The sequence below is a fragment of the Nicotiana sylvestris genome, chromosome 9, assembly GCF_000393655.2.
Source record: "Nicotiana sylvestris chromosome 9, ASM39365v2, whole genome shotgun sequence".
NCBI classification, from domain to species: Eukaryota; Viridiplantae; Streptophyta; class Magnoliopsida; order Solanales; family Solanaceae; genus Nicotiana; species Nicotiana sylvestris.
In genome coordinates, this window is record NC_091065.1 from 79,497,260 (window position 1) to 79,569,348 (window position 72,089).

The following is a 72,089-nucleotide window of genomic DNA, read 5'->3' on the forward strand; positions in this document are numbered from 1 at the left end:
ACACGCCTGTGACAACTGGTATCAGAACGGAGCAGGTTCGTGACTTAGACACATCGGGTAGAGGCAGATTTTGTGGTCTTGTTTGAGAACATGGACGGTGGTAACAATGAACTGCGGGAAAGGCTAAAAAACTGGAGGCATTGGTGGGAAATGTTCTTGAAGGTGAAGAAATTGAGACTCTCGTGACAAGGCTTGCCTACCTTGAGGCAAAATTGGCAAGGCTAAGTCAAGAGAATGCAGATCTGAAAATTGAGATAGTGGTGTGCTACGTGATGTGGGCGAGGATGATCCTCAACGTGGTGGTGATCGTCTCAAGGTAAAAATTCCTGAACCTAAGGCATTTGGTGGTGCAAGGAGTGCACATGAATTAGAGAATTTTCTTTGGGATATGGAGCAGTACTTTCGTGCTATTTGTGGGCAAGATGAGAAGGAGAAAGTAACCTTGACTAGCATGTATTTGAGTGAAGATGCTAAGTTATGGTGGCGCACTCGTGTGGCTGAAGATGAAAGTCTAGGCAGACCAAAGATTGAATCGTGGGAGAGGCTTAAGAGGAATTGAAGGATTAGTTCCTTCCTAGCAATACATCTTGGATTGCTAGGGACAAACTGAAAAAGTTGAGGCAAACCGGATTAGTTAGAGCATATGTAAAAGAATTCACTTATTTGATATTGAGCATCAGCAACATGTCGGAAGAAGAAAAATTGCACAATTTCATGAGTGGGCTACAACAATGGGCACAATTGGAGTTGTGAAGGCAAAATATTCAAAACCTCACAAGTGATGTGGTTGCGGCTGATGCATTGGGCGATTTTCAATTTAGTGAAGAGACTTCTGCTTTAAAGTCTAACGACGAAAAGAAAGACAAGTCAAAGAAGTGGAAAAAATGTGAAATTAACAATGCTAATGAAGATAAGGGGAAGGGAAAGCATGAAGCTGGAACTTTAGAGAGTAAGGAGAAGGGCAGCAAATTCAGTGGATGTTTTATTTGTGATTGGGTCACATCGAGCAAGGGACTGCCCGAAGAAGGCAGTTTTAAATGCTATAACTACCGCGGAAAAGAGGGCTACATTGTAGGCAATGACCAGTGAAAACACACTGTTGGTTTCAATGCAATTGAAGCTGAAGAGAATGGAGGCCAAGGGGCGTTGCTTGTCAACCCCTTAGGACTCATAAATTGAGCTAACCTCGATGAGGACGTCGAGTTTCAAAGGGTGTGGGTGGTTTGTTAGACCTCTTCTACTTTGAGCTTGACATGACAATGAGTTCGTTGTCATGCAGCAGCAAGAGTGTTGCAAGCTAGGTGCACGAGTAGCACCAAGGAAAAAGGGAAACGGGTAAGTGATGGTTAAGGCTTTGACGGAGGCGAGGCAGCTTGGCAAGGGGTTGACAAGAGTTGTGGGCTGAGGGTGACACTTAATCATGGCAAAGTCATCAAGGCATGAGGTATTGATGCCAAGGCAAGTCAAAAACAAAGTGGCAAAGGCAGGCTAAAGTTTAACAAAAGGCAATGCGCGGGACAGACTTGCCATGGCATTGGGGCGAAGTAAAGGGCCATGTTCATGGGCAATGGCATAGGCAAAATGTGGCTACAATGATGCTGGATACAATGGAATTGACACTTGATTCAAGCCAAGGCACGAAAAGGGGCAGCAAGTTTCAGATTGACTAAGTCAAGGGCGGTTATACCACATGCTATGCACATGGGCAACAGTTGGCTTTGCTTAAAATGTTGGCAGATGGGAGTTAGAACGTTTTTGGCCATGTTTTCCATTATTTTAGCATGATCTTACATGTTACTAGTAGTTGGGAGATGTAAACTACATTAGGCTAAAATAGTGGGCTATGTGGGACAAGTGTCTAAGCCTAAGTGCGACAAGTGTAAGGGCAAAGAGGGTTGTCTCATATTGTTATAAATGGGCAGCACCCTTATGCTTTTGGAAAGAGAGAAAAATGTGCATGAGTACCATTGAGTTAGGAAAGAGTCCTAAGTCGGGTTTTCAAGAGTGAAAACACCTAAGCCTAAGAGTTGTCTTGTGAGGGTCAAGTGTGATCTTCTTTTGTACACGGTTGTACGTTGAGTTGAGTTTCTTTGTACGCTCTAGTCAAATACAAAGTTGGGAAAGAAACTTCCTGTATATTGTGCCTTGTGTTCATCTTTATTTTATGTTGCCTTTGTTATATTCTGTTGCCTAAAATCAGTCCTAAACACACTACGTTGAAAATATGCCTAAAATATTCTAAGTCCAAAGTTGCTGTAATTTTCGCTAGGTGTTAGAGTAGGCTGAAGTCAAGTGTGAGACTTGGCTGCCGCGTAGGCTATTTTTGTGTGACATAAAACACGCTTGTGACAATAGCCATCATACACCGCTAAAAAGTCGCAGGTGCATTGCATAACCCAAATGGTATCCGCGATAATGCAAAAGTACCATAGGGACAAGTGAAAGTAGTCTTTTGTTGATCCTCCGGAGCAATAAGAATTTGGTTGTCGCCGGAATACCCATTGAGGAAACAATAGAAAGCCCGACCGGCCAACCTATTAAGCATTTGATCAAGGAAGGAAAGTGGGAAATAATCTTTCCTTGTGACTTTGTTGAGCTTGCGATATTTCACACACACTCTCCATCCGGTCACCATTCTTGTAGGAATCAACTCATTGTTGTCATTGGTAACCACAGTCATGCCCACTTTCTTTGGGACACATTGCCCCGGAGAAGTCCACGAACTATCGAAAATAGGGTAAACAACCCCGGCATCCAACCACTTTATGATCTCCTTTTTTATCACCTCTTGCATTGCTTTATTTAGCCTCCTTTGATGTTTAACGGATGGTTTTGCATCCTCCCCCAAAATAATCTTGTGCATGCAAAAGGCGCAATGTCAATCCTATAGCTTTCTTCCTCCTTTGTAGCACCGCCAATATGGAGTCCACCTACACGTTAGTCAAATAAGAGGAAAGACTAATCGGTAAAGTAGAACAGGGGCCAAGGAATTCATACCTAAGATGTGGAGGCAATGGCTTTAACTTCAAAGTTTTGAGGCTCCTCGATTGAGGGCTTTGTTAGATGAGTCTTCCGGTTTTCAAGATCCAAGGATACTATGCGAGGTTCATAAGTGTACGACCCCATTCCTTGCAATGCATTCACACATTCCACATTGCCATCTTTCTCCTCATCAACGTCAATGTTGAGCAAAACAGCCTCCAAAGTATCCTTAATATTCATTGTGGCACTAGCATTATCTATAATCAGATCGGTCACCAGTCCATAAACAAACAAACTTCATTGCTATTCGGTTGCCTCATAGATTTGTTGTCACGACCCTGGTTTGCCCTCCATGAACCATCGTGACGGCACCTAGTCTCTACGACTAGGTAAGCCAAAAATGCGGAAGATAAACCAATTTGCGGAAGTAAACAATTTAAAGGAGAAATAGAGTAATAAACAGTGTTTAAAAGTGTCACTCGGCATACACAATATTAACTCTCAAAAACTAATACATCTTCCCAAAACTCGAAAACCCATGAATCACAAGCTACAAATATAATAAAAATGCTCTAACTCTGGAATGTCTACATCAACCGAACAGATAGAAGGGCTATCACTACAAGATAGAATGGAAAGGGACTCCTCGTTCTGCGGACGCGGCAGATATGCCTCGAAGTCTCTAGAGCAGTCGCCTCGTCTCAAGGGTAATAGGACTGAGTCGAAGTACCTAGATGTGACATGAAAAACATGTGCAGAAAGGGCATGAGTACACTACAACAATACTCAGTAAGTGCCAAGCCTAACCTCGGTCGGGTATTGACGAGGAAGGCCAGGGCCCTACTAAGATAAAATAAAAATATAAGGTATGACAGAATAAGATAAGTAGTACAGTTGAAAGCTAAAAATAAGAGTTTATTACATGAAAATAAGGAACTCAATAACTGAAATAAAGGCAAAAACAATCACAAAGAAATACCACTCTTCACAAGGATAATAACCGGGGATCTCTCAGTATCCCGAGGATCTCAAAGTATCCTCAATATATGTCAGGGATCTCTTGGTATCCCGAGGATCTCTCGGTATCCTCAATATATGCTAGGGATCTCTTGGTATCCCGAGGATCTTTTGGTATCCTCAATATACGTGCTAGGGATCTCTCGGTATCCCGCACCTCAGCTCAAATTATAAATACGTGCAGGGGATCTCCCAAGATGTCGTCTCGTAGTCCCAAAGTAAAACACGCAGCAACAACATAAGGAATACTCAATTAAGCTCAATTTTGTACCAAATAAACAGGTAATTCCAACCTAACATGCTTCATATAATGCAATTAAGGCAGTTTAAGCAAGCAAGCAATTAAGTCAATTAAACATGCTTTTCTTAGCTAACAACAAGCTTAAATTGCAAGTAGTATAAAACAGGAAAAAGGAACACAATTGATATTACTTAAAGAAAACCGTATTTTCAACAATTAGCTTAAGTACGCACTCGTCACCTCACATACAAGGTATTTCTTTTATCAGATATACCAAATCCTAAGAGGAAAGTCCCTCACACAAGGTTAGGCAAGCCATTTACCTCGAACCAGTTCAAATCAATCTGAAACCACGCTCTTGCCACGAGTGCTCGACTCCAAATGGCCCAAATCTATCAATTCAATTTCGTAAAGTAAATAACACTTCAAGTAACTGATTCTATAGAGATATTCTAAGCTAATATGTGAAAATAAGTAAATTGACCAAAATGCCCCTCGGGCCCACGTCTCGGAATCAGGTAAAATTTACATTTCCAGAATCCTCACACTCTCATGATTTCAGTCATACCAAAAGGGCCAATCAACCTTGGACTCAACTTCCCCTTATTCCCAAATCTCATAATGCCCTTCATAGGAGAAACCCGAAGCATAACCCGCTCTCCGACCATATAGGAAACATCACAAACCTTCTGGTCTGCGTAACTCTTCTATCTGGATTGGGCTGTACAGAGCCTATCCTGAATCACCTTAACCTTCTCCAAAGCATCCTGAATCAAGTCTGTGCCCAATAATCTAGCCTCACCCGGCTCAAACCAAGCCACCGGAGATCTATAGCGTCTACCATAGAAAGCCTCATACGATGCCATATGAATGCTGGACTAATAGCTGTTATTGTCGGCAAACTCAGCCAACGACAAGAACTAATCCCAAAACCCTCCAAACTCAATCATACACTCACGGAGCATATCCTCAAGGATTTGAATACTGCGCTCGGTCTGTCCGTCCGTCTGAGGGTGAAATGTTGTACTCAACTCCACCCGAGTACCAACTCATGTTGAACGACCCTCCAGAACCGTGATGTGAACTGAGTACCTCTATCTGAAATGATGAAAACTGGAATACCATGCAAACGAACAATCTCCCAGATATAAATCTCCGCTAGACGCTTCGAAGAATATGTAGTACACACAGGAATAAAGTGCGCGGATTTGGTCAGCTGATCCACAATCACCCAAATAGCATCGAACTTTCTCAAAGTCCGTAGGAGCCCAACTAAAAAGTCCATGGTGATCCACTTCTACTTCCACTCCGGAATCTCTATCTGCTGAAGCAACCCACCCGGTTTCTGGTGCTCATACTTCACTTGCTAACAGTTGAGGCACCGAGCTACAAATCCAACTATATCTTTCTTCATCCGCCTCCACCAATAGTGCTGTCTCAAATCCTGATACATCTTTGCGGCACTCGGATGAATGGAATAACGCAAACTATGGGCCTCCTCTTGAATCAACTTCCGAAGTCCATCGATATTGGTTACATAAATTCGACCCTGAATCCTCAATACCCCATCATCACCAATGGTCACATCTCTAGAATCACCATGCTGAAACTTGTCCTTGAGGACAAGCAAATGAGGGTCATCTTACTGACGCTCCCTAATACGATCAAATAAGGAAGACTGAGAAACCACGCAAGCTAGAACTCAATTGGGCTCCAAAAGATCCAATCTCACAAATTGGCTGGCTAAGTCCTGAACATCCATCACCATAGGCCTCTCCGATGATGGTAAATAAGCCAAACTCTCCAAACTCTCTGCCCGACAACTCAAGGAATCGACCACCACATTGGCCTTGCCCGAGTGATACAAAATAGTGATATCACAGTCCTTCAGCAACTCTAACCATCTCCTCTGGCGCAAATTTAGTTCCTTTTGCTTGAACAGGTGCTGCAAGCTCCGATGATCAGTATAAATCTCACAAGGAATGCTGTACAAATAATGACACTAGATCCTCAGGGCATGAACAATGGCAGCTAGCTCGAGATCATGAACAGGGTAGTTCTTCTCATGCACCTTCAATTGTCTGGACGCGTAGGCAATAACCCTTATGTCCTACATCAAAATAGCTCCAAGGCCAATCCTCAAGGCATCACAATAGACAGTGTAAGACCCCGAACCTGTAGGCAATATCAAAATTGGGGTTGTAGTCAAAGCTGTCTTGAGCTTCTGAAAGCTCGCATCCCACTCTTCCGTCCACTGGAACAGAGCACCCTTCTGGGTCAACCTCGTCATAGGGGCTGCAATCGATGAAAACCCCTCAACAAAACATTGGTAATAACCCGCCAAGCCAAGAAAACTGCGGATCTCTATAGCTGAGGATGGTTTGGGCCAACTCTGCACGACCTCTACTTTCTTCGGATCCACTTGAATACCCTCATTCGACACCATGTGGCCTAAGAATGCCACAGAATCTAACCAAAACTCACATTTCAAGAACTTAGCATATAACTTCTTTTCTCTCAAGGTATAAAGCACTATCCCCAGGTGATGCTCATGATCTTCCCGACTTGGAGAATACACCAGAATATCGTTACTAAAGAGAATGACGAACGAGTCAAGATACAGCCGGAACACACTGTGCATTAAATGAATAAAGGCTGATGGGGCATTGGTCAGCCCAAATGACATAACAAGGAACTTGTAATGACCATACAGAGTCCTGAAAGTAGTCTTTGGGATATCTGGCTCCTGAATCTTCAACTGATGGTAACTTGAGCGCACGTTAATCTTAGAAAACACATGTGCGCTTTGAACTGGTCAAACAGATCATCAATACGAGGCAAAGGATAACAGTTCTTCATTGTAACCTTGTTCAACTGGCAATAATCAATACACATATGCATAGAACCATCCTTTTTCTTCACAAACAAGACAGGAGAACCCCAAGGTGATACACTAGGCTAAATAAAACACTTATCAAGCAATTCCTATAATTGATCCTTCAACTCCTTCAACTCAGGACGAGCCATACGATACGGAGGAATAGAAATGGGTTGTGTGCCCGGCAACAGATCAATGCCAAAATCAATATCTCTATCACGTGGCATGCCCGGAAGATCGGCTGGAAACACATCAGGAAAATCCCATACTACTAGCACTAAATCAACTAAAGGTGTATCAATACCGACATCTCTCACATAAGCTAAATACGCGTCACACCCCTTCTCAACCATATGCTGAGCTTTAAGAAAAGAAATCACTCAACTGGGAGTGTGATCTAAAGTACCCCTCCACTCAATACGCGGTACACCTGGCATAGCCAGCGTCACGAATTTGGAGTGACAATCAAGAATAGCATAATGGGGAGACAACTAGTCCATGTCCAAGATAACATCAAAATCTACCATGATGAGAAACAATAAAGTGGCTCTGATCTCAAAACCACTAAGAGCAACCAAACACGACCGATAAATGCGGTCCACAACAAGAGAATCTCCCACAGGAGTAGAAACATAAATAGGGGAACTCAAGGAATCCCGAGGTACACCCAAATGCAGAGCAAAATAAGAAGACACATAAGAGTAAGTGGAGCTTGGATCGAATAGAACTGATGCATCTCTGTGACAAACCAGTATAATACCTGTGATGATAGAATCGGAGGCAACAGCCTTGATACGGGCAGGAAGGGCATAGTATCGGGCCTGGCCTCCCCCTCTAGGGTGACCTCTACCTCCCCGACCTCTACCTCTAGCTATCTGAGCAGGTGGGGTAGCAACTAGAGCTGTAACCATAGCCTAAGAGCTCTTCGGGGCGCGTTGTGGCTGAGAAGTCTATGGAGGCGCACTCCTCCCAAGTCTAGGGCAATTCCTCACCATATGGCATGTGTTACCACACTCAAAACAAGCTCTGGGAGGATTTGGTAGCTGTGACTAGCTTGGTCCAGGTCTGCTGGACTGACCTCTGAAAGCACCCCGCGTAGGAGGCGCGCTAGATACTAGAGGTGCATAATAAGGCTCCTGAGGTCTAGGAGGAGCTAGAATACCACTGGCTACTGGAAGAGCTGAATGAACAGGGCGACTCATATAAATCCTACCATGATGTCCTACAGCTGGGGCATGGGCACCAGAATAATGGCCCGACTCTCGAGACCTCTTGGCCTCTCTCTCCTTTCTCTCCCTAACATGCATACCCTCAATCCTCCTAGAAATGCTCACCACCTGCTGATAAGAAAAATCCATCTCCAACTCACGAGCCATGCTAGACCTGATACTGGGAATAAGGGCTTAATAAACTGGCAAACCCTCTCGCAAACAGTAGAAACCAAGGCTGGTGCATGTCTAGCCAAACTAGTGTAATGGACAGCATACTCTGAGACACTCATAGCACCTTGGCGCAAATGCTCAAACTTTGCACGCCATGCATCCCTAAGGCTCTAAGGAACATACTCTCTCACGAACAGATTTGAAAACTGAGTCCAAGTCAGTGAAGTAGCCTCATCCGGACTGTCTAACTCATAGGTGTGCCACCACTCATAGGTGGCTCCTCGAAGCTGGAAAGCAGTAAAGGAAACCCCGCTCGACCCTGATATACCCATGGTATGGAGAATGCGGTAACACTCATCTAGAAATCCTAGAGCATCATCTGATGCTAGACCTCTGAATACATGAGGCTTGTACTTTTTGAACCTCTCAAGTCTCAGCTGCTCATCCTCGAAAACCACTGCCCTGTCCTAGGGATGATCTCGGATTACAGGCTGTACAAGAATAATCTCAGAGACCTGCTCAACATGCACTCGCTGCTCAGGAGTACGGGCGGCGGGAGTCTGTGCTCCTCCCCTGACCTGAGATGTAGCTGCAGCAAGGGGAGGTAACCCTTCCTGAGCCAAAGTGGTGTACATACTCATAAATTATGCCAGAGTCTCCTAAAGTGCTGGAGTAATAGTAGCAGTAGGCATATCAGGTGTCTGGACTCCCACAGGAATTGTTGGTGGTACCTCAGTGGCAGCTCGTATAGGTGCTCTGGCTACACCACGTGCATGTCCTCGGCCTCTACCCCGGCCCGGGCATCTGACGGCTGTAGTAGGGGGCGTGGGTTCCTGATCATCTCGGGTAGAATGTGTCCTCACCATCTGTGAGAGAATAGAAGATAGATGTTAGAATTGTGACATCAAATCTGGCACGACAAGAAAATCAAATGAAGTGGTGTTTTTCTAACAGTTACATAGCCTCTCGTAGATAAGTACAGACGTCTCTATACCGATCAACGAGACTCTAATAAACCGGCTTATGATTCATGACTCCTATGAACCTAGAGCTCTTATACCAACTTTTCACGACCTCGATTCACCCTACGTGAACCATCGTGATGGCACCTAGTCTCTATGACTAGGTAAGCTAAAAATGCGGAAGATAAACCAATTTGCGAAAGTAAACAATTTTAAGCAGAAATAGAGTAATAAAACAACGTTTAAAAGTGTCGCTCAGCATACACAATATTAACTATCAAAAGCTAATACATTTTCCAAAAACCCTAAAATCCATTAATCCCAAGCTACGAATATAATAAAAATGCTCTAACTCCGGAATGTCTACATCAACAGAAAAGATAGAAGGGCTATCACTACAAGATAGAATGGAAAGGGACTCCTCGGTATGTGCATGCGGTAGATATACCTCGAAGTCTCTGGAGCAGTCGCCTCGTCTCAAGGGTGAAAGGACTGAGTCAAAGTACCTAGATCTGCACATGAAAAATATGTGCAGAAAGGGCATAAGTACACCACAACGGTACTCAGTAAGTGCCAAGCCTAACCTCGTTCGGGTAGTGACAAAGAAGGTCAGGGCCCTACTGAGATAAAATAAAAATATAAGGCATGACAGAATAAGATAAGCAGTACAATTGAAAGCTAACAATAAGAATTTAATATTGGAAAATAAGGAACTCAATAACTAAAACAGAGGCAAAACAATCACAAGGAAATACCACTATTCACAAGGATAATAACCGAGGATCTCTAAGTATACCAAGGATCCCTTAGTACCCTCAATATATGCTAGGGATCTCTTAGTATCCTGAGAATCTCTCGGTATCCTCAATATATACTAGGGATCTCTTGGTATCCTCAATATACGTGCTAAGGATATCTCGGTATCCCGAGGATCTCTTGGTATCCTCAATATACGTTCTAGGGATTCTCGGTATCCCGCACCTCAGCTCAAATCATAAATACATGCAGGGTATCTCCCGGGATGTCGTCCCGCAGTCCTAAAGTAAAACAAGCAGCAACAACACAAGGAATACTCAATTAAGCTCAATTTCGTACCAAGTAAACAGGTAATTCTAACCTAACATGCTTCACATAATGCAATTAAGGTAGTTTAAGCAAGTAAGCAATTAAGTCAATTAAACATGTTTTTCTAAGCTAACAACAGTCTTAAATTGCAAGTAGTATAAAACAGGAAAAAGGAACACAATTGAAATTACTAAAAGAAAACCGTATTTTCAATAATTAGTTGAAGTACGCACTCGTCGCCTCACGTAGAACACATTTCAATTATCAAATATACCAAATCCTAAGGGGAAGGTCCCCCACACAAGGTTAGGCAAGCCATTTACCTCGAACCAGCTCAAATCAATCTGAAACCACGCTCTTTCCACAAGTACTCGACTCCAAATGGCCCAAATCTGTTCAATTCAATTTCATAATATAAATAACACTTCAAGTAACGGATTCTACAAAGAAATTCTAAGCTAATACGCGAAATTAGGTAAAATGATCAAAATGCCCCTCGGTCCCACATCTAGGAATCAGGTAAAATTTACATTTCCAGAATCCTCACACTCTCACGAGTTCAGTCATACCAAAAGTACCAAAATCGGACCTCAAATGGTCCCTCACATCATCACTCAAATGTCTCTAATTAGTCAAGCCCTAATCCCCAAATTACCATTGATTTTCCTTAAATTTTGATGTTTATAATGATAAAAATCACCCCAATAACGAGTTTAGGGATCAAAAACCTTACCCCAATAAATTCCTCTAAAACTCTCTCTTGAAAATGCTCCCCAAGGCTTCTTCCCGTTTGAAAAGAGGTGAAAATAGCTCAAATTCGAGAAGACAAGAATTTATATGTTTCTACCCAGCTAATCCGCTTATGTGGTCATGAGACCGCACCTGCAGTCCCACTTTTGCGGAAATAACGTTGCATCTACGATAATTCACTTAAGGCATTGGGTCGCATCTGCGCTTCTTCTATCGCACCTGCGGTCTCGCAGGTGCACCCATACCATCGCACCTGCAGAAATTGGCTTCCAAGCACTTCGCCGCATCTGCGTCTTCTCAAGCGCTTCTGCGATCACGCACTTGTGGTTCCCAATCCGCAGCTGCGGTTATGACAGAAGTTCAGCAACTGAAACTGATCAAACCAACTCCCAATTCTTCTGGCAACCTTTCAAAACCATCCCGAGGCCCCCGAGACCTCAACCAAAAATATGAACAAGTCATATATCACTATCCAAACTTATACCAATCCTTAAACACCTAAAACAACACTTGAACCTCGAATTAACCATGGATTCAAGCCTAAGAACTCCAAAATTCTCAAAATACGCTTTCGATCAAAAAGTCTATCAACCCCCGTCCAAATGACCTGAAATTTTGCACACTCGTCACATTTAACACTACGGAGCTACTCCAACTTCCGAAATTCCATTCTGACCCTAAGATCAAAATCTAACTATCGAACCGGAAACTTCAAAAATTCAACTTTCGGCATTTCAAGCCTAAATTAGCTATGGACCTCCAAACCACAATCCGATCATGCCCCTAAGCCCGAAATCAGTCAACGGAGCTAACGGAACAATCGAAATTTCATTCCTTGGCCATCTTCATGTTTTCCTTTTAAGCTCTCATTAAGGGACTAAGTGTCCCAAAACTCTCTGAAACTCAAAACCGAACATTCTGGCAAATCAAAATAGTAGAAATAAACACGGTAAAAGCATTTAATAGGGGATCGGAGCATTAATTCTTAAGACGACCGTTCGGGTCGTCTCATTTCCACACATGAAAGATCACCTTTTCATCACCCCCCCCCCAGGAAGGTGAGCTCACCGGCTTCCACATCAACAAGAGTCTTCCACGTAGCAAGGAAAGATCTACCCAAGATAATAGGAACCTTATAGTCCATTTCACAGTCAAGAATCACAAAATCCACTGGGAGGATAAACTTATCAATATGAAACAACACATCATCAATAATACCCAATGGTCTCTTCATAGTACAATCCGCTATTTGTAACCTCATAGATATGGGTCTTGGTTTCCCAATTTCGAAAGTTTTGAACACCGATAGGGCCAAGTTGATACTCGCCCCAAGATCACATAAGCAAAGTATGCACTTCCAATTGTACATGAGATTGTGAAAGCGCCCGGATCTTCCAATTTACGAGCCATTGAGTGCACAATTGCACCCACTTGATGTGTCATCTTTATAGTCTCATATTTATCGACCTCTTATTTGTCACCTTGTCCTTCATGAACTTTGCATAACCTGACATTTGTTCCAAGGCCTCAACCAACGGCACACTAATAGAGAAACTCTTCATCATGTCAATAAACTTTTTGAATTGGTTCTCACCATTTTACTTGGCAAGCCTTTGAGGATATGGAGGAGGAGGCCTTGGCATTGGTGCCTTATCCTTTGGCACTACTGGTTCTAGTATGTCAATAATGTGCTCCCTAGACGGGTTCACTTCTTCTTGAGACTCCTCCACATTGTCTTCAATATCAATTCTCACCTCATCATTTGCTTGCACTCTATTGCTTGGAATCTCATCTTCTTGTACCAATTGTTCATCTTCCACAATCTTCTTTTGGCTTGAGGTGGTTGCCTCCCCTACTTTTCCACTCCTTGTAGTAACAGCCATGGCATGTACCGTGTTGTTCCCACCCTTTGGGTTTACCACCGTATCACTTGGTAGTGCTCCATTAGAACGAGTGTTCAAAGCTTGCGAGATTTGGCCCAATGGAACTTTTAAATCGCGAATTGAAGTGCTGTGAGAGGCTAGTTGAGCATCTGAGTTGGCATTATTCTCCATCATTTGTTTAAACATGTTCTCAATTTGTCCCATATCATTGTTGGAAGAGCTCAGACCTTGAAAACCTGACCTCGATTGTTGTTGTTGTTCCACCCTCCTAGGTTGTTACCTCCCCAATAGCCTTGATTATTGTCACTCAAATTGCCTTGGTTATTTTGACCATTCCAATTTCCTTGATTGATTTGATTGTTCTCATTCCCTTGGTTGTTTTGATTGTTCCAACTACCTTGATTGCTTGAATTCCAATTTCCTTGATTTCCTTGTTGTCGACATTGTTGTTGATTTGGGACTTGATTGTTGTTTCTTTGCCCTTGGAATTTGTTCACATATTGTACTTCCTCCTCTTGTTCATTGTATTGTCCATCTTGATCAAATCCACTATCATCTTGCACATATATTTCAACCCGGTTTTGCACTTGAGGACCCTTTTGCCTTCTCTTATTTACCATCATATTAACTCCCTCCATTGCATTTACTTGCTTGGGACCTTGCACTTGTTAAAGTTGAGCTTTGGCTAATTGATTCATTGTGGTGGTCAACTCAGCAATTGCTTGCCCATGATCATGTAATTCTTTATGCAAGTAAATCACATTTGGATCATCTTAAGGAACGTTTGCTCTACTTTGTCATGCCGATGAAGTATCCTCCATTTCATATAATATCTCACAAGCTTCTTCATATGGCATTGTCATGAAATTTCTACCGGCAAGTTGGTTGACCATGCATTGATTGATAGTGTTGATCCCCCTATAGAAAGTTTGTTAAATCATAGCTTCTGTCATGTCATTACTGGGGCACCCTTTGACCATTGTTCGGTATCTCTCACATATCTCATACAAAGGCTCGTTAGGTTCTTGTTCAAAAGCTAGAATATCATCCGTAAGAGTTTCCATATGAACGGGAGAAAAGAACTTGGAAATGAAGTTCTCAGCCAATTCATCCCATGTATGGATAGAATGATTTGGCAACCTCTCTAACCAATCCGAGGCCTTCCCCCGTAGAGAGAAAGGGAATAGCCTCAATCATAAAGCATCCTTGGAGTTGTTTGTCTATTTACTCTCCCAGCAAGTGTCAACAAACCCTTTCAAGTTCTTGTATGCATTTTGACTCGGAGCCCAGTTAAAGAATCCCCATTGTTCCAATAGTGTAAGCATAAAATTGTGATTTGAAAGTTTCCCGCCCTAATGTGGGGCTGGACTATGGCACTTGTGTATCCTTCATTCGGCAACACCTGGTGTGCCGCCGCTCTTGGAGGAGGTAAGGGTGGAACGGGAACATTGTCTTGAGGCGACCGACCTCGTCTATTTGTTTGAGGTTCAAGAGGAACCTCATCAACTAGGTCATCATCTCCATCATCCCCCAAAGGCATGTTTCCAAGAGGATTATTGTTGTTGAGAGCCATTGTATCACCAACAATTGTTTCATAAAAAGATTAGTAACCCGAAAGGAAAGGAATACAAATCACACAAAACCAATTCCTCAGGGAGCATAGATGGGATTAGGTAACCCGAAAGGAAAGGAATACAAATCACCAAACCTCAAATTGGGGTTGTAAAGTGGTCGATGCAATTATAATTACCCAACTAGGAGTCAGATCAATTCCTCAGGGAGCATAGATGGGATTAGGTATATACTCGGACTAAGCATATAATGTGTCCCAAATGCACTTCCACATACTTTGTTGTTTTTGTCTACTTCTAAATAAAGTTATTTCTAGAAAGTATAAAACTAGAGAATGTTATTTTTGGTATTGTTTTTCAAGTTGTAAAAGACCTAGGACTGTAATTTCCACCAAGGTGGTTGTCTAACGGGTTGTGGGCTTTAGAGCGAGTTTCATTGGTCGGGTCGTAATATAGCAATCAACATAATTACCCACTCCATAACTCTCGGTAATAGAGTGGTTTTGCCCAATTTGGTTTTCTCAAGCCCAAATGGGCAATTCACAAAACAATTGATAGATGCTCAAGTCGGGTTTTACTATCTCTAGATTCAATCCTTTATGTAAGGCCCTGTGAAATTTCTACTCAAAAAAACCCAAGTCTTGTGGTGCCAAGTTAGGACCACGTGTTAGAAATTCATAAAATTCTTCGGTTAAAGTTAAAGATCTGTGCATTAAAAAGTTTAAGAATAGTGTTTTCCAAAAAAGTGCAATTCTGCGGTCAACTCTATGATCGCATAATAGCTATGCGGACCGCATAGTCATCGCAGAGTCAGGCAGTGTGAAGGTTAATTTTGAGGTCAACTATGCGGCTAAATAGGCGATCACATAATCGATATGCGGGCCGCATAGTCATCGCATAATCCTCTTGGATGCGGTCGAACATAAATTTAACATGTAAATCATATTTCTTTCTTGATTCTTTTCAAAATGAGGGAAATTCAACTTGAAGCTTTTAAGGAAATTACCCCGCTCACGAAACATACATGCGACACGGTTACACATAGATTTTTAAGCTATTATAATATTCCTCAATTCTTTTCGAAATTTCGAAGTTCAAATGAAACCTTTTAAATCTTAAATTCTTCAAAATTCAATTATTTCAAGACAATTACTGCGCAACCTCAATTTCGCTTCTTCTCAAGGCAAGCAATAAACATAAATCGACGATAATATCAACAAGGCATGATGTAAACCTAGACTATCCGGACATAGGCATAGCTAGTAGCTACGTACGGACTCTCGTCACCTCGTGCGTACGTAGCCCCCATAATTTAAAAGAACATATTAATTTATTTCACCTATGGGGTTAATTTCCTCGTTCAAGGTTAGAAAGGAGACTTACCTCGCTCCGAAATTTCATATCCGGCTCCCCACGGCTTTCCAACAATTCCAACCGATGCCCAACACTCCAAAACTAGTCAAACAATATGCAAGTCAATAGAGATACACTCTAATACTCACAACAATTCGATTTAAACAAATTCCCAACTCCACTTGAAAGGTTGATAAAATCACCCTCACGCCTACGTGCCCGAATTTTGAAAATTTTCGAAGATAAACTTTACCCATAACCCCATGAACTCAAATATATAATTTATTTCCAATTCCATGCCCAAATTCGTGGTAAAAAAATAAAATACCAAATTCTAGGTCTTCTACCAAAAACCCCCACAATTTATACTAATTTCCATGTTCCAATCCATGTATAATTCATATATTTAACTCACAAATAGGAAGAAACCACTTACCTAGAATTGCTTGATGAAAATCTCCCCTTGAAGCTCTCCAAAATCGTCCAAACCAAATGAAAATGGGAGAAAAATGGGCCAAGTCCCGTTTTTATAAAACCCTTCTGTCCAGCGACATATCCCCACCTGCGGAAAAATAGTCGCACCTACAGCTTCGCAAGTGCGAGGCTGCCTTCACTTCTGCGGTTTCCTTCCACTACTGCGGTCAACTCCTTCACTTCTGCGCTTGCGCAGATGTGGCTAACACTCTGCACCTGCAGTCCTTCCCCTGACTATCCAACCCCGCATCTATTACCCTAAGGCTGCTTCTGCGGCTTCGCACCTGTGGCCAAAACCTTGCAGGTGCGTTACACCAGATATCAGCTGCCTAAATTCTTTTTCAAATTTCAAATTCCATCTGTTAGCCACCCGAAATCCACCTGAGCTCCCCGGGACCCCGTCCAGTCACATGAACCAGTTCCAAAACATGACGCAGACCTGGTCGAGGCCTCAAATCATATCAAACAATGTCGAATTCACGAATCACACCCCATTCCAAGCTTAATTAACTTTAGAATTTTAAACTTCTTCATTTGATGTCGAAACCTATTAAATCACGTCATATTGACCTCAAATTTTGCACACAAGTCATATTTGACATTATGGACCTACTCCGACTTACGAAATCAGAATGTGACCCCGATATCAAAAAGTCCACTTCCGGTCAAACTTCTTAAAAATCTTCAAATTTCTAACTTTAGCCTAATGACTCCAAAATGACCTACGGACCTCCGAATCCACTTCCAGACATGCTCCCAATACCAGAATATTCATACAGAGCTATTCTCAAAATTGGAATCCTAAAAGGACATCGATAACACCGAAATGAACTGCAACCCATATTTATGAAATTCTTCCCAAAATGCTAACTTCCACAATAGGCACCGAAATGCTCGGGGTCATCCAATTCTGACCACGCGTACAAGTTATAATACTTGAAGTGAAGCTGCTCATGGTCTCAAACTACTGAACGATGTGCTAGAGCTCAAAACGACCGGCCGGGTCGTTACAACATGATACTTCGTATGCTGGTCATCCTGGTGTTGAAAGGATGTTGGCATTGCTGTCTCAGAATTACTTTTGGCCGAAAATGGAAGATGATATTCAGACCTATGTGAAAACTTGCCTTGTTTATCAACTTGACAAGACTGAACAGAAGAAGGAAGTTGGTTTGCTACAACCTCTACCCATTCCTGAGTGTCTATGGCCTTCTGTTTCTATGGACTTTATCAGCAGGCTTCCAAAGGTTGATGGCAAAGCATCAATTATTGTGGTGGTAGACAGGTTCTCAAAGTATGGGATTTTTTGGTATTGCACCAACCATTTATTCTTCTGAAGTAGCTACTGAATTATTCTACAAGAATGTTGTGAAACACTTTGGGTTCCAAAAGATATTTTGAGTGATCGGGATGCAAGATATACAGGCCGATTTTGGATTGTTGTGTTCAAATTCTTGGGGACTTACTTGAAATTCTCAATTGCAAATCGCCCACAAACTGATGGGCAAACCAAGCATATCAATCATCTTCTTGAATAATACTTAAGGCATTATGTGACTGCTAATCAGAGGAATTGGGTTGAGATACTAGACAGTGCCCAGCTTTGTTACAACTTGCACAGGTCTATGGCAGCTGAAATGAGTCCTTTTGAGATAGTGTTAGGAAGACAGCCTGACAATGCTGGGAGTCACTCAAATAAAATCAGTGGGAAAGTGTCATGCTGCTTATAGATATGCTCGTGACAAGCATGATTTGCTGGCTGAGGCGCGAGACAATTTGAGAAAAGTGGCTAAGAGAATGAAAAGGAACGCTAATAGAATAGGCGGCCTTTGGAGTTCAATGTTGGTGACAAGGTGTTTCTGAAACTTACTCTACATATTTGGAAGAAAATCAGTGGTAAGACACGCTATCATGGAATAATTCCAAAGTATGACATCTCATTTGAAGTTATAAAGAAAGTGGGTGAAGTGGCTTACCGACTGAATCTGCCGGAATGTCTCAAAATTCACCCAACTTTTCATGTGAGTTTCCTGAAATGGTTCCATGAAGATACTGAAGATCTAACAAGGGCGGTGCCAAAGCGTGCTCCTCCAGTAGAGCTCAAGAAATTTGAAGAGACGATTGAGAAGATTTTTTATCACCGTATGCCGGGTCAAAGAAAAAAGAATAGACGGACAGAGTTCCTAGTTAAATGGGCGGGAAAGTAGGAATGTGCTCAACATGGAAGAAAGGACCGTCTCTATGGCAATTTCAGGATCAAATCAAGGCGTATCTGGATTCTTCCTCATCGAAGGTTACAAGCTCATCTAGTGGGGGAAGTTTGTTAGCCCCTCGTCTTGATTGATCGAACATGGCATGGGCGTGACAAGGGATTTACACGATGGACCTCGGCACGCCCCCATAATGATTGTGGCATCATATTGACAAAGCTATCTAACATGGGCAGGTGTTGATGGGCATGGGATATGGAACGACGGCATGTGGCTAAGGTGTCAAAGCATGTCAAGACCATGGCATTGGCGTGGCCATGGCAAGGCAAAGACAATGGGCAGCAGCGGCTGGAAAAACTAAGGCAGGGCATGGCAAGCAGATGGGCGCGAGCAAGGCAATGTCATGAGCGAGCTGGGCAAGCGGCAGACATGCGCGCAAAGGCATACTACACGAGGGCTTGGCGCGAAGACATGACAGAGTTGGCCTTTGGCGCCAAAATTCGAAGGTTGCGCCCATGTGCCACGCACATGCAGGCCAGTGCCAGTTTCGGGTAGTTTCCTGTTTTTCAGCATTGTGGCTAAGTGGGGCTGTGGGAAGTTGTGTTATTTGAATTTTGAAATTCAAATTTCTTGGTAGTTGGGGATGTCAACTGCTAGATAGGATAAGGTTGAGAGCCAAAAACGTTTGTCTATATAATTCCTAAAAAGGCAGAGTGTTGGCTGCCTTTGACTCATTTTTATAAGGTTGTGTTTATTTGTTTCTTTATAGCACGAGTTAATACAAAATTGGAAAAAAATTATTGTAAGTTGTATGTCTTGTCTGATTTCTTTGCGTTGTTATAATATAAGTGTTAAGCCAATAACATGAGGGAAAAAGAAGAGGGCTGAATCAATTATTATGTGGCTGCCGTGCAGTGTCAAAACGAAAAAAATTGACTCTCTAACAGTAGCCATGTTATGCCTTACATATTGTCTTTAGAAAAAGTTCGCCGTGAAATCTTTATTGCGTCTGTTCCTATTTAAATCGTGTTGTACTTACTAAGTAAAACTTAAAAGCACAATGTTCTGTTATATTAAAATTCAAAGAAATAAGGCAGAGTTAGGTATTACGTATAGTAGTTTGGAGATGGAATTTAAAATCACTTGAAAAACTACAAATTTTTTTGGAATAGTTCATTTTTTTCAAAAATAAGAAATATTTCGCGGAATTTACCGCAAGCAAGTTATCTACTTTTTACTTATGATACCGGAATTTTGATGGGTTGGTTTTATCATATTGATTGCTTATTTGCTCCTTTTGATTTTTTCTTGGTTTCCTCTTCATTATTCATTCTTTTATGTTAGATTTTGTTTTCATTTGGTTTTTCTTTGTTTAGATATGCGAGTATTAGGATCTAGGGATGTGGTAAGTTGTCAAAGAATAGGTATATTGAAAGGATATATTCTTGTAGAAATTAGTTGATTGTTACTTCCATTTCCATACGAGAAGGTTTTGTTTTAGTTTTGAAATATAATATCATTAATAATAGACAAAATGAGAAGGAAAAAAACTAAACCTTATCAGAGGAGGAGCACTGATGCACCGGTGAGGAGGTGTGAGCGACTGGCTGTAGTGGGCACGCGGAGAGGTAGAGGGAGACCTAAGAAGTATTGGGGAGATGTGATCAGACAGGACATGGCGCGACTTAGGATTACTGAGGACATGGCCCTTGATAGGGAATTATGGAGGACGAGTATTAAGGTTGTAGGTTAGGGGAGAGTGTGAATATTTCTACAGCACAAGTGAGGGAGACTATCTAGTTAGGAGTTAGACTAGGAATGTCAGTGGTCGTCTATTGATGCAGGGCTTTACCTTCTAGTTGTACTATACCAGCCATCTATTTCGTATTTCGTATTTCGTATCATGTATTTCATATTTCATATCTCTTATATATTGTTGTTATTTTTATTACGCATTTTTATGGTACTAATATATCATCTCCTATTGTTTTTTTGAGCCGAGGGTCTCCTGGAAACAGCCTCTCTACCCTTCGGGGTAGGGGTAAGGTCTGCGTACATATTACACTCATCAGACCCCACTTGTGGGATTATAATGGGTCGTTGTTGTTGTTGTATGGTTCAAGATTTAGTGCCAATAAAAAGTGTAATTTGTTTTTTTTTTTTTTTTGGCACACTCAAACACTTTTTGACTTGGATAAATCATTGCTGATGAGATAAACTCAAAATTTAGATGGGTAGTCTGAATATTAGTTCGTTAAAAATAGTTCAGCCTGACAAATAATTTTGAGTAGAATTGACATCATTAATTTTGAATTTCTAAAATCGTGCTTTTTTTAGCTTGGGTGTCCTTAGAGATTGTCTTTTTTAAATATATATTTAAATGATTCCATTGTATGATAACTAGTGGAATTACCCGTACTTCCGCGACCATAAAAAATTCTTTAAAATATTACTATATTAAATAGTATTCCTTAATTTTTATAGTTATTGATTTATTGATTTTATAAAAGGAAAACCAATCTTTGATTTTACTATGAACTATTACAGTGAATAAACGACATATTACAACAGTTTAAACTACATTCACAAATCACAACGCAAAATCTCATCTTAAATTCTCAGCGAATGTTAATTAAATTCCAACTTTAACCAATTGAAAGTGAAAATCAAAATCTAAAGTATAATATCCTTAATTTCATTTACATTACATGACTCCTTCATTTTACTATAAAAAAGGATTTCTAACGCATTGCCCCTCGATATACCAAAACTAAATTATGCTTCTAGCTCGCAGAGTACTTACACCCTTATCTATCTAAGGCTGTAAAATTAAACCTAAAAGTCCTCAACACCTTATCATACGATTTCAACCTATCTAACATTAAAACAATATCGCACCTCATCGATCACTTGATCGTTCATCTAATGATCTCTGACTAAGCATTTACCGATATTAGTTAGGCAAAATATTTGCTAACTTTTTTGCATTAACTTTGACAAAAAATTTCCTACAAACTTGTACATATTAATAAGCCTAAAATGAGTAAAACATGTTGGAGAATTTACCCTGGGGAGAAGCACCAGATTTGTATGACTCAAAGCTGTAAGAATTGTGGCAACATAGGAAAAACAGAGAACAACCTAAAGACATTCTAAGCTATACATCTTTAATAGGTCTAATAAATAATACTCCCTTCTTTCCGATTTACGTGAACCTATTTCCTTTTTGTTCGTTCCAAAAAGAATGACCCATTTGTAAATTTGGTAATAATTTAACTTAAACTTATAATTCTACCCTTAATGAGAAGATTTTATAACCACAGAAATACTCTGAAGTCCTTTTTGACTTGTTTAGGACCACAAATTTCAAAAGTCTTCATTTTCTCTTAAACTTCGTGTCTAGTCAAACAGATTCACATAAATTGGAACGGAGGGAGTACTACTCTTTAATATGTCTACTAAATATTACTACCTTGTAAATTCATCCGAGCATTTGTATTATATTGACTCATTGTGTATACAAGGTGGGTTGCTCCGATGGTAAGCATCTTCCACTTCCAACCAAGAGGTTGTGAGTTCGAGTCAACCCAAGAGCAAGGTGGGAAGTTCTTGGAGGTAAGGACGCCGAGGGTCTATTGGAAACAGCCACTCTACCCCAGGGTAGGGATAAAGTCTGCGTACACACTACCCTCCCCATATCCCACTAGTGGGATTGTACTGGGTTGTTGTTGTTATTGTTGTTGTTGACTCATTGTGTATACAGCTTGATGACTTATGCTAATTATTTGGCTCAACAGTTAGTCATTGTCTCTGCAAGATTATGTAAATTGACTTCTTTTCAAAAGCATTTTAAGATTCTAACACTTACATTCTTGGTTAAAAAGAAATATGTACCTTCTTCCTTTAACAGTAGAGTTAAAAGAACTTTCAGTTTTCTATCTCTCTCTCTTAGTTAGTCGCCGTCTTTTTATTTTTTTTTTTTTTTTTGTATGAAAATCATGGATTATCAACGGTTATTTTAACATACCTTTCCAATTGTTTCCTATCATCGCCTCAAGGATTGAGTTGCATCTCTATTTCTTGTTGTAGGACCAAATCCTCTACTTCCTTGGTCCATTGAATTACCTCGGATGACAGTGACACAAAGTCGAGAAAAACAAATTCAAGCCTTGGGACAGAAAAAGGAAAAAAATAAAGAGCCTAAATAGAGATAAATGAAATTAAACACCAATTAAATATGAAGGCTCAAACTGGTCATGGGCTTCTTCTTGGCCAAAGCTTCCTCACTGACGTTTGATTGTCTCTCCTCCGTCGATTTCTTCTCTGCTGTAAAGTCAATGATGGGATATATGAAATGAAACACCAAACATCATAAATTGTCATATCAACAAAGACATGCACATATGTAAGTCAAAAGCATAAGCAATTGAAAAGGAAAGAATTACCTATCTGTTTGCGTTGGATCACTTATTTGAGACGATTGGGAACGGACATATTTAAACCGGAAATTAGGAAGAAGTAGGAAAAATAGCAAAAAATGAGAGAAGAGATAAATAATAATTGTGGGCTAAGAGAGGTGCCATGTCACCAATTCTTTGGCCCTCTTTTATAGATATGTAGATTAGTAGTTATAAAATGAGATATATGTAATTTTATTATAAAGCTTTTTACTTTTCTCAATGTTTCTTTCTCATATAAAAACTAATTAATTATTGAACTTTTTATGTTTGTAAATTCACAAATTCTTTAATAATTGCGCATCGCGCAAACATATTCACTAATTAAATTTATAAGATTAGGCCACAAACAGTTGGATTCGACCAAAGCTGTGTAATCCTTTTTTGATGTAGATGAAATCGGAATAAAGAGTAACAGAAGGCAAAAGTAGAAATGCACTTGAATAGTAGTATCAAGGATGAGTAACGTGATTCTTATTGATGAATCCAAGTAGATTGATAATTGTGATATGACCACAATCGTTCTGCCAGCATTTTGTTATAGTATTTATGTGTATGTTAATGTGTGACAATTATGAGGGAAGAGATTGTATTTATGGACTAATCTAATAGTAAACGCTTCATATATTTACTCCTACACGTTCAGGAGTTACATCTAATTAAGAAAATAAAATTGTAATCGTCGATTGTATTTAATGGGTGATGGTTGATATCTCAGGATTGCCGCCCAACGGGTGCCTTCGAGTCCTGACACACTACTAAAAATTCGCATAAAATCATTCGAAAAAGCCGATCAAAATCGGTCGATGGTGGCCAATAATGTAAAGCCCCAGAAAATTTTGCTAAGTAATCTAAGATTTCGTGGTGCTAAGATAGGCTAATTATTTTATCTTGAGTGCAAGTGATGGTTCATGATATAATAGATATCAATTAGATAAGTTAATAAGTGTATAAGTCATATTATAAGTAATTTGGGGTCTAAGGAGAGGCCTAAGTCTAGGCCAAGTTGGAAATTTTTTTTATAATAGACTAAAGTTGTAAGTGAATGCGCACAAGACCTTACATTGGACAAGCATATCTCTAGTTATATAAAGTGTTGAGTGATGCACAGCCTATCGAATTATAGCTCTTTGAGTCTAGTTTTCAACGGATTAAACCGTTCGTCATTTGGAGGTGTATACAGAAAGTTATGACCATTTTACCGGATCTGTGTCAGACGCGCGACCGCGTCAAACCGCGGGAAAACTGGGTGTTTCTGTCTCCGAGTGTGGCAAACCGCGGCAAACCGCGGCAGTGCCCAACAGCCCTATGAATACCCCAAGACCGGGTATGGAGCGTCCCTAAGTCATTTTGTTTGACCTAGGGCTTGTTTTATCAAGGGGAATCCGTCTCATACTTCCCTCCTATGATCCAAGGTAATGTTTTTAGAGTAATTTGAGTTGATTACTACTCCTAAACACTTATAATTAACAAGGATTAATGTTGAAAATCCATAGATTCCCATTCAAATCCCCAAATTGATCAAGAACTCTACAAGTGGGGATTCTCAAAATTCTTACTACAAAAGGTATGTCTATCATCTCTAAATACTCTATGGTGATTATTTATGTATGATATATATACATTAAAACTAATGGGATGATGATTGGAAGCCATAGGTGCTTAACCTAGGCTGTGTTGGTGTTGTAGAGATTGTGAGATGGGATATTGGGGTATGATTCTTGGGTGTAATAGTATTATGTATACATGCATGTACGAATTACGTTTGTGGGAAGATTGTTGAACATAAATACGTAAAGATTGGGTTGGGGAATGAAGGAAACCTTGTAAATGAGATTTGAAATCAAGATGCTCAACTAGCATTTGATAAAATGCTCAAATGAGCTGAAACCATGAATATCTTCATAATTTGTGTTCAGTTTTGTTATGTCTCGAAGTAGATGGGCATTGCTAGAATTTTCGGAATGTTGTAGTAACTTAAGGAAAAGCTCTTTGAGGTATGTATGGATAAAAACCCCTTTTATTAGAAATTGAGCTCCGTTGGCGTTTACGAAAGTGTGGTAAGATTTGAATTTGTTAATGTATTGATTGTTATTGCGCATTAATTGATTTGCAATTAACTACACATATACGTGAAGGATGTGCCTCAATGTGAGTAATGTACCATTCTTGATAATTAGAGAAGTATGAAGAATACAATTATGTGTTGAAATGCTTAGGCTATAAGCCAAGATAGAAACTGAGAATTATTCATGCTAGCTATGTGCCCACTTACCTGTACTGCAACTTGAATTACTTTTGTATATGCCCATGATCACAACCTGCAAGATGAATACTGAAAATGGAAAACGATGTGATAATGGTGGCCCTTAGTGCCAAGGAATTGATATGATATATATATATATATATATATATATATATATATGAAATAAAGATTCAGATGTGATGACTAATGAGAAAGGAACAACGCCTAGATAAGGCGATCTAGCCGATCGGGTCGTGATCGGACACCATGCCGCACACATAGTGGTAATATGCTGATATTGAATTCCGGATAAGGGAAATGAAATAGTGATTGAGATATATGCCTCCAATGAGGCAACCTAGCCGTTCGGGTCGTGATCGGACTCCGCTCAAGATAGCGGTGGTATTGAGCACAGTGATGAAGATATGAAAGAAATGCCCCAAACTATGTTTTGGAAATTATATGAAGAATTGAATGAATTGCATATTTGATTTACTCATGTGATTTACTCGTACTTGCTTGATAGTTCTTTCTAGTAAAATGGTGTTTAGTTATACATACTAGTGCTATTCGATGGCACTAACGTCCTTTTTGCCGAGGGCGCCACATTTTTTTATGAATGTAGGTGGCTCCATTGCGGATAATGCCGATTGCGCATAGCGGAGTACCTTCTTCTCAAAGTCTTGGTGAGCCCCTTTCTCCTTCAAAGGGGTTATATTGTACATCTTCTTATTTTGGACTTTCACTTTTGAGGTATAGCCGGGGCCTTGTTGCCGGCATTGTTATCACGTCTTTTGTATCCTTAGAGGCTCCGTAGACGTTTGTGTGGGTTATGTATGGGTATTGTATAGGTCAATGGACCATGTTGTAACCTTTTACTCTTGCTTTCTTCTACACTATAACTTCTATGGAACCTTGGAAGTTTAACCTTCTTTAAATGTTGTGATATAAAATGAACTAAGATGTTGAATATACTATCTTTTCTAGTTTAAATAAAGGTAAGAATGGCTTCCTTATTCCTATCGAGTTGGGTAGATAGCGGTTGATAAGGCTAGCTCAGTTGGGTTCACTCGATTAAGCACCGGTCGCGCCTCCCAAAGTTGGGGCATGAGAAACTTGGTATCAGAGCCAGGTTTTAAAGTGTCCTAGGATGTCTCGGAGCCGTGTCTAGTAGATTCCTTATTATCGGTGTGTTTTCGACCACATCTATAACCGGGGCCTTGTTGTCGGCATTGTTATCACGTCTTTTGTATCCTTAGAGGCTCCGTAGATGTTTGTATGGGTTATGTATGGGTATTGGATAGGTTAATGGACCATGTTATAACCTTGTACTCTTGCTTTCTTCTACACTATAACTTGTATGGAACCTTAGAAGTTTAACCACGTTTTAAATGTTGTGATATAAAATGAACTAAGATGTTGAATGTACTATCTTTTCTAGTTTAAATAAAGGTAAGCATGGCTTCCTTTTTCCTATCGAGTTGGGTAGATAGCGGTTGATAAGGTTTGCTCAGTTGGGTTCACTCAATTGAGCGCCGGTTGCGCCTCCCGAAGTTGGGGCATGACAAACTTGGTATCAGAGCCTAAGGTTTTAAAGTGTCCTAGGACGTCTCGGAGCCGTTTCTAGTAGAGTCCTTATTATCGGTGTGTTGTCGACCTCATCTATAATTTGGAGGCTACATGGACATTTAGGAATGTTACCCTTCTTCAACACTCCAGATCGTGCGATAAAGCTTGACTATAAGATTGTCTTCTAACTCGTGCGTTGAGATTCGAAATAAGTTTAAACGCTCTTTCGTCTATTTAAGTAATGTTTTCATATGGAATGACCAAGGGGAAAGGCCTGAATATTAATGAGATGGCACGTGTATCATGTTGAACAAATTGTACGGATATATGAGATACGTACATAGTACCAGAAGCATACTTTATATGAGAAAAGTGTTTAAATTGATCACCCACCTCCAAAGAGACATTGACTTGATAAATGAGACGCGAGCTTATATGGAACCTGTTGATAGTGTGGGAAGCATGTATATGATCCTAAGGTGTAAAAGAAAAATTTGTTATATAAGCATGTGATATATGTAAGGCATGACCAGGAGAGTAATGACAAACGTGTAGGTCTCTCACAGGAGACAAGAAGTCATGAAATGAGAGTGAATTGAACCCATAATGAGAAGACCCTTATGCTATGAATGTTATAAGAATCCCATAAGTGTATGAAGTTGTGTTACACTCCTAAAGGATATTGACATGAGGAATTGGAATCCCAAGTCCGTGTGGTTGCATAAGAGTAGAGAACTTATGAGGTTAATACAATGCTGACTTCAATCTCCCTAATAGTCTAACACATATGTGAGGGATAGAGATATGAAACATATGTCCATGAAGTTGCTAAATTCAAGACTTGTGTCAAAATCCGGGGCATTCACCCTAAGTGGGGGAGGAAGGGCCATAGTAAGGCTACTTAAATACAATGAAACAAGAGTAAGACCATGTAGCTATGATGTTTGAATATTTTGTTGAAGACATGCGTAGTCTAGAAAGGTGATAATGGATAACGCGATTATCTGAAAGGATATGCTAATGATAGACCACTAGTGCCCCAAAAAAAATGGAAGGTTAAGGAAGGTAAATTCTTCATACATGGGAATGTGAATGATAGGGTCAACGATCCTAAAAACTAAGAGTATGTTTGTAAAGGGATTTTATACTTGTTAGAGGGTTAGGAACAATGGAACCTAAGGAAGTACTATAGGCCAAATATGGAAAGTTGCGAGTTTTTAGAATGGGTTAATCATAGATGTGTGATTTAACCAAAGTACTCAGGGAGTTAAGAAAGGCGAAATGAGTGGGAAAAATAAATGTGATGCTATAATAACCCAAGAGGGTATTTGATCTTGATGGAGAGCCTCTAAAGAATCTTACAAGCAAAGAAGTGTTAAGTGATATGACGATGAACACACTTTCCCACAAATATCCTAACAAGAGTTAAGAGATGAGCGAGTTAAAATAAATTAATTAAGGAAAAAGACCACGTAACATGTGGAAGAGTGTGTGGCTATTCACTAGCTAGGAATAATTAGGCGAGAAGAAATAAGAAGAAAATCTATAAATTGAGATATCCATGGTTATCGCAAAATAGTTTGTATCAGAATGGTGGACTCACCTGGAGCACAAGTGTTAATAGAAGGTATAAAGGACTAACCGTAATATTACCGACTTGGGTAACACTGAATATCAACTAAAATATTTAGAAGGAGTTCATGTCTACATATTACAATGGAAAATGAGACTACTGGTGGTGTAAAATAGTGGCGTGATAAACTAAACAAACCAGACACAATGATACCATGAGTCCATGGGGTGCAGACAAGTGCGTGGCACAATAAGGCTATCTACTATGTATTATAGCAAATTAGAATTGGAATGAATGTCCCAATCACAAAGAAAAGATAGTACTAATGTATTGGCTAGACCGAAAGGGAGAATAAAAAAGGCAAAACAACACAACAAAGGGAAATGTTTGAAATATAGTGAGAGAGGATGAACACTTGTTACGAATCAAACATGTTTAATATGATAGCTCTTAAGCCACAATACCAACAAACACTATTGGTAGCTACAATATTCGGAATAAGGTGAATTACTTATTGAGGATGGAGTAATTCTTACACTTAGAAGGAAAACAAGAAGTTTTTGTTGAAGAATTTAGGAAGATTTTAAGTTATTGTCGGGCCAGTGCTCTTTCTGAGTTGAATGTGTACTAAGGTTGTTGATACATGTTTTGGGAAGTGTTTAATAGTATGGAAGGATCATAAGAATGTTCACAAAGGAAGTGGAGTGGTTTCTTAAATCCTATAAGGCACACAAAGAGGAAAGAGGTTGACTAGGAAAAGTCTGAGCACAATGTTACATTACATTTGATGTAATGTCGTGCATGTTGATGATAGTAAGGTGTGTGCTCATGCTAGAAGATGTATTCCTTTGAAATAGAGGGTTCTATAAGAAAACTCATCCAGTAATGTCTTTGTTGAGAATTTGGAAGAGCAAGTTACAAGTACTCATATAAGATTGTAACCATATCAAGAAAATTATTGAACAACTCAAATCCTAGGAGGTCATATATAAGAGAAATGTGACATAGGTGGTCCACTATTGGTGCAACATGGCCAGGTGATCGCTTATTCTTCAAGGCAACCCAAGAATCATGGAAGGAACTATTCGACAGATGACTTAGAACTTGCGGCGGTAGTTTTGTATAAAGATTCGGTGACATTATGTATATGGGGTCCACGTTGATGTATTTATGAACTACAAGAGCCTTCAATATATATTCTTTTTAAACAAAAGGAGTTGAATATAAGACAGAGAGGATGACTCGGGTTACACAAGGACTATGATATTGAGATTCTCTATCACCCGGGGAAGGCTAATGTCGTGGCAGATGCACTTAGTCGAAAATATATGGGGAGTTTGGCTCATTTGGGGGCATATCAGAGGCCGTTAGCCAGGGAGGTTTACAAGTTGGCCAGTTTGGGAGTTCGCCTTGCGGACTCTAGTAAAGGAGGGGTAATTATACAGAATAGGGCCGAATCATCGCTTATAGCGGAGGTGAAGGAAAAACAATTCCACGATCCCTTGTTAGCACAATTGAAAGAGGGGATTCACAAACACAATACCACAGCTTTTTCCTTTGGCATGAATGATGGTACTTTACGGTACCAAGACCGCCTATGTGTTCCTGATATCGACGGTCTTCGGGAAAGGATCATGGCAGAATATCACACACCCAGGTATTCCGTGCACCCCGATTCTACAAAAATGTATCATGATCTCAAGAAAATTTATTGGTGGAACAACATGAAGAGGGATGTGGCGGATTTTGTAGCAAAATGTCCAAATTGTCAACAAGTGAAGGCTAAACATCAAAGGCCCGATGGATTGACTCAAAGCATAGAAATTCCAATGTGGAAATCGGAGATGATCAATATGGATTTTGTAGTAGGGCTGTCGCGCACTCCGCGTAGGTTCGACTCAATTCGGGTGATCGTTGAGCGACTCACAAAATCAGCGCACTTCTTGCTAGTTAAATTTACTGACCCAGCGGAACAATATGCTCAGTTGTATATCAAAGAAATAGTCAGGTTGCATGGCACTCCAGTCTCAATCATTTCAGATCGAGGGGCTCAGTTCACGACCAACTTTTGGACGAAATTTCAGCAAGGTTTGGGTACGCAGGTAAACTTTAGCACAGCTTTTCATCCACAAACCGATGGGCAAGCAGAGCGGACTATTCAGACGCTTGAAGACATGTTGCGTGCTTGTACTTTTGATTTTAAAGGTTGTTGGGATGACCATTTGCCACTCATAGAATTTGCTTACAACAACAGCTTCCATGCTAGTATCCAGATGGCACCATTCGAGGCACTGTATGGTAGGAGATGCAGGTCTCCCATTGGGTGGTTCGAGGTTAGAGAAGCAGAATTGATAGGGCCGGACCTCGTGCATCAGGACATATAGAAAGTCAAGATTATTAAGGAGAGGTTGAAAACTACTCAGAGTCGCCAAAAGTCTTATTTGGACATTCGTTGTAGAGATTTGGAGTTCAAAGAAGATGATTGGGTATTTTTGAAAATTTCCCCCATGAAGGGCATTATGCGATTTGGGAAGAAAGGGAAATTATGTCCGAGGTATGTCGGACCGTACAGTATCATTCAGAGGATCCGTCGGGTGGCACACAAGCTCGAGCTTCCACCCGAGATGTCGTTGGTACATCCGGTCTTCCATGTGTCTATGTTGAAGAAGGTGGTGGGAGATTTTTCCGTTATTGTGCCAATTGAAGCTATTGAGGTCAATGAAGAACTATCTTATGAAGAAATTCCAGTTGCCATTCTTGATAGGCAAGTCCGGAAATTGAGAAATAAGGAAATTGCCTTCGTAAAAGTGTTATGGCGGAACTAGCAGGTTGAGGAAGCCACTTGGGAAGCCGAGGAAGAAATGAGAAAGAAGTACCCACATTTGTTTGAATAGTCATGTAATAGCTTTTATGCATTTGCTTCCTATGAACTCTTATCTTTTGATTTGATCCATGTTAAACTATTCCATTTTGATTATATGTGTTGCCTATGCGGCCATGGTTGGTGTTGTACAAGTTATGTTATGTCTATGAAACATGTATATGTTGTTAGGATATGTATCTGGGGGCCTCTGACAGGTGGATAGGTCTAGTAACAAAGGAAACTCTGGAGAAATTTTCGGAAATTTAAAGAGTTCGCCAAATCCGGGGTTGTTGATATATTTCATGATGTGAACAAGATGAAGTTACATAAGGATGGCTAGTGAATGAACCTTGATCCTCATTCGAGGATGAATGATCCTAAGCAGGAGAGAATGTAAAGCCCCAGAAAATTTTGCTAAGTAATCTAAGATTTCGTAGTACCAAGATAGGCTAATTATTTTATCTTGAGTGCTAGTGAGGGTTCATGATATAATAAATATCAATTAGATAAGTTAATAAATGTATAAGTCATATTATAAGTGATTTGGGGTCTAAGGAGAGGCCTAAGTCTAAGCCAAACTGGAAAAATATTTAATAATAGGCTAAAGTTGTAAGTGAATGTGCACAAGACCTCACTTTGGACAAGCATATATCTAGATATATAAAGTGTTGAGTGATTAACAACCTACCAAATTAAATCTCTTTGAGTATAGTTTCCAATGCATTAAACCGTTCGTCATTTGAAGGTATATAAAGAAAGTTATGACCATTTTACTGGACCTGTGTTAGACGCGCGACCGCGGCGCGGCCGCGGCAAACCGCGGGAAAACTGGGTGTTTTTGTCTCCGAGTGCGGCAAACCGTGGCAAACTGCGGCCGCGTGCCCAACAGCCCTATAAATTCCCCAAGACCGGGTATGGAGCGTCCCTAAGTCATTTTGTTTTAGCTAGGGCTTGTTTTATCAAGGGGAATCCATCCCATACTTCCCTCCTATGATCCAAAGTAATGTTTTTGGATTAATTTGAGTTTATTACTACTCATAAACACTTATATTAACAAGTATTATTCTTGAAAATCCATAGATTCCCATTCAAATCCCTAAATTGATCAAGAACTCTACAAGTGGGGATTCTCAAAATTCTTACTACAAGAGGTATGTCTATCATCTCTAACTACTCTATGGTGATTATTTATGTATGATATATACATTAGAACTCATGGGATGGTGATTGGAAGCCATAGGTGCCTAACCTAGGTTGTGTTAGTGTTGTAGAGATTGTGAGATGGGATATTGGGTATGATTCTTGGGTGTAATAGTATTATGTATACATGCATGTACGAATTACGTTTGTGGGAAGATTGTTGAACATAAATACGTAAAGATTGGGTTGGGAAATGAAGGAAACCTTGTAAATAAGATTTGAAATCAAGATGCTCAACTAGTATTTGATAAAATGCTCAAATTAGCTGAAACCATGAATATCTTCCTAATTTGTGTTCAATTTTGTTATGTCTCGAAGTAGATGGGCATTGCTAGAATTTTCGGAATGTTGTAGTAACTTAAGAAAAAGCTCTTTGAGGTATGTATGGCTAAAACATATGAAATAAAGATTCAGATGTGATGACTAATGAGAAAGGAACAACGCCTAGATAAGGCGGCCTAGCCGATCGGGTCGTGATCAGACACCATGCCGCACACATGGTGGTAATGTGCTGATATTGAATTTTGGATAAGGGAAATGAAATAGTGATTGAGATATATGCCTCCAATGAGGAAACCTAGCCGGTGGGGTCGTGATCGGACTCAGTTCAAGATAGCGGTGGTATTGAGCACAGTGATGAAGATATGAAAGAAATGCCCCAAACTAAGTTTTGGAAATTATATGAAGGATTGAATGAATTGCATATTTGATTTACTCATGTGATTTACTTGTACTTGCTTGATAGTTCTTTCTAGTAAAATGGTGTTTAGTTATACATACTTGTGTTATTCGATGGCACTAACGTCCCTTTTGTCGGGGGCACTACATTTTTTTATGAATGCAGTTGGCTCCATTGCGGATAGTGCCGATTGCGCATAGCGAAGTACCTTCTTCTCAAAGTCTTGGTGAGCCTCTTTTTCCTTCAAGGGGGTTATATTGTACATCTTCTTATTTTGGACTTTCACTTTTGAGGTATAGTCGGGGCCTTGTTGCCGGCATTGTTATCACGTCTTTTGTATCCTTTGAGGCTCCATAGACGTTTCTGTGGGTATTGGATAGGTCAATGAACCTTGTTGTAACCTTGTAATCTTGCTTTCTTCTACACTATAACTTGTATGGAACCTTGGATATTTAACCACGTTTTAAATGTTGTGATATAAAATGAACTAAGATGTTGAATGTACTATCTTTTCTAGTTTAAATATAGGTAAGCATGGCTTCCTTATTCCTATCGAGTTAGGTAGATAGCGGTTGATAAGGCTTGCTCAGTTGGGTTCACTCGATTGAGCGTCGGTCGCGCCTCCCGAAGTTGGGGCGTGACAAATAACCATCCAAAACGCGGTCATTTACGTGTGATCGGTATTTTGAAGGTCGGTGGAGCATACCGACCGAAGTTGGTCGGTAATCGATCTGAAATTACCGACCAACTTCGGTCAGTATACTCTACACGACTATATGCCAATTTAATTGAATTATAGACCAATATTGGTTGGAATGTTATTTTAATAATTTAATCTTACTGACCAATGTTGGCCGGTGACCTAAATTTCGTTTATCGATCAACTTTGGTCGGTAATAAAAAATAAATTAATTTATAATATTATACATATTAACCAATATTGGTCGGTACCAAAAAATTTATATTTTTATAAATAATTAAATTTAATAATACCAACCAACATGGTCGGTAATCTGGACATGGCAGCCAACTTACCGACCAAAATTAGTCGGTAATGTTGAATTTCTGGGAATTCAATGCGCATTAACCAACTAATATTGGTTGGTATTTTGCAATTTTAAAAAAAAAATATTAGTTACTGACCAAGGTCTGTTGGTTTTTTGGTATAAATGTTTCAGAAAATGCCTATTTTAGTAGCTACACCACCTGCCAAATAAAAACAGCATACCTTACCCCCAATTCACATCAAATAACTCCCAATTCACGTCAAATAACCCCCAATACACCACAAACAACCCCTAATTCACCACAAACTCAACCAAACATCCAAATAATACTTTAAAACTAACAAAGTTCAATTAAACATCACAATTCAAAATCAAGTTCAAAATTGTTCAATCTAATTCAAAACTAGTTCTATTAGTCTAGTTCAAAGTATATCAAAGTATTGGTCAATGGGTGTTTTCTACAACATCATCACCATCTGATGAACTTTAACCTACAAGATGGTATAGAGAACGGTATTGTGCAGGACGAGAAGAACGATCATGGGGACGACGGGAGGAACGATCACAGAGAGGACGGAAGGAACAATCGCGTGGAGGTCGAGCCCCTGGCGAGGACTCACGAGGCCGAGGCAACGAAATAGCTCCATTAGAAAGTAGAGTTCTGATCTGAGCTTGCAAACCAAGGAATTGAGCATCTCTAAGCCTTTATGTAACGACCGGACCAGTCGTTTTGAGCATTTGCACTTTGCTCGATGGTTTTAAAGTCTTTAGTAGCTTTATATGATGTATTATTACTTGTGTAAATCGTCGATTTTGGTTTTCAAGTGTTTCAGAATTAGTTTGGAAGCATGAATTTTATGTTTGTACCTTTAAGTTGGAAGAGTTGACCAAGTTTGACTTATGAGTATTTGAAACCGGATTGGAGTTTAGATGGTTCTGTTAGGTTCGAATGGTGATTTCGGACTCGAGCGTATGCCCGAATTTGCATTTGGATATTTCTAGAAGGTTTCGGCGCTAATTGGCGAAAGTTGAAAATTTTAAAAAAGCTTTGAAAAGTTCATAAGTTTGACCGGGGGGGTTGACTTTGATGAAATTGGATTTGGATTGTGGTTCCAGGAATTGGAGTAGTTTAGTTATATCATTTGGTACCTGTGCGCAAAATTTAAGTTCATTCTGAGTTTATTTGATAAGGTTCGGCACGCGTTTTGTAAGTTGAAAGATTCAAAGTTCATTAAGTTCGATTCCAGATGCGATTCGTAGTTTTGATGTAGTTATGCGTGATTTGAGGCCTCTAGTAAGTCCATATATATAATGGTACTTTTTGGTATGTTCAGACAGGTCTCGAGGGGTCGAGTGAATTTCAGATAGGTTTTGATTGTGTTGCACTCGTTTTTTATGTTTCAATGTCATTTCTTCAAGGATAAATGGTACCTCATTAAGCAAATGAGCTCCAATTTTTGTTTTGATTGAAACATTAGATCCGTATTGTAATTTTGGAACCATAACAATTGGAATCATCAAGTTTCAACATTGTATGAGGAATTTATGATCATTTTACTAAGAATTGGGTTGTCAATTTTTTTTTCCAGATTTATTACGCAATTGCCACTGAATTCGTATTTAAAAGTCCATAATATTTCCAAATATTTGAAACCAACGTATCTCCTTTATTATAAGGTCAAATGGAGTGATTCAAAAGCCTAACTTGACTTTAATTTCATTGGAAATCCATTGGAGGCATCAAATGTGAGTTTCAGGATCATTTGGCATAAGAAACGAGGCAGAACAGCGGGGCAAAAGCATATAATATCTAGGATTTGTTCATTTGTTCATATATTGAGTTGGAGAGCTCGGATTTGTGGGATTTTGGAGATGATTTTCTCCAAATGGATTGGGGTAAGTGTTCTATACTCGATTTTGGTTATATTTCATGAATCCATCTTCTTTTTTTGGCGTTAGATTGATGATTTCAAAATAAAATTTGGGAATTTTTGTTTACAATTTCATAAAGTGAATTTTTGAGTTTTGAACTTTGATTTGGAGTCGGATTTGAGTGAAACTATTATGGTTGGACTCGTAATTGAATGGATTATCGGATTTTTTGAGTTTCATCGGGTTTTGAGGCGTGGCTGGATTTGACTTTTTGGTTGACTTTGGGCTTTTTATTAAAGATTTGACCTTAATCAATTGGGTTTAGTTCCTTTGGCATTATTTGATATATTTGTGTCGCTTTTGGCTAGTTTCGAGTTGTTTGGAGGTCTGTACTCATGGGATGGCAATTTTGGAGCATTACTTGGCTTGATCGGTATTGGATTTGACTTGTTCGAGGTAAGTAACACTTCTAAACTTGGTGGTGACGGTGTGAACCCCGAATATGCATGATATATGTTTGGAGTTCAGGTGACGCACATACTAGGTGACGGGCGTATGGGCGTGCATCGTGTGAATTGTGACTCGGTTATTTCTATGGTACTGTGTAGTCACCTAATCATATTTGTATCCATGAAATCTCTACATGCTAGAGTAATTGAGTTGTGATCCATGTTAGAAACCATGTCTAGGCTATATGCTTATCCTGTGGGGACCCATTGGGGTCATTTCTGCTATTGAGTTATCTATTTATATTGAAATTTACATAATCATTCATATGCATTCATCTACATATCATATCTTAGTCTCTATTACCATTCATCGATACATCATATCATTATTTTTGGGTTGATCTTTCATGACATTGTGAGCCCGAGAGACTGGAGAGATTGATGACTGAGCAAGGCCGAGGGCCTGATTGTGAGGATATTGATTTATGATGGGAGGGGGATGCACGACGCAGTAGATGTTATTGATTTACACCATAATTGGCTTATTATAGAGCTTGGGCTGAAGGATCCCCTCCGGAATCTGTACACCCCCCCATGAGTGCAGGTACATATTGAGTGCGAGTGTCGAGTGAGAGAGCGAGTGCCAAGTGATTGGGAGGACTAAGTGATTGTGAGGACTAAGTGACTGCGATGATTAAGTGATTGGGAGGACTGAGTGAATTGATACTCTAAGAGTATGCATATGGTTTATCACTGAGTTGCATTGCATTCGACATGCATACTTGTCAAACATGCATAGAGATGTATTTTTCTCATGTTGTATAGTACTGTGTCATTCATGACTTCTCATACACATTGACATGTAGGAATAGAGATGTAATTTCCTCATGCCATATGATAATGAAACATTTATCTTTGGAAAGTTTTTGGAAAAATCACAGTTTTAAAAACTTACTCATATTTTGGTGATTTCGGTAAAAGATTTGGATTTTTACTATTGTACCTGAAAAGCATGCCTATTTTTCATGACTGTGAACATGCTGAGCATTATATCTTGAGTTATTACTTGTACTGCTTTATTTATATTGTTACGAGCTGTTCTTGGCTGTTGGTGTTGGACTCTTACCATTGTCCAAGTTCGTCATTGCTTTCAACCAAAGGTTAGGTTTGTTACTTATTGAGTACATGGGGTAGGTTGTACTCATACTACACTTCTAAACCTTTCGTGTAGATTTTGGAGTTGATGTCACTGTGTATGGAGGAAGCTGGCATTAAAGATATACATGTGCTCTGGTTGTAGCTACCTCTATTTCATGGTAGCTTTAGATTTATATAAATATGTTTATGTACATTTCGAATAGATGATGTATTTCATACCAGCTTTGTAAACTCTAAGTCCTAGAAGCTCATGATTTGTACTACCTGTCCATGGGAAGTGTATAAAAATTAAGTTATTTCATCATTTATTTTCTCAGTAAATCTCATTGAATTGAAATTTTGTTAATTGGCTTACCTAGTGGGTTAGGTTAGGTGCCATCACGACTAGTTGGGTTTTGGGTCGTGACAAGTTGATATCAGAGCTCTAGGTTCATATGTTCTACGAGTCATGAGCAAGTGTCTAGTAGAGTCATGCAGATCGGTATGATGACGTCCATACTTATCTTCGAGAGGCTACGGGGCATTTAAGATAAACTTCCCATCTTTCTTTTTTTATCGTGCGACATTGATTTAGCCTGAAGCATATCGCTTTGAATTTCTTCCGCTCACTCATATTCGTGCATGAGTGCTAGGTATTAGATGTGCATCTAAGGCATATGATTCTATAGATGAGGTGCGAAATGTGTTTTCTGTGTGCTGATGATCGGCCAGTCTGGAGGACTTGAGCCCGAGTTTCGACTGTAGCTTGAGTACGGTAATTTTTGTTGTCTGAGCATGTAATTTTGGACTTTTATATCTGGTAGTGTTCCTATGAGTAGACTTGTGGCTCGATGAATGCTTGGATGGCTATATGATGAGTAGGATGTGACTACGGGATGTGTTCAGATGGTTTCAATGTGAAGAGAAGAGTTCGCTTGATATGTAAAAAGGACTATTGGGTGCTTGATTTTTGTCTTGACATGACGTACAGTCTCGGGTTATGAGTGTGTTGAAGGATCTTTCATGTTGTTTAATTATGGAACGAATAGGTTGTCATGTCTTGTTGATGAGTTCAAACTCAAGAAGATTAAGTGATTGCGTAGTAGTTTTGGCTGTAAAGGAGTATAGAGAGATGTAAGTTTGAGGCTAAGAAGGTGGTTATAACCTGCGGGGTAATCTACATATGTGTGATCGTTACGTTGTTGTGAGAAGGGTATTTTTTTCTACCAGCGGGTTATAGGTATTGCGACTTGTGTTTGGATTGGTTGAATAAGTTAACCTGACCGCTACGAGGATGAATGCGAGCTTAGCAGATGATTTGAAGTACTATATGGTTTGTGTTATAAGAGCTTATGAAGGATTTAGTTGAATCTCATTGCGGTATTGACGAGCGCAAAACCAATGTATAAAACTTAGGCTCACTAATCAAAGATAGTATAGTATTAAACCGTCTCCACAGGGATTGGGTTAAATAATGTTCTAATAAATTTTCAGCTTACCACTATCCAAGAAAATAAACCTTTTGATTTATGTTCTTATCAACTAATAGTAAAAAATTAAGATTATCGATTGTGAGAAAACAATGGAAATTCAGTAACTGAGTAGCAACGAATAATATCCAGGGGAGAAGTATGGGTTGTGACAAGATATGTGATCAACTAGTATTCCGGGTAACCCCCTGCTAAGTTCACTCTTAACTTCTATTGACTCTTTCGATTTCAACATATGATTAGGGTGTCCTACGGGTTCAAATTCGTCTTCCGAATGAACGAGAATTTCGTAAACCAACCTAATAATAGGTCCTATGAACATATGTAGTAACATAGTGAATGAATGATCTTACAAAGAACGTCTCTCAACTATTTTTCTAAATTGGGTCAATTGATAACTCTCTAAGCTCTTTCAATTACCTAAGAGAGGCATGAAATCAACCCAAACAAGACAACACAACGCGAATTGCAGCAACACTTCTCTTTTTATTAAAGTAAAACCACAATTGTCCTTGCAATTCAATTAATATCTCATTCAACGAATTCGTGCAATTAACAGGAAGTAAAACCCAAAACAATAGTCAAGTCACAATATCCGTCAATAACACTAAGAAAGATTACTCCATAGTGGAGAAGTTATTCATCACAAGAGTATTAGAAGAACAAGAAGACATTACAATTTCCTATAATCAAGCCAACTTCCGTATTGAATGAATTGGATCAAGTATTTTCTAACTCCATTGTTTCTTTGCCTTCTTCTCTTTCAAGGGTTTCTCTAAAATCTAAGATCCCTATTTTTAGGTGAGCTAGGCCTCATATAGGTCAAAAGGATTTGCCTCCAAAATTACAAAAATAGGCTTAGGAAAAGTTTCCAAAATTGGACGTGCACGGTCTTGCACCTAGAGGTGTGATTGTGCATATAGCCGTGCACCTTTAGTAGTGCACTACTTTTCTTGCACGCTCAGTACGCGCTGGATGGGGTCTTATGTGCGGTTGCGCACCTACTCAAATCTTCATTTCTCCCATTTCGTGCATTATTCGTCTGTTGATCTCCGAACACGATCCCATATTAATCCTTGAGCTTTTACTCAGACTTCAAAGCTCCAAAATAGCTCAAATTAGCTCCATCATCATAACTCAGAATCACTCCTACACGGCATAAAATACACACTCAGTGCAAAATAATACTATTCAAAGCTCAAACACTAGTAAAGTGCAGCGAACTAGAGTGCAATTAATTGCCAAAATACGTAATTATAACCTACAATGAAGACCCCACACTTAATCAATTTCTCATCCTTGAGCAATCAAACTACACTTCACCTATAATACGACATTTTTCAACAACTCTCATGACTCATCACACCAAGACTCTTTAAAACACATTAAGCATAATACCGTCACATCCTCGCCTCAAGATTTAACTCAAAAGCAACATGCATTTTTCACAACCCGCTCACTTACTCTAACACAGAGGTCAATGACATTACCTTTCCTTCTTGAATCAAGTGCCCACACATAACAATAGAGAGTAGTTCCACACACAGCAAAATTTAAGAATAATTAGGAACTCAGGATAGAAAGAATTCGCTCACTCTCAGAAACAACATTCATATGCCACAAAAGACATACCATAGGCTTGCCCATAGTGTAATACTAGACTAATTGAGCTCATTCAGTCAAGGATCAAGTAGGACTTTAATTGGTCGTAATGTAGGCTGCGAGATGGGTAGGGTACATTCAGATATAAGAGTGGCTACACCTCTCAAGCACTTTAATACATACATTTAACCATTCAAAACCTCACACTTATGTAAAACCATAACTCCACTTTTACATCAATATACATCAAATCCCTGCTTCATTAAGTACACATACATTAAGAGTTACCACTACCAAGGAATATTTTTCACAATCATACACTTAGTTTTTTCAATTCAAGAGGCTCATACTTTTTTAGAACAGTGCACCTTTCTCCTTATTTCATTTGTTCAACTCAAAAGCCAAACCAACCACCCCCACATCAACTTATACAAAGTTCATAACAAATTCAAGTGCTTACGAGAGGTACAAGGTTCAAATAGATGGTCAATTCAACAAAATGGGTAGGGCTTGTAATGTGGTTGCCAAAGAAACATGATTACAGGCTTAAAGGGATTAACTATGATACATAACATATAGGTGGGTAAAAGCATTGTTTACCTTGAAAATGGTAATTACAATTAGATTTAATTTTGTAGTTCTAAAAATATATGATTTATTTTTATGCTAGTTGTTAGGCAATAGATGGTAAGTGTGAGTTAGGAAAATGAGATAAGACCTTAAAGATAGTATGGTAAGAAAACCGAATGGCAGAGAATCGGGATCTCGGGCTAGCTTATGTTGGGCCCCGAGGTCAGGCTAAAACCTTAGACTGTGGACGGTCGATGAAGGATTAACAGTTCTAAGAGCTTTGATGAAGTCTCTTTACGATCAATAATGAGTAATAAGTGAAGAACAATCAGTGAAATGGAATAAATGTAAGCAATGTAATAAATATAAGCAATAAAATCAAAGGAGAATATGTTTAAGTTAGAGAGCAGAGAATGTTCTTGTTCTTCTATTGAATATCATGTATATTTACAAAATGACAAGGGTCCCCTTTATATAGGAGGGGCATTCCCAATATAGTACATATGCATTTACTACAAAGATAAACGGATGGTACAATTATTTAATGCCACGGTACGGACTTGTACTATTCTTATAGACTTGGTCAGCTCTAACCGCTTGCCTTGAGAATCTCCCACTCGTTCATCATAGTCACCGATTTATACTGCCCCGAGGTCAAGCCATGCCTCGATCCTTCTGGTTCATCAAACCTAGAGTTGTTCCTTGAGCCTTCTGGCAATGAGCTATGGAATGCCAGGATGATCCCAAAATCGGACTCTCCGATTTTAGCCGTATACAGATAGTCCCCACGTTTCTTAGAATAAAATGATAAGGAACGATATTGACCTCGACTTTCTAAAACATCACATGACGGCGTCATGCTTGTGACATAAGAATTTTATGTGACTCAAACGTCCCATCGATCCGTCTCCCTAGAAGCATTGAATGTACCACCAGTTTGCTTTCCCAAAAAGCATTGGTTGCGCCGTTACTACATTTTCCAAAGGCATTGATTGCGCCATCGGTTACGCTACTGTCTTTCTATAAATGGAAGGTTACTTGAACCAAGATTTCACCCAGTCATTCTTCAACAGCCTTTAATCCTTTCTTCTCTTCATCCTTATCTAAATTCTGATTTCCATAGATCAAACATGTGACTGTAAGGTCACACAGTAGCAGTTTTGCCAGTTACGGCATGGCTCTTCTTTAGAGATTTTCCCCACTAAGTGGAACTATACTGGGCTGTTGTTGTTGTTGGCCCGAAAAAATGAGATAGGGACCTCGAATTATCCCCATATCAGAGGATATGTGGACCGTAAATTGCTGCTCATCTCTCTTAACTTCAACCTGGTGTGGCGCTTTACTCCTTCTACTTTCCATTGAGTGAGGTGGTGTCATCTACTAACTTTTGCATCCCACACCGGTGCAATGTCTCAAGAAGTGGCTTCACAATAGTAGTGCTGACGAGACCAACGCTCGCCAAATGTTTCACCAAGCCACAAGTTTCCCTGCCTATTAAAAGCTTTTGCTCTTTGATAGGCTACAACCTTTTCCTTATCCATTGTTGCTTCGGAGGAGATTTTCCAAGACGTCGTTCGGGAGATCAAAATGTGGTTCCAGAGGTAACGGTTCTCGCAAATGTCGCTCCCAAGGATGTACCTCCGAAAGTAGATTAGGCTCTTAGACTATTGTTTTCTGCTTCTTTGTTTCTGTGTAAGGACCCCTCGTGGTCTTTTGTAATCATCTTTTATCAATATAAAAGTTGCTTTGATTTGCCTCTGGCTTGTGCAGAACTTCTATTTTACTTTTGATTGGTCCAAACACTGGAACCGGACATCGTAATCCCTCTAGTTCTCGATTAATTAATATGATATTTCTCAAGATTATTCGTCATCCCTCGGACTAAGTCCGGATTGATATGGTACAAACTTAGGCCGTCGGGACTTCTAAGTTCGAGTTGAGCGAGAGCAGGGTCTCGATTTTCTTTGAAATTGAGGTTAGCCCTTTTAGGCCTTGTCACTAGTCCTCGAGTGAGAGTTTGCTCGATCATCTGAAAATAAAGATATCCCTTAGACTTTCACAAATAGTCCCCGAGTGAGAGTTTGCTTAAACTCGGGCGGCCTCGAAAACTTTTTTTGAACTTGAAATGAAGATAGCCCTAAGGCATTCAAAAATAGTCCCCGAGTGAGAGTTTTTTTGTACTCAGGCGGCCTCGAAAATGTGCTTTGAACTTGAAATGGAGATATCCCTAAGGCATTCACAAATAGTCCCCGAGTGAGAGTTTGCTTGAACTCGAGTGGCCTCAAAAACTTGCTTTGAACTTGAAATGAAGATATCCCTAAGGCTTTATTAGTAACCCTCGAGTGAGAACTGACTCGGACTTAGGTAGCCCAGGGACCAAAGGATCAGGTGAATGACCCGTATTTGTAATAGTAGAGATCCTCGAGATTGGGTACCATCTCGAGGCTAGGTTTATGTGGATAGCTCCTTAGAGCTCATAGTTATAGTAATAAAGATTCTCGAGATCGGGCAACGTCTCGAGGCTAGATTGATGTCGATAGCTCCTTAGAGACCAATTTTATTTTGATAGAGATCCTCGAGATCAGGCACCATCTCGAGGCTAGATTAGTATTGATGTCTCCTTAGAGCTCATCGTTATGGTAACAGAGATCCTCAAGATTGGGCACCATCTCGAGGCTAGGTTGATATGGGAATCTTTGACCCCTCAAACATTGTACGACAACGTCATTCGTTATGACATGGTCATTAAGTTGCCAAGATAGTCCCGTCGGTACACTTCCCCGAATGTGATAATGGCCTAGTTAGAATTAATTGGCCTTTAGAGTAGGCGGACAGTCGCCGCTTGCTCTATATATGGGTTTGCTCTCCCCTTTTTGAGAATTCCGCTACTTTGAGCAGCTATCCTTTTTATAGAGTTCTCCTTCTTTGTGTCAGTTCTTTCATCATTTTAATTCAAAGTTTTTGCCTGAGTTTTCATTTCCCTTCTCTTGTTTTACCATAGTTATGGCTGATACGCTTGAACCCTCTCACCAAGAATAGGAGAGTTCCACCTCTATTTCCCGCTTGGTCGGTGGTACACCACCGGCATTCGGCGAGCTAGCCTCAAGATGTCTTGTCTCGAGGAGGGAATTTTTGTTAGAGAGACCTCCCAATGTTCAGGGCCATTGGGAGCATGCATCAAGGTTCATTTCATCAATAGGAGAGGGACACCTCGAGGCAGTGAGGAGAGACTGTGGATGGGGAGAAAAAGTGGTATTGCAGGTACCTTCCCTAGAAGAGAACATCATGGCTCATGTAGAGGGTTTTTTAAATATATACACGTACCCCTTTACGTTAGGCCCACCCGATAGAGTCGTGCTCGACTTCTGTCGAAGATATCGGGCTACTCTGGAACAGGTTCACCCGTCGTTCTGGAGGATAGTATTTATGATAAGGTTATTTGCGGAGGAAGCCGTACTCGAGTTCGCCCTTAGCATCTCATCAAATTGTACCGGCCCTTTCATTGTCGAGGCCTGATATCTTTACAATGTCGATCCACCAGGCCCTTTATTTCCGTCGATGAATAAGATGGAGATCGAGGGTGGATGATTCAATTTGTCCGGGTATGGACTGTCGACATTATCCCCGTGGATTTCCTGCCATTTCCTAAGAAATGGAATTTCACCCGTAAGTGGTACACTTGTATTTTTTATCATTTTTGTTTATGGTGGATGCGGATTCCATAAAGATATTTTCTTTTTCTTTTTTATAGCAATCACGTGGATGCCATACGAGATCCCTGACCTGGAGGATTGGACTTGGAAGCTGGCAGATCGCTCGATCTACGATGGGCGTAAGTGGCAAGACCTGTCTAAGGGTAGATGGGAGGCAAAATACCATGGTACGTGTTGTGTTGTTTATTCCTTTTGAAAGGTACTTTCTTTTATGCGTATTAACTCTGTCACCGCAGGCATTGGAGAATTTCCTAAGATGAGGCCATACTCCCTTAGAGAGGAGGAAAGATCGTCAGCTTTGGGGTTGAGGAATAATAACAAACGGAAGGAATCCTTGAAGGGCAAAAGTGCTCATAGCGAGGCAAGCCCTGCCCGGAGGCTCAAAGAAGATGTATCAACTGAGCCTGCAGCACCCAAGGCTTCTAGCCTCGGAAAAATGATTCCTCATTCGTCGCTGTCTTCTTTTCCCATTAAAGGTACTTCGAGGGATAAAGATTTTCTACCGCCATCTTCTTCTCTCGTCGAAGTTACTTCGAGGGATACAAATTTTCTATCGCCGTATTCTTCTCCCGTCGAAGGTACTTCAAGGGATGTTCGAGGCCAGGGGCTGCCAAAATTAAACGGGGTCTTGAGTGATCATATCCCTACCGAGAGAGGTTCAACTGGGGCCGATGAGACCAGGCCAGTAGACGTACGCTCAACCTTTAAGGAGACTCAACGGCTTTGTTCTATGGTGAGCTTTGGTTGACTTTGTTTGTTTTTTGATTTTGCATTTTCATTTTCTCATTGAGCTTCTGTTTCATAGGCCTCTGACAAGCTCAAATCTGAGTTGCTCTGCCGTGAAGCCAGACTGCGGAAAGCCTTGGACGAGGAGAAATCCCTCAGGCTTCTTTGTGATAAAAGCGGAAAGAAGTTGAGACTCCTTCGGTACGAGATGAATCGAATCCTGAACTACGAGGGCCACCTTAATAAATAGGTAACCTTTGTTTCAAGAGGATGCGTTCTCCTTCTCCTATCTTTGGAGATTAGCATTTTAATATTTAAGTTGCAGAGAAAGACGGAGAACCTAGAATGCCTTTGGGGCAAAGTTGGCCAGGCCAGGTATGAGTGTGATGAGCTAAAGGCTCAAATAGATGCCCAAGTTGCGGCCAAGAAGAATACTTTATCCAAGGCTTCTGCCCTTGAAGTGCAGCTCCGGAACGCTCGTGAAAATAGCTTGGTCCAGATGAGTAGGATTGAAATTCTCGAGTCTGACCTTTTAAAGATGAAGGCTGAGGTTGTGGATGCCCGGGTTGAAGCTGAAGAGATTCGAGCTAAGGTTGATAAGAAAGTGGTCGTCTATTTAAAAGATGTTGCTGACGCTCGAGCTGAGTTGAGAGGGGCTTCCGATCGGGAGAGCAGAAACAATGAGTATGCCCGGTGCGAATCTCGGAGGGAAACCCTCGAGGAAATCCATGCTAGGGGATTCAATCTGTCGGAAGAGATTGAGCAGGCCAAGGCGGATGAATACGACGCCAAGTTCCTCGTATCTGATGCCGAAGATAATGAGGGAGAGTCCAATGGGGTCGTAATCCCCGAGGAGGAAGTAGAATAGGATATTCTTTTTTGATTCTACGTATAGGGCTCTCAGAGAGCATTGCAAATGTAGCCTTGCATTATTTCATTACATATATAGAGAAACCTTTCAATTTTCTCAATCCATGAATTTCCCTTTGCTTGTGTATGTCTTTCTTTGTCTGGAGTTTTGACGTTTGTCAATGATTAGCCAGATGAATTGACCTTCGAGTAAACACCCTTAGGTTTAAAAATAGGCCATAAGGCTTGTTAGGTTGGCCCGTAAGCTTTTGCTCATTTGGTCGGTACGACCTCTAATCAAAGCTGGAGACAATGGCTCTTACACATTGGGTCAGTACGACCTTTTGATTTAAGCTGGCTATAGAGGCTCTCACGTATTGGGTCGATACGACCTTTTAATTTAAGATAGTGACAATGGCTCTTATGCATTGGGTCGGTACGACCTTTAATTTAAGCTGGCGACAGTGGCTCTCACGCGATGGGTCAGTACGACCTTTAATTTAAGCTGGCGACAGTGGCTCTTATGCATTGGGTCGGTACGACCTTTAATTTAAGCTGGCGATAGTGGCTCTTGCGCGTTGGGTCGGTACGACCGTTAACATAGGCTTTATTTTTCCCTTGTTGAAGACTTTTTTTGAAGTTTTTGTGTTCGTCTGACTCTTCGACGGTTTGATAAGAACCTCGATTGTGAGTCGTTATGTGACAATAAATGAGCACCTCGGGAGGTTTCTCTCAATGGCTAAATTGTTTAGAAGCCTTTTTATTTTTTGGGGCTGATATGATCGAAGCTCTTTTGCTTATATCGAGGGTAGCATGATTAACCGGTTCTTTTCAAAGTATTTTCAAACTAATTGAAGGCCTGTGATTTTATGGCAATGGTCGGGCGTCCCCGAGTCGCGTTAGTTTGGCCGGAGCCTTGTGACCGTTGTATTTGTGTTTGGCCGTATCCTTTAGTCCCCGAGTGAAGTAGCTTCGGCGTCTATATCGAGGGTATGCCTTTTTAGGGGTTTTACAAGTTCAAATATATAGCCTTAACTTTAAGATCGGGATTATGCCTTTTGTAAGGTCTTGTAAATTTGAACATGCCTTACTTGAGGCCTTACAGATAGGTTACTTGGCATAAGTATAATTCATACCTTGTTTGAGGTCTTACAGATAGGTTACTTGGCACAAGCATAATTCATGCCTTGCTTGAGGTCTTATGGATAGGTTACTTGGCACAAGTATAATTCATTCCTTGCTTGAGGTCTTACAGATTTGGTATTGACTGATGGAGGTCTTATGAGCTCGAGGTTGCCTGCATGGGGCCTTACGACCTCGAGTTTTTGATAGCTCGATGGGTGACAGTCGGCGACAGTCCCCGAGACATCGAGCTCTTTTTTAGCTCTGAAGTCGTTCTTTGTAAACTTTGATGTTGCCTCATTGAGGGCTTATGAATTTGAATTTTCTGACACGGAGGTCTTACCGCTTCGAGTTTTTGACGTCAGTCCCCGAGTGTTCGGGAAACTTCTGGCCCTGGAGCCTTTTCTTGTAAAAATAGCAGACTTCTTTGAAGCGCAAAGCATTTTTTGTGGTAAAAGATACTCCTTTGATTACATGGTACAAGTTCATATGTTTTCATCGTCAAGGGTTCAATTATTCTATGCAGACACGGTTCATTCAACCATTTGGCCCGATACATCATTTTCCTATCGAGACCCTTTTTGGCCCTCTTAATTTCTTTGAGAAGGTGATCTCTCTGGGGGATACCCCCCAGTGTTCGAGGTTTATTGAAGAGAAGCCTTGAATACTTGTCAAGTCCTCCTTAGGCAGCATATAGATGTTGCCTCGTTAAAAACCTTGCTGGAAAAACCCTTCTTGGGATAAAATCCGATCGAAGGAAAAGAGTGCAACACATGCTTTAAAACCTAAGGTCTTCAAGCTGGAGAGTGCTCCAATTGTTCTAACTGGACTCATGTGCATAGGTTAGTGTAAAACATAAATAAAAAAGGGAGGCAGTTATACCTTAGTAGTTATGGAGCTTCGAGCCTCGATGTTCTTCAAATGTTTGCTCCGGGGATGCGGTACGGTCATTTGCAAATTGGCTCGGGTGCAGCCGAGAATATAGCTCGTGATTTCTACTTTGTTGTTTGCTTATCGTTTGGTTCCTTTGATGTTGAAAATGCCGATGTTGGTGTCACGTCGTGCACCGCGAACATCTCTATTACTACATGTTGCTCCCCGTGTACAGTTTTTATTCTGTCTTATGTTGGAAACTTCATCATTTGATGAAGGGTTGACGGTACTGCTCTCATGCAGTGTATCCATGACCTTTTGAGCAAGGCATTCTACCTCAGGTCCCCTTCGATGACATGAAATTTGACCTTTTGGGTTGTGCCAGCCACGTTGACCGGGAGGGTGATTTCCCCTTTGGTTGTCTCGCTTGCCATGTTGAATCCGTTGAGGACTTGAGAGGCAAGCACGATATGGTCGAGCAGTCCGAGCTGCTCCACCACCCTCGACCTGATAATGTTGTCCGAGCTACCTCGATCTACAAGTACACATTTACTTTGAAATGTATTCACAAGAAAAGAAATTACTAATGCATCGTTATGAGGCTGAGACAGGGTCTCATGTCCTCGTTGTTAAATGTGAGAGCGCCATCGGGTACGTAACCTCGAGTTCGCTTCTCCCTGGTGATGGATATTTTTGTTCTTTTGACAATAGGTTCCTGCGGGATGTTGATTCCTCCAATGATCATGTGGATGACATATTGTGGTTCTTCTATTTCATTTTTCTTGTTTGCTTCTCTTTCCCGAAATTGATTCTTCGCTCGGTCACTGAGGAACTCTCGGAGGTGCCCTTTGTTGATTAGTCGGGCTACTTCTTCTTGGAGTTGTATGCAATCTTCGGTCCTGTGACCATGTGTTCCATGAAATTTGCACAGCATGTTAGGTTTCCTTTGTGACGTATCAGATAGTATGGGTTTTGGCCACCTGGTGTCTCTAATTGTACTTATGGCTGATACAATGTCTGAAACATCGACGTTGAAGTTGTACTCAGATAACCGGGGTGCCTAGGTCGGCCCTGTGTATCTGTCAAATCCAACTCCGCTCACAAGTCCCCATGGATTCTGACCTCGATCTGCCCTTTCTGTTGTTTCGGGGTATGTTACACCTTGGGGCGTTTTTTCGATCTTCAATGTATGGTTGGTACCTTTCCTTGTTTGGTTTTGGCTCCTTTGCCAGGAGCCTCCTAGGATATACTGAGCCTGAGAAAGCTCCCAGTTGGTCGTTCTTAACCCTAATCTTTGATTGATACCGGTTGTGGACATCCGCCCAAGTCACGGCGAGATATTCAACCAAGTTCTGCTTTAGCTGCTTCGAAGTTACCGAGCTTCGTTCATTCAAACCTTGGGTGAAGGTTTGCACTGCCTAGTCATCGGAGACTGGTGGTAACTCTATTCGCTCCATTTGAAAGCGAGATACAAACTCTCGCAACATCTCATTTTCTCTCTGTTTGATTTTTAAGATGTTGGACTTACTTGTAGCGACCTTGATGGCACTGGCATGTGCCTTTATAAAAGAATCTGCCAGCATGGCGAATGAGTCTATCGAATTCGGGGATAGGTTCTGATACCACATTATAGTCCCTTTTGAAAGTGTTTCCCCGAATTTCTTCAACAAGATGGATTCAATTTTGTCGTCCTTTAGGTCGTTTCCTTTTATGGCACAAGTGTAAGCAGTGTCGTGCTCGTTGGGATCCGAGGTTCTGTTGTACTTCGGGAGATCGGGCATTCTGAATTTCTTCGAAATGGGTTTCGAAGACGCACTTGATGGGAATGGCTTTTGTACGAATTTCTTTGAATCAACACCCTTCAGGATCGGGGGTGCGCCCGGGATCTGATAGACCCTTGAATTGTAGGTCTCCACCTTTTTATCATTAGATTCTATCTTCTTTTTGCCCGATTCAATCCTCTTTGTGAGGTCTTCGAGCATCTTCATAATAGTTGGGTCGATTGCTGACCTGTTTTTGCTCGATCTCTCTGGTACCTGTTCGGCTCGAGGAGCCATTTTCGGTGCTGTTGTGCTTGGAGTTTTTTGGTGGCTTTGCAGTTGAGCAATCGCCAGGTGTTGTGCCTGCAACATCTCAAAAATGATGTGAAGGCTAACCTATTATTCCTCCCGAGCTGGGGTTTTCTGAGCTTCTTGTTGGTTTTCTTGGCGTATACTCTCGTTAGTGTGGGATCTTGTATCTACGTGTTGGGCATTGCATGAGACCACATCTACGGGGAATGGTACTGGTGCATCCTCAGGGTTTCGCGGTGGTACACTGATGCCTGGAATGGCTACACCATTCTCTCCATGGTCCTCAGGGCCGCTCTCTTCATGTGCATTCACTGAGTTAGAAATTTTGGCTTGAAATCAAAGGTTCTTGGACAAGAAAAAGTGTGAAGAATAACTTGCATTTTTCAGTAAACCAGCACAAAAACAATCACTATTATTTTAGCCCCACGGTGGGCGCCAAACTGTTTACCTTGAAAATGGTAATTATAATTAGATTTGATTTTGTGGTTCTAAAAATATGTGATTTATTTTTATGCTAGTTGTTAGGCAATAGATGCTAAGTGTGAGTTTGGAAAATGAGATAAGAGCTTAAAGATAGTATGGTAAGAAAACCGAATGGCCGAGAATTGGGATCTCGGGCTAGCTTATGATGGGCCCCGAGGTCGGGCTAAAACCATAGGTTGTGGACGCCGATGAAGGATTAACAGTTCTAAGAGCTTTGATGAGGGCTCTTTACGATTAGTGATAAGTAATAAGTGAAGAACAATCAATGAAATGCAATAAATGTAAGCAATGTAATAAATATAAGCAATAAAATCAACGAAGAATATGTTTAAGGTAGAGAGCAGAGAATGTTCTTGTTCTTCTATTGAATATCATGTGTGTTTACAAAATGAAAAGGGTCCCATTTATATAGGAGGGGGAATCCCAATATAGTACATATGCATTTATTACAAGGATAAATGGCTGGTACAATTATTTAATGCCATAGTACAGACTTGTACTATTATTATAGACTTGGTTAGCTCTAACCGCTTGCCTTGGGAATCTCCCACTCATTCATCATAGCCACCTATTTGTGCTGCCCCGAGGTCGAGTCGTGCCTCGAGCCTTCTGGTTCATCAAACCTCGAGCTATGCCTTGAGCCTTCTGGCAACGAGCTATGAAATGCTAGGATGATCCCAAAATCGGACTCTCCAATTTTAGCTATATACAAGCATATATCTGGCTCAACAACGAAATGCCTATATTACTTCCAATACTGAATAAAACTACTATTTCGCTCCGAAAACACACGAGGCAAGTTCTAAATGTCAAATGCAATGCACGAATAACACAAACCTCATACACGACACATAACTCACCCAAGATTGGACTATCACGACACTCTAGTCAGAGCGGTTAAGCAAAGTTAAGATCATACAATTTAAGGTACTTATGCAAGAGCCAAAAACTGAGCCTAAGCGTCACAACTAAATCACTCACTATTCTCAAGGTATAATAGAGTCAAGAGATATTGCCTTCCATTCAAATCATAGCACAAGGTTTCCCACCCCTAACAAAAATAAAAATTAACTACACCTGGTTCAAACAAAAACACTTAGAAAAGAACCGCAGCACAAAGAAAAACTCAAGGGAAATTAATACACTACCTACAAAAGAAAATCTCTTGTCTTTTTCTTTCAACTTTAATCCCTTAAGGAACCCGTCAAATAATATCCATCGTCGGGATAAATCAAAAATTTTAAAATTTTTATTTAATTTATTTTCAACATTTTTCTATCTTTAACTTTATCAACTAACAAAAACAAAACTATAACTAACAAAAACAAAAATAAAACTCATATACATACATGTGAAAATCCCCCACCCCACACTTTAATGGTGGCATGTCCCCATGACATACAAATAAAGTTATTAAGGTAAAGAAAACTCACCTGATCAAGTCAGTCCGTGTCGGAGATAGTGCCAGGGTCCAGATGACAAGCTCGGCCAAGTGCATGCAGCCATGCCATGATCTTCTTCTTGGATTTGGCATTTTTGTATAGTATAGGCATCCACTCGAGATCCCTAATCTGTGACTGAAGTACGCATCCTTGCCACCTCTTGTTCTAAAGCGCTCATTCTGGTTTCACATCCGATGCCGGAAGGTTCCCCAATATCCTGCTCATGCGGTGGAGAAGGAGAGACATCCTGACCGTGTACCTCATTGCCCTCGTCAGGCGCATTAGATTCCTCACTTTCCGCCTCAGCAGTCCCAACAGGCTCCTTCCCAATTATAACTTTATCAGCCCTGAAATTTGGTTCACGCTTGACTTCCCCATCTGTGGCCCTATTTTCTGGTACCCATGCATCACATCATAAATAAATGACTAATGATGGGAAAGAAACCCCATACCTCTGCACAGGACAACGAATGGTCATCTCGTCTTGAAGGACCTGAGCCACATCAAAATTGTCTCCATTGATAAAGCACCAAAGTAGAGCAGCTCGGGGACCATTCACCTCAGTGGTGTTTCCTGAAGGCAGCAGGCGGTTATTAATGATGTATAGCTAGCACTTCCCTTAAAAAATAAGCGAAGTCGACTGAGATTTGCGCCTCTCTTTTAGCCATACTACCTCTTTCCTAGGTACACAAATGGTTGAAAAGAACAGGCGGCACAGGTATGGTTCTTGTACGCGGCAAAATTAGAAGACTTGATTTCTCGCTATCAAGATATTTCGGAAGCATGCCCCGAGACCCCGAAGGCGGGAGGCTCGTCGAAGCTCGACTCGAAGGAAACGAAGAACGAAGTCACGACAGAGAGGGAAGCCCCCTAAGCACATGGCTACATTTGACAGGACCGGCCTATCCGGAGCCTATGCTGAGGCATCACGTCAAGCCATCCCATCGCCGTACTTTGTAATTAATCTCCACTTTCTTGTAGCCGAGTCTCCCCTCCTATGTAAAGGGGCTCGCCCTACCTTGTAAAAGGCTGATGTTGCTCCATTCTCGCCATAAGTGCAATAATATCTTTCTCTCCCTTTTCTTCTTAGTTGTTCGCTCTCACTGGCCTGAGGCCGCTTTAGCATTTATCATTCTCTTATTTGTTCTTCACTACTTTGCTTAATATTGGTAACATAGAGCCTTGCTCGATCATATCCCTGCCTGTTATCCCATTACCGACTGCCCTCGATAGTTCGAGATCGATACTAACATCGACCCCGAGGTCCCATCGACCATCTATGCACCCGGGCAACAGCCCCCCTTCGATTTGGTTACTGCCTCTTTTTAACTCAAGCTTCATCGTTAAACTTAACATTCTTAGCATCAGCTGCTCTAAAAACTAGCTCGGGAATAAATCACGTATTTTTGGAATCCCATTTACAAATTTAATAGTGATTATTTTCTTGCTCGTTTCATCACACAAACGCACGTTATCTTTCACACTTTTTCTTGCCCAAGATCATTTGATTTCAGGATAACGCCCAGCTCGGTAAGCAAAATCAAGAACGACTACCCCGAAAGTTACAACAAAGACAGTATGGTTGCTCCAGAGGTTGGCACGACACCGCAGGACCCCGATAACATATTTGGATCGATTCAAGCGGACGCGGGCTTGCAAGGCGCGCAACAGGTCAACAAAGCCCCGCGCACCAATGGTAGCACACAGCGTGTTGACCAATAGGAAGCTCAAAAAACCCTAGCTCGGGTAGAACAGGAAGTTAGTCTTCATGTTATTTTTGAAATGTTGCATGCACGACAGTTGGCTATCGCACGGCTGCAAAGCCACCCAGAGACTCCCAACGCAGTAGATCTGGGAACATCTCCTTACGTCGAGATAGTACCTGAGAGATCAAGTAACGACAGATCGGTAACCGACCCCACCGCAGTGAGGATGCTTGGGAATCTCTTCGAAAGGATCGAATTAGGTCCGTGGAAGCGGTCCCAGAACTCGCTTCACAGAAATCTGTAACACCGAAACTCCCTTGGTGCGATAGGACCTCGGATCCCTACGGGCACACCACCACTTGCGTGTGCTCGTTCAGAGGCAGCAACCTCCAAGATGATGTGTTCGAGCTCGTCTCACTGAGGAAGTTAGAAGAAACTCTCTTGGAAGAAACCATGATACAGCGCCACTGCCTGGCACCTGACCTCACAGACTCGCTTACCATACCAGCGCGGTCCTCCGTAGAAGCACGCGTCAGTGCCATCATGGTAGTATCGAGAGGGCCTGATACACCTGAGGCCGAACGAAGAAGAAATGAAATGTTGTAGGAAGCCGCACCCCATTCCCTAATAAGACGAATGAGATCGCTCCCGGTTTCGGATGATCAGGCAACACAGGCCTTAACCCGAAGCCTAAACGTTGCATGCCCAACGACTCTAGGACATTTCAAGCGAAGCCTGATCAGATACCCAGCCGAGGTCTTGTTGGATGCCTACACCCGACACCAGCCCCAAATCGGGGCCATGGATAACCGTCCGAGAACCTCCTCAGGTCCGTTATATCCAAGCAGACTCCCGACAAAGAAGCTGATTCTAGACAGATGGAGGTATCATCCATGCACCGCAAATGGAAGGAATGACTCGAGATACAACCTACCTCAAAACAATAGAGAAATAGCCCGAGGACAGCACCCTCGAGGAACCTCCAATGGAACCAGAATCACCAAGGCACAACTGGCAGGGAAACCCCGCCCAGTATACGATTTCAGCATTGCTATACCAAACATTGTGATCACCATAAGCGAAACCAGGAATGCCAGGCAGCTCAGACCTATTCGATCAAGACCCCTTCAAAAGAAACATGGCCCAACGTAAGAACCACGGGGCATGCGGGATCACCAGCTCAAAAGAACGACAACTATACTATTCGATAGAGATCGCAACCAAGTATCATCGAGTGGTCAGTCTTGAGTCCAGCTCCAAGGGAGGAAGGAGATCGGGAAAAATGAAGCTGACAAGCCACGGCGTATTGCCACGACGTTAAAGGGGAGGCGGCACCCTTCAAAGATCCATAAAGTGTAGAGTAAAAGTGCTCATCACCGGGAAAAGCCGGGTCCAGGGAATATACCTGAAGGACACCCTTCCATAAAAGGAAAGAGATGCAGAGATTTTACCTCGGCCTCGTATTAACGCGTTGGTAACCCCTTCCTTCATTTGACCTATTTCAAATAAAACATGTTTTCATGAATACAGGAGGGTCGATCAATTATACCGATGATATCAGGCCAAAGCCATTAAGGCAGTTCGGACTAACGAACCAAATCACTCCCACACCTCAAATTTTTGATGGATTCCAGACGCCGATCGCCACAACGATCAGGAAGGACGCTCCCTATATACAGCCCGCCTGAGCTTGGGCTGTAACGCCAAGCCCGCAAAACACAGACGTTTTATTCAGATGACAACGGGCACACCGCCTAGGGGTGACTTCGACCCCATTTTGCCAAAGGGATGAAACTCCCCGACAGAGGTGAGACTAAAGCATTCGACAAGGAGCTACACGTGATGAGAGGAAATCCCTTACCACATGACCCATCGCCGGTATGAATTCCTCCTCCCTCGAAGGGATCAAAGGGTAAGCAGAACCACATCTTTGGCCAGGCCTGGTTGAACATAGCAGAATGTTGTATCAGGGCTCATGCCTCGAAACGTCGCCTACACATCCCACAACGAGGAAGAACTACTCCGCTCCTTTGTTGTTTCTTTTCTTTTACTAACCTATATAGAGGCAATCAGCTGAGGCATTCAGAAGTTCTGAACTCCACTCGGAGATCCTGCAGAGGCCCCGGATCTTCGAGTGGGCTTCCAACCTAAGAAGGTCCCGCCAGCAAGATTATTAGCAGAGCAGCATACTCCCCAGAAAGGGATCCAACGAGATCGCAGTCCTTTCTTCTACAATCAGACGACGTGTGATGACCTTTTCTTAGGGACACCGTCCCCCGGAAAGGCCAATAAATGGCAGGTTATGTTTCAAAATGCAATCATGTAAACGCATCAGATGATCGGAGTAGAAGCGCCCATGCGGGCCGAGCTCACAACAACGGGACAACATGTATTTGCAGCATATATTTATGCCAAGCAATAAAGAATACCTTTTCGACATTTCATACTTCAAAAAAGGCTATTTCAGCATATTCACTGCGAAGGTCTCTCCTCCAAATATGTCCCGAGATACTCGGATACTTAAACAATTTAGCGCCCACACGATCCTAGGGTCGGAACTTCGGGCTCATCAAGCCCCTATAAGCAACTCCGTGCTCATCAAGCCCCTAGAAGGTAACTCCGAGCTCATAAGAAGTGGTATTCAAGCTTAAACAAACTCAATGACTCAGAGACTGCCGTTGATCGCCATACGATTGGAAAACCCAAAACTGTAAGACCCCTAGCGGGCAGCCTCGGCATAACCAGATCTATTCTACATGACAAACAAACTGTAAGACCTCAATAGGCATGACAAACTGTAAGACCTCAATAGGCATGACAAAATGTAAGACCTTAACAGGCATGAAAATCCCGAAGTTTAGGTTATACGTAAACGCCTAAGCTCTCACTTGGGATCAAAAATAGCTACGGCCAAACGCATATGACAATGGTCAAAATGGCTGATACAGCCAAAATAACGCCGCTCGGGGATGCCCGACTGTCCCTAAAAATCGCAGGCCACTACTCCGAATATACTTCGGAAAGAACTGGTTAAAACAGGCTTCCCTCAAGAGGCAAAAATAAGCTCCGGTCATGTCGGCTCCAAAATGCAAAAGCGTCGATCTTCTCGACCTACGAGCTATGATCCTTACGAGGTGCTCGAAACATCGCCGACAACGACTTGAAATCGAGATTCCTCTGGAACGGACGACGGGTCAGGCAAAAATACTCTAAAAAGACCTTAACGAGCGGAAACAAAGCCTACCAAAATGCCTACGGGAAAAAACAGCGTAAGAGCCATTGTCGCCAGCTAAGCAACCCTACGGGCCTCATATTGAAAGGTCTCTATGACCAAACAACGTAAGAGCCATTGCCGCCAGCTAAAAATCTTGACAACTTGAGGATTAAAATGAGCTTGAATCGTAACCCGATTCGGAGACCGGATCCAAAATAGTTAACTATGCAAACCTCCGGGCTACATACTAAAAGGTCTCAACGACCAAACGGCACAAGTGCCATTGTCGCCAGCCAGAAACGCAAGTGAATTTAAGGGTCGATTACAGCTCGAATCGCAATGCGACTCGAAGACTGGACCTAGAAATTGCAATATTCCTAAGGGCACGGCATAAGTGCCACTAACGCCATCCAGAAACTCAAGGGAATTTAAGGGTAGATTACAGCTTGAATCGCAACGCGACTCCAAGACTGGAACGAGAAATTGCAATATACCTAAGGGCACAGCATACATGCCACTATCGCCGGCCAGGAAATCAAGGAAATTTAAGGGTCGAATACAGCTCGAATCGCAACGCGACTCGGAGATTGGACACAGAAGCTGCAATATGCCTAAGGGCATGGCATAAGTGCCACTGTCGCCGATCTAGTAAACCTCCGGGCCACGCGCCCGTATGGTCACTTCAACCCAGAGTACAAAGAGCCATCATCATCTGCTCATGCAGGTAGGAAAGAGCTTGAGGGTCAATTGAAGCTCGAGTCACAATGCGACTCGGAGACTGGACTCAAAACAGTTGGAACAGCAAATGCCCAAGGGCAAGAGATAAAAACGACTGCTACCTGCCCGCACAGGCACAAATAATTTGAGAACAAGAAGGCTCGAGTCGGAGCGCGACTCGGAAACTAAGCCTAAACAACCGGGCCAAGCATAGAGGCCCCAGGACATGCTCACATCAAGAATCACGCTTAAGAGCCCCCGGATCTGTTTGATTAGTTCTGGACCTACGAGGATCTTACCAAACACCAAAACCAGTATGTTCGATCGAAAGCAACGATAGAAAAAAGGTACATGAGAAACAAAGCTTCAAGTTTCTTCTTATATATTACATGCGCGAAAAAGCGCATTCTCCACCTACAGGCATGCCCTACGTATATCAGAAACAAAATAACAAAATGGTAAAATCTATACTCTGCGCTAAAGGGCTATATCTTGTCAAATTCGCCCTCCGCGGCATCAATAAGAAGTGACCGAGCATCACATTCGTCTGCCCTTGCTCGAGCCAACTCCTCCGAGAGAACGAAGACCCTTGCACCGACCTCTTCGAGTACCTCTCTCCAGGATCTACAGTGAACATATTCCTCGATCCTCTTCTCCCGGTCAAGGGCTCGCTTCAGTTCAGCTTGGGCATCAGCAGCATCTTTCATACGAATCGCCATCTCACGATCAGCCTTGGTTTGGCTTAATGCCGCTTCTGCCTGGGCATCAATTAGCTCGGCTCTAACCTTCGAGAGATCAGATTCAAGTTTCCTAATCATATCCGCTTGAACTTTGTAATTGTCATGAGTCAAGCTGAGTTGGACCTCGAAGGTAGGGACCTTAGCAGAGGCGCTAATCTCCTCTAAAGCTCGAGCCTGCACTTGATCCCTTAGCTTCTCGCAAGCAACTCTGACGCGGTTGATGTCGCCTTTGAGGTACTCCAAGGCCTCTGCCTTTTTCTGCAACTGATGCGGTAAAAAGGAGTTAGCCTTAAGGTTAAAAAGGAGTGAAACACGTACTACAGGAAGTTACCTGCTCCATTAAATAGCTCTCATAGTTTGAGCTCTGGTACGCCTCATATTGCCAATGCTGCAGCTCAACTTCCTTCTCCTTGCTAAGAAGCCTAAGGGATTCGCCCTCATCCAGAATCTTCTGGAGCTTGGCCCCTTGACGAAGCAGCTCAGGCCAAAGCCTATCACAGGCCTGCACAAGAAAGGTTCAATAGAGGGAGGAGGACACGGGATACAGGGAAACTGTGCATAAACTCACCACAAAGTGAAGCCGACGGACTTCCTTGAAGTCAAAGCACACCCCTGTTGATCCTGCCCATGCGGCCCCAGAATAACCGACCTCGGGCCCGACATGATCGCTCAAAGGAACCGCCGACAAGGAGTCAGGCACTTCGGGAGAAGGAGACTCGGGCGACGTCCCTTCCTCGGAAATGTGAGCCCGACCAGCACCGCTAAAGGCTCTATCACACCGCGGGTGCCGATCCCTCTTATTGTCGTCGTCCCTCGATCCGGAGGCCAACGATCCCTTCCCCTCTTCAGAAAAACATTGCCTTATCCTAAGGAACCACCCGATATTTGCAGACGGTGAATCTAGTGTATTTGAAAGGGGAAAGTGTTACCCCGGGAATACAAAGGCAAAGGCAGCATACGCATATACCTTGGTATTGCGCTCCCTATCTGGTATGAAGCACAGCTCGCCACCTGCGCTCGTCGTAGGACAAATGGGTCACCAGCCTCCGAACTCATCCGGGCTGGTCATGGACTTCACCCGGTGTCCACAAAGTTGTTGCAATAAGGGAGACAACATTATTACTCAGCTGGTTTTCGCTATATGCAAAATCTGAAAAAGCGCCAAACCCTCACTCACGCGCATAATTCCACCCTTCGGGAAATGGTAGAAACTCCATAGGGATAATATCGGTCGTACGGACCTGGATAAATCAACTGGCCCACTCTCGATCCCCACCTTCCTCATCATCAACAACAAAGGGCGTGGACGAACGACACCTCAGAGTTAGCAGGCCTCGATGATGAAAGGGCCGATATAGCTTGACAAAATGGTCAAGCGTGAATTCAATCTCGGCTTTCTCCGCGAAGAATCTCATCTTCAACTCCATTCGCCAAAATGACAGATGAATCTGTGCTAGAGTAACCCAATACTTCGAGCAAAATCAAGCACAACCCTATCAGGGGGGCAAATGCAAAAGGTTATAGGTATACGCTCAAAAATCCATTAGTGGAGTCCGCGATGCCCTCATCTGGGGAAAGCACCTGCAGTGTTATCCCCTCATTCCACCCGCAATACCTCCTCGCCATCTCTAGGTGTTCCTATCTTTTCAAGGACGTCGTCTCCAAAGCAAAATCCCTCGGTTCCTGAGCATCAGGAGCAGCGCCCCCCGTCCCCTACCAGATCGGCCCCAAAGTGGTTTCCATTACTATAGTGAAACTAACAGGTCAAGGCAAGGGCGCGCACCAGCACTTTTTGCGCCTAAAGAGATGAAGTACCTCGTGGCAAAGCAAAAATGCGGCTATCTAAAAATAGTGAAGTCTTGAGAAGGAGATGAAGCCGCCCCACATATATGAGAGAAGAAGCGACGATTCGCTTGCCCGAGGCAAGCCCAGGAAGCCAGCAGCCTCGAAACAGATCGACGGATTGATACACGATCTAGACAGCACCCTTTAACAAGGAGTCAAGACTCGAGGGGCCAGTCATATTATCTTCAAGCTCGAGGCAACACTCTACATCAACAACCCCCGGCCCAAAGAAGTCAGACCCGGCTGACACTCGACGTAAGGCTAGCACCCGGTCTCGTGATCCCCTCTTTTTGAAAAGAGGAATAAACACAGGAAGCTCTGATTGCGAAAGCTCCACGAAGGTCCGAGGAAGCGCCCAAATATAAGTAAACTCCTCAGTATAAGTCAATCATATACTTTCTAAAAGGGTTACCTACATCAAGATCAATAGGGACCCCCGGGTACCCAAAGATGACCTTCATCCAGGATAACATTCTCGAAGGCCTCGGAATTCGATGCATGATCTCCAAATAACTCAGAGGGCCTCGATAGCCCGGACCTATCAAATCAATCCAAGATTGGTTCAAAGCACGACAACGGGTTCGGAGGAGAGCCGTGTCGATCAGCAGAACATCAGAGTGAACGCTCACACTCAAATCAGATATCAGAAGTCAACGAGTAAAGGAAGGCATTCAAATAGCCTCGAAGGGCATGAGAGCATACAGAAACAAAGCAAAGTAAGGAAAGCAGAAGTCAGCAAAGTATATTCGTATTCATAAAAATTTGCGTACAAGCATCCCTCGAGGGGTCACTACTATAATTACAAAAGCCTACAGGAGTCTACACCTAAAGCGTAGGAACAGAAGGATGTACATGTGATGAAATCCGGATGCCCGGTCCGCCCTCGAGAGTCCATCTCCGGTATCAGCATCCTCAGGCGCCGCACCCTCAAGCACGTATCAACCGACTCCCCATCCCTCATCACCTTAGGCCAGCAGCAGCAGCAAGGGCCAGCATACTAACGACCATAGCAATAGCAGGACAACACGTTTATGTTCGACGAAGGGAAGCCCCGGCAGAAGGCCACAACACAGTCTAAGGGAACTCCTCCAAACGGCCTTAAGGTCATGAGCCCCCAGCATGATACTCAAAGGTGAAAGAAAACGGTAAAAAAGAGATGGGAGAGAAAGCCAATGAAGGCACTGGTATAGGAAAAACAAAACCAAGGCACCCCTATTTATAGGGGATTACGACACGGTCATCTAGGCTTTGGAAAACTGACCGATGGGCGTAATTAATGTGTCTATGGAAAATCGAACCGGCGGCGGTACTTGCACCTTGGGAAGCAAGAATCAGCGAGTGCAATGAATGAGGTCGAAAAGCACGAGCCCGTGGATGTCCAATCACCGCGAAGCTTACGCTAAGGGTCGCATCATCGATATGGCATTGCCGAAAGAAGCTCAAGGAGTCAAGTGTTAGAATCATTTCCCATCACTTTGTTAAAGGAAACGCAGAGACTACCTGTACACGGCAAAATCAGAAGACTTGATTTCTCGCTATCAAAACATTTCGGAAGCATACCCCGGGACCCCAAGGGTGGGAGGTCGTGACTGAGTCTCGGCCTAGCGGCTCGTCGAAACCCGACTCGAAGGAAACGAAGAACGAAGTCAGGACAGAGGGGGAAGCCTCCTAGGAACATGGCTACATCTGACAGGCCCGACCTATCTGGAGCCTATGTTGAGGCATCACGTCAAGCCATCCCATCGCCGTACTTTTTAATTAATCTCCACTTGCTTATAGCCGAGTCTCCCCTCTTATATAAAGGGGACTCACTCTACCTTGTAAAAGGCTGATGTTGCTCTATTCTCTCCACAAGTGCAATAATATCTCTCTCTCCCTTTTCTTCTAAGGTGTTCGCTCTCACTGGCCCGAGGCTGCTTTAGCATTTATCATTCTCTTATTTGCTCTTCACTACTTTGCTCAATATTAGTAACATACAGCCTTTCTCGATCATATCTATGTCTGTTATCCCATTCCTGACTGCCCCCGATAGTTCGAGATCAATACTAACGCCGACCTCGAGGTCCTATCGACCATCTATGCACCTGGGCAACAGCCCCCCTTCGGTTTGGTTACTGCCTCTTTTTAACTCGAGCTTCATCGTTAAACTTAACATTCTTAGCATCAACTGCTCTAAAAACTAGCTAGAGAATAGATCACGTATTTTTAGAATCCTATTTACAAATTTAATTGTTGTTACCATTTTCACGGTAAACAGTTCTCTACGGTGTGTAGAGTAGTAGTCACTTGTATTAGGGTCTTCCACGTATTCCGGTAAATGATATGCCCTTCGGATGGACTCCTTGGATAAGTCCACTCTCTTTTTCTAGACTGTGCAAACATGGTCTTCATGTTCCAGGCAGTTTGCATAAAACTCCCGAACAACCATTAAATTTGCCTCATCGGGTTCTTCAAAGAATACCCCTAAGCCTCACTTGACCAATTCATTATACACTCCGGGACAATCATTTTGGAGGGACCCAATATCAATCCCCTTTTCGGTATGGGGTTTTTGCTTTCCTTGCTATGAAATCTCTCTAGTGCTTCCCAGCAGATGAACTTGTTTTGATCATACGAGCGAGTGGATGCAGAATCTCGCGACCAGGACATGCCTACTTGACCATTTATAGAGGCATCTGCAGATTTTCTTTTCTTGGAAGGCGCCATAGTAACTATAACAAACTGTCAACTATCAGCTAACGAATCACTTGGCGAACCAAGAGAAGCTACTCAGACTTCACCCTCACACTTGGTCAAAAAATTACACCCTCAATCTCATTATGGAATTTACACAAACATTTAACATGCCTAGCTATTCCTAACCTCCCACAAAACAATTTTAGCCTTAGCTGGACTAAGGTTACACCACCTTTACTCCTAGCAACTAGATAGTCAGTCTCCATGGAGAATTAAACCTCCCCCCCCCATATGAAAGGAAGAACGAAAAGAAAGAAACAAAGAAATTGCTACACACAAAAAAAATAAAAATAATAAAAGAGAGAGAAAGCATCTCACATACCAGAGGGGATTCTGGGGAAGAGATCTCGTGAGGACGAGTGAAGGGAGAAGAGTAGGTGTGATGAACCAAAAGGTCATCTTGAATTTTAGAATCCGAATTCGGGTTTTGAGGCCTTGAAAATCTCACTTTCTTTCTTCCCGATTTGTGTGCGCTGTCCGGACGCATTTCCAAAAAGTTTTTATGTGAAATTTAAGAAAAATATGGAATTTAGCCTTTAAAATAAATTAGAGTTGACTTCGGTCAACATTTTTGGTAAACAGACCCGGAACCGCGATTTGACGGTCCCGTAAGGTCCGTAGTAAAATATGGGACTTGGACGTATGCCCGGAATCAAATTCCAAGGTCTGATAAGTAGGATTTTAACATGTTTTATACCCATACTTGTCTGCGCTTTGAGTGTAAATTGCTACAAAATAGTCCCAAAATGCTTACAGATTGCGCTTGATTGTAGGTTTGAGCTATAAAGTGACAAATCGTCAAAGATCGGCTCTAATTGGAGTGAAACCTGCTCAAGTGTCAAAGATCATTAAAGTAAGGACATTCAGAACTTGGTGCGGACCACACCATCATGTCATGCAGCCGCACCATAGGAGTTCAGAGACTGTGAAACTGCAAGTCAAGCTCATGCGGCCGCGTCCCACTTCATGCGGCTCGCGTCTCACTCATGCGGCCGCACAATCTTGCTATGCAGTCGCGTCCAAAAAGTTTAGAGAGTGTCATATTCCAGAAGCAATCCACGCGGTCGCGTCCCACTTCATGCGGCCCGCGTCCCTCTCCATGCAGCCGCACTCTATGGTCACGCGGTTCGCGTCCAAGAAGTTCAGAGAAGCTGCCAAAACTATTCATGCGGCCGTACAACAACTTTGTGCGGTCCGCGCCAGTCTTCATGCGGCCGCATTCCAACTTTGTGCGGTCCATATCACCATCTTCAGGGAGCAAGATTCAGAGGTCAAGTAATCCAGTGCGGCCGCGTCCCAACTTTGTGCGGTCCGCACTAACCCCGCAGGGGCATTTTTGTCCAGTTTTTCCAGCCCACTATAAATAGAATATTTTACCATTTTTAGGTCATGTTTTGTACATCTGATAGTTGCTGCACTCGTGAGACTTATGTTTTGGCTTATCTTGGGCATTTTTAGCTTAGTTTCATCATAGATTATTGTAGTTTAACATTAGCAATTAATTAATATGGTTGTTTCTTCTTCTATTTCTTCATTTTCATCTTTATCTATGTCTAGCTAAACCCATTAGCTAGGATTGTGGCTCAACCCTAGTGTGGGTAATTAATGGGTGTAGCTTCTTAATGATAGATTGATATTGGGTGTTTGTTATTTGGGTTAATTTTATTGTTTAATTAAGGTTTGTTGGTTGCAAACATTGATTATAGTGGGTCTTGACTCTTCTTGAGAAAGAGAGTCTATGACCCCAAAATTGACCCAACAAGGAATTGGGGTGGACCCATGAGAAATGGTAGTCCCAATTAACGGGTTAAACCTCGAGAGAGTAATCACCCTACTTGAACCCTAGTTGTTTGGTCTAATTGGCCTACCCAATTTGTCTCGAGAGAGTCAATTGGGAAAAATCGCTCTCTCTACCGAGAGGTGTGAGAGTGGGTATAATTGTGCAACGGTTATAACATTAATCCCAAATATGTCAATCTATTATTAGTGTCTCTACCCGTTAGTTAACCACCTAGGTGATGCCACGACCCTAGTGCCTTTCTCTATATTAATCACAACTTAGAACATCTCCCTTTAGCATAAATTAGCTTAAACTTGTAGTTGATACAATTAGGAATCGACCCAAAAAATGATAGAAGTACAATTAGGAGCAAACACGCATTCCTAGTCTGAACAAATACGCAACTCCATTCCAAGATCCCTGTGGAAATTGGCCCCGATACCACTATTCGGGTAAAAGTCTTAGTGCCCGCTCTTCCTACTGTTGCGTAAGGTTGAGTTTGCCGCGATCAAGGTCCCTGGCGCCGTTGTCGGGGAGCTTACGGTGTTGACTATTTGTGTAGCTAGTTTTGTGTTTTGCTTCTCTTTCCTTCTTGTTTACTAATTTTGTTTGTGTCGATCAATCAGGTACAATGGCTCTTAATGAAAATGACCCTCTCGGCAATGTTATAGCGGGGGAGGAGGTAGAGGATCTAGAACAAGATGAGGTCTTATCTCAAGTTCCACGGAGGGGCCGACATGTCAATATAAATGCAAATGAGAACAACAATATTCCAGACCTTCCTCCGGAACAACCGAGAGTGGCTCCCAGATTTTCACCAAATCAAGGATATGCCAGTGCTATTTTTCCTCCCCGAATCCGGGCGGGGAACTTTCAAATCACAAATGTTATGTTGACCTTGCTCGAGCAGAGAGGTTATTTTACGGGTGCCTCTGATCAAAATGCCTACAAGCACTTGAAGGGGTTCGTGGATACATGTTGGGGTAGCAAGCAGACAAACGTGTCCGAGGATGCGTTGAGATTGAGGCTTTTCTCATTTTCTCTTCGGGGTAAAGCATTGGATTGGTTAGAAAGGCTCCCCAATCATTCTATTACAACATGGGATGAATTGGCGGACAAATTTATTGCCAAGTTCTTCTCTCCAAGTCATATGGCAGCTCTTCGGGATGAAATTCTAGCTTTCAAGCAAGAGCCGACGGAACCTTTGCATGAGATATGGGAAAAATATAGAACAATGGTGAAAGAGTGCCCTAATAACGATATGACCGAGGCTATGATTCAACAAACCTTTTATCGGGGCATCAACACCAAAAAATAATGCATCGTGAACCAATTGGCCGGAGGGAACTTTATGAAACTTTCTTACCAAGAGGCATGTGATGTACTGGATGAAATGGCCGACACCTTTTCGGCATGGCAAAGCCGAGCAAACATGCCCCAAGGTGACCCCACGGTCATCCATTTGCACAAGGAATTGCACGATCATGGCCAAGCTATCGCCGAGCTTACAACAACTATGAATCAATTGGCAAAGGCGCAATTGCAACAAGTCCAAAACCCGCGCCAAGTCAACGCAATGGAAGGTGTTTCTATGTTGAAAAGGAGGCAAAGAGGACAACAACCTCAAGGTAATTGTGAACAATATGACAACAACAATGATGGTGGTGGTTATTCAAATGCGTGCTATGATGATCAAAGCGAAGAAGTCTAATATGTCAACAATTATCAAGGGAATAGAGGTAACTCTTCAAATCAACAATGGCGTCTTCAAGGTAATTGAGGCAATCAACAACAAGGCATAGGTAATTGGAATAACAACAATCAAAACAACAATTGGGGTAATCAAGGCAACCAAGGAAATTGGCATGGTAGTAACAATAATTGGGGAAACAACAACAATCAAGGAGGGTGGAACAATAGCGGGAACCAAGGCAACCGGGGGCAAGGTTTTCAAAGGCCCCCATATACCAATAACCGAACAATCCACCCCCCTTTCCTTCTCAAGGTCCGAGTTCGTCCGGAAGCGAGATGGGGAGAATTGAAAGCATGTTCGAGCAAATGATGAAAAAGAACCAAGATTCCGAGGCCCAATTAGCTTCGCATAACACATCTATCCGGAACTTGGAAGTGCAATTAGGCCAAATCTCTCAGTCTTTAAATACTCGCCCAAAGGGTGCTCTACCAAGTGATACGGTAGTAAACCCCAAGGGTGGGCACAATAATCATGTGATGGCGGTGACAACGCGAAGTGGAAGAGGCGGTGATGTGCATGCCTCAAGAGGAAACCAAGTTATGGTGGATGAAGATGAGTTACGAGATAATGAAATGCCTTTGGTGGTTGAAGATGTAGTTGAACCAAGTGTGAGAGATGATGTGCGGATTGATGTTCATGAGGTTGAGGAGGAAACACAAGAGGCCGTGAACCCGTCTAGGGAACACGTGATTGATATGCCCGAGTCGGTGGTGCCTAAAGCCCAAGCACCCTTACCTCGACCTCCTCCGCCCTATCCTCAACGATTGGCCAAGCAAAAGGGTGACAACCAATTTAAGAAATTCATTGATATGATGAAGAGTTTGACTATCAATGTGCCTTTTGTGGAGGCACTCAAGCAAATTCCGGGGTACGCAAAGTTCATGAAAGATTTGGTTGCTAAAAAAGAGATCAATGGAGTGTGAGACAATCAAGATGACCCATCAAGTGAGCGCAATTGTACATTCTATGGCTCTAAAACTTGAGGACCCCGGTGCATTCACTATCCCATGTACCATTGGAAGTGCCAACTTTGCAAAAGCCCTTTGTGACTTGGGGGCAAGTATCAATTTAATTCCATATTCGGTCTTCAAGACCTTGGGAATCGGACAACCTCCTCCAACTTCTATGAGGCTTCAAATGGCGGACCGGTCAATGAAGCAGCTTTTGGGGATTATTGATGATGTCCTTGTTCGTGTTGATAAGTTCATATTGCCAGCCGATTTCATCATTTTGGATTGTGAGGTGTATTTTGAGGTTCCAATTATCCTTGGAAGACCTTTCCTAGCTACTGGGAAGGCTTTGGTAGATGTCGAGGCGGGAGAGTTGACCTTCCGTGTTGGTGATGAAAAGGTGGTGTTCCATGTGTGCAAATCTATGAGGCAACTGAATAGCACCGAGGTGTGCTCGTTTGTTGACATTGTCACGGCGGTGATAGTGGATGACACAAGCGCAATGGTGAATGTTGAGGACTCACTTGAAGTTGTGCTCTTGAACATGGATGTTGATGATGATGCTGGGAGAGTTGAATGTGTAAACGCTTTACATGGTATGGGCTCGTATTCTTATGAGCCTAGGAAGTTATCCTTGGATCTTGAGAATCGCAAAACTCCCCCAACCAAGCCATCTATTGAGGAGCCGCCGGTGTTGGAGTTGAAACCACTTCCTCCTCACCTCAGGTATGAATACTTGGGCCCTTATTTCACTTTGCCTATTATTCTTTCGTCTTGCTTGACTAACGTGCAGGTTGACGCCACTTTGGCGGTTCTACAAAAGTGCAAGAGGGAAATCGGATGGACATTGGTGGATATACGGGGTATAAGCCCCGCTTTTTGCATGCATAAGATCATATTGGAGGAGGATGCGAGGCCCTCACTTAAACACCAAAGGAGACTCAACGAAGCTATGCAAGAAGTGGTCAAGAAGGAAGTTATCAAGTGGCTTGACGTCGGTGTGGTGTATCCTATTTCTGACAGCTCAAGGACTTCTCAGGTGCAATACGTACCGAAGAAGGGCGGGATGACTATGGTAACCAATGCTAATAATGAGTTGATTCCTACTCAGATGGTGACAGGATGGAGAGTTTGTATAGACTATAGAAAGCTTAACAAGGTGACTCGAAAGGATCATTTCCCGTTGTCGTTCCTTGACCAAATGCTTGATCGCCTTGCAAGTCGGTCGTTCTATTGCTTTTTAGATAGGTATTCAGGGTACAATCAGATTCTCATCGCTCCGGAAGATCAGGAAAAGACGACCTTTACTTGTCCCTACGACACATTCGCATTTTCGAGGATACCGTTTGGATTGTGTAATGCCCCAGCGACCTTTCAACGACGTATGATGGCAATTTTCACCGACATGGTGGAAGATGTATTGGAGGTCTTTATGGATAATTTTAGCGTGGTGGGAAACTCCTTTGAGGAATGTTTGACAAATTTGGACCTTGTGTTGGCCCGATGTGAAGATACAAACCTAGTTCTCAATTGGGAAAAATGCCATTTTATGGTAGAAGAGGGTATTGTATTGGGTCATAAGATTTTAAAGAGAGGTATTGAAGTTGACAAAGCCAAGATTGAAGTCATTTTAAGGTTACCTCCCCCTACTTCTGTCAAAGGGGTGAGGAGCTTTTTGGGGCACGCGGGTTTCTACCGAAAGTTCATCAAAGATTTCTCTAAGGTAGTTAATCCGTTGTGCAAGTTGTTAGAGAAGGAGTCCAAGTTTGTTTTTGATGAGAAATGCATGGAAGCTTTCGAGCTTCTAAAACACAAGTTGACAACAACCCCTATCATTACCGCACCCAATTGGAGCTTGCCATTTGAGCTCATGTGTGACGCTAGTGATGTTGCGGTAGGGGCGGTCTTGGGCCAAAGAATCAACAAGATGTTCCATCCGGTGTACTACTCAAGCAAGACAATGAATGAAGCTCAAAGAAACTATACAGTCACCGAGAAGGAGTTGCTAGCTATTGTGTTTGCCATGGAAAAGTTCCGACCATGCCTTATGGGGGCCAAAGTGATTATCCATACCGATCATGCCCCCCTTAGGTATTTGATGACCAAGAAAGATTAAAAAGCAAGGTTGATGATATGGGTGCTACTTCTTCAAGAGTTTGATCTAGAAATTGTGGACCGAAAAGGAAGTGAAAATCAAGTGGCGGACCGTTTGTCCCACTTGGAAGAAGAGGGGAGGCATTCTGACGACCTTGAAATCAATGATGTGTTCCCGGATGAACAGGTTGCGGTATCTATGCATGATATGCCGTGGTTTGCCGATGTGGAAAATTATCTTGTGACCGGTATAATCCCGTATGAGCTCTCTTCTAACCAAAGGAAGAAGCTCAAGCGGGATAGTTTGGATTATTATAGGGATGAGCCATATTTGTTCAAGATTTGCACCGATGGTGTGATTCGCCGATGTGTCCCGGAAGAAGAACAATTGAGTATTTTGGAGGCTTGTCATTCCTCTCCCTACGGTGGCCATCATGGCGGGGTGAGGACGGATTCTAAGGTGCTTAGTTGCGGTTTCTATTGGCCCTCCTTGTTTAAAGATGTCGGTGATTTTGTCAAGAGATGTGATGAATGCCAACAAGCCGGTGGGATTTCTAAAAAGGATGAGATGCCTCTCAACACAATTCTAGAGGTGGACATTTTGATATGTGGGGTATCGACTTTATGGGGCCGTTCGTGAGTTCTTGTGGGAACACCTATATCTTGGTAGCGGTTGATTATGTGTCGAAATGGGTTGAAGTCGTCGCTTTGCCCAACAATTAAGCTCGAAGTGTGGTGGCGTTCTTGAAAAAGAGTATCTTCACAAGTTTTGGCACTCTACGTGCTATCATTAGTGATGGTGGTTCTCATTTTTTCAACCGGGCTTTTGATTCATTGCTTGACAAGTATGGTGTAAATAACAAGGTGACCACTCCTTATCATACTCAAGCAAGTGGCCAAGTTGAGGTTTCCAACCGAGAGATCAAGAGTATTTTGTCCAAAACTGTCAATGCCAATAGGACCGATTGGTCGAAGAAACTAGATGATGCTCTTTGGGCCTATCGGACAGCTTACAAGACCCCGATTGGTATGTCTCCGTACCGATTGGTGTTTGGGAAAGCTTGTCATCTTCCAGTGGAATTGGAGCATAAGTCTATGTGGGCCTTGAGAAAATTGAACTTAGAATGGGATATCGCTGCGAATCTCCGAGTTGAGCAACTCAATGAGCTAGACGAGTTTAGATTTCATGCCTACTCCAGCGCGTTCTTGTACAAGGACAGGATGAAGTACCTTCACGATAAGTATGACCGAGGGAAGGAATTCAAAGTTGGTGACATGGTTCTTCTTTTCAACTCCCGGTTGAGGTTATTCCCGGGAAAGCTTAAGTCTAAGTGGAGTGGTCCATTTGAAGTTGTTGGTGTAACCCCATTTGGAGCTATTGATCTTAAAAACAAAAATGGTGAAGTTTTTCGGGTCAATGGGCATCATGTTAAGCATTACTTGGGAAAGTTTGATGACACCCCCGTGGTGGCACTCATTCATTTGAAGTGACTTTGATGGTAACATGCGTCGTGCCACGACGTTAAATCAGGCGCTTCTTGAGAGGCAACCCATGTCTTTTTCTTTCTTTTTTGATTTCTGTTGTAGATTAGGATTTTTGAGCTAATGGTTTGTGAGATGTTGCAGGAATTGTGATTGAACTAGTGCAAAACAACTGTGCAAAAAGTGCACAGTCTCTAAACAGTGATCGTGCAACCGCAATCCCACTTTGTGCGGTCCGCACCGGCCAAAGAAAATATTGCCAAGTTTCTGAATATGGCTAGTGTGGACGCGTCTTTGCTTGTGCGGTCCGC

The 72,089-nt window shown here is 42.0% G+C and overlaps 1 long non-coding RNA gene across 1 annotated transcript; it reads right to left on the minus strand.

Annotated features, from left to right (window-relative positions):
• Window positions 1–3,510: 3,510 nt before the first annotated feature.
• On the minus strand, window positions 3,511–23,328 carry LOC104218982 (uncharacterized). The gene is made up of 6 exons (XR_709124.2): window positions 23,214–23,328; window positions 22,796–23,094; window positions 10,851–10,919; window positions 9,911–9,974; window positions 9,232–9,366; window positions 3,511–3,712 (listed from the first exon to the last, which is right to left on the minus strand). It is a non-coding gene; the product is annotated as an uncharacterized lncRNA (long non-coding RNA).
• Between the last annotated feature and the right edge of the window lie 48,761 nt (window positions 23,329–72,089).